We start from the raw sequence: 72,089 nt of genomic DNA, 5'->3' as shown, positions 1-72,089 counted from the left end.
TTTCTAGTATCAATATTTTTAAGCGTTACAAACTTGGGACTAAACTTAGTATACCTTGTATATCTATATATATATAGGAGACTTTCTATAGATCTATATAGATAGTCACTCATCACGATATCTCTGGAACTATAAGACCTAGAGACTTGAAATTTGGCAGGAATATTCCTTTTGCCAAGTAGAGGTCAGCTAAGAACGGATTTTACGAAATTCCACCCACAAGGGGGGTTGCGGGGGTGTTCATGAATAAAAAATTCATATTTTTCAATTATGGCTTTTAATAGTTCAAAACTTGGTCAGAATGTTTTAAATTACATTTAGAAATTTTTTTAACCTTCGGAGGGTAGAAAGGTGTAGCGAGAAAGTGGGAAGGAAATATCGAATATTTACAAATATACCTAAGTGGGGTATCAAATAAAAGAGCATGACGTGTACATTACAAAACTGTTATCCAACGCAAGGAAATGTGGAGGGAGGGGTGCAAGTGGGGATGTTGCCCAGCAAAGCGGGTATATTTTACGCCACGCAAAGCGGGCGGGTAACAGCTAGTTACATATATGCATGGTATAAAAAGTATTTTTTCTACTTGTCTCAGCATTTTAGCGCAAACCAAAACGGGCAAAAATTAGATGGCAATTCAACCAAAATAAGGCGGAATATTTATAATTGATGTAATATTTTTAATGAGAATTTACCATTACATGTAAACAATAGCTAGCTATTAATTGATGCAAGAACTTTAATTTGATGTAATTATTTATGAATAATTGTTTTTACAATTCAATGAATCTAATTTGAGATCTCAATTAATGCAATCAATACCAAAAATAAAATAAAATTAATTTGGATAACAATATGCAGTGCAGCCACGTATTAAATAAAAGGGATTATATACTTTGTTGTAATCACAATGCCTATAATGTAATGATTGATATTGCATTTGTATTTAGTAATATTTTGGGTATTGACTACAATTAAATGACATATTGATTCGCTCCTCCCTTTTCACAGGATTCTGTTGTATATTTTACTGTATTTAGATATAGATTTAGAGAAAAATGATGATATATACTGGCCCAATAAAAGCCAATTACTCTAACCTAAACAATAGATTAAAGTATAGAATGTTTATGGAAAATAAATAAATTTTGTGCTTAATAAAAGAATTGGGAAATGGTATCGCATGTAAGAATGTGATCTCTACTTTCCAAAAAGTCATTTACCTTGATTTTTTTCAAAAGTAAACCATATTATAGCTACTTTTATTATTTTGGAAGTTGTGCCATATTTTTAGTACTAAATATTGCATTGCATTTAGTGTTGTATGAATTACCTACGAACTAATAAGGTCCAAACGGCACAAATAAGGTTGACATAGTTTTCAGAATTCGTTTAAAGAAACCATCTGGAAGTTTGTGCAGAAAAAAAACAATTTCGCTCAAACAAAAGTGCATTTTTAAGAATAACAAATGAATTTTTGAAAACGTTTTCCAGAAGGCCGTGAGTTACTTTATGATAGATGACCGAAGTTTGTAATATTTGGTTATTGGGGGTTTTTCGATGTTTACGTTGAAAATTTAATTTGGTGCACCTGGAGGATAAAAACGTGGTAGTCAGAAGTAGTACTACTTATTTTTCAAATACGTTTAAACATTTTCCTCGGGTTTTTATGATGCTGATGTATACAATATTATTTGACTGTTCCTGTAGGGCAGGCCCATAAAGAGATATAGCTTCCTGAATCGAAGGCGAAAAAATCTATCCTGTTACCGAAAAATTATGAGGATTGTTTGCTAAGATTCTTGATCTATGTATTCTTTTATAAAACACAATGTGTATTTATTATGTAAATAAGGACGAATTTCAAAAACCAATGTCCATATCATTAAAATTAATTACAATATTTTAATCTATACATAATATATTACAGTACCAACCAAACCTATAATAAAATAGCTAGGTACATACTATTAATAAATTTAATGTAAATTACATATAATTAGACATAATTGTTTAAACAAATAATTATTACATTATTAATAAATAATAAATAATTATTTGTTAGTTAATACCAATTAGTTAGTGCATACCAATTATTATTTAGATATATTTATTTATAAGGATTAATTACTCTAAAATTAATAAATCATATTTTAAATTTTATTTCATTTATATTATTCAATATATAATAATTTTATTGGAGGTATATCAATCCCTTGGAGGTAGAGATGTATCATATTCGTGTAATACACCTGGAAATGATGATAGACATTTTTTTTTGTGTTTACAAAAATACTCATGGATGTATGCGTTATAATCCCAAAAATCGACTTAATATAACCATCACCTTAAAAATTCAATTTTTTCACCATAACATGAACTTAATGATCGATGATCGATACCCAGTTACAGATATTTAACATACTCTGCGTGATCCTAATGGAAAGTTGATTTCAACCACTTTTTGAAATTGTGAATTCTTAGTAACCCTTGATAATCGAATGAAAAGTTTCTACTAACACAAAGTACGTATTCGGTCGAGTTTTTATGTTTTTTTAAATAATTATTATGCTGGGAAGTTATTCGTGTGGGCCTCAAACGTCGCACCAGGCCCTATCCATGGCTTGTTAAAATACGAGATTGAACGATCTTTTTTAAGCACATGTCGACAAAAGCTTATATTTGGCGTAATATTCGTCTAATGATGGTATACTAATATTTTATTTTTCAAGACTTTTTCAAGTACATCTCACTCAAAGGGGTGAGTGAAAGAAAATTACGTCTTGGTTTAATTTTCAAAATTTCATTTTACAAGTTTTTGGTGATTTTAAAGTGATGACTACCATATTTGGAGTACGAAAAAATGCTTTATTACGATATAATAAAATTTTTTAATGTAACTGCCTCATTACGATATTAGATGACCTCACAAAACGAGACAATACGAAAAATCATATTAAAGATTTGAAGCCTGGATAGCGAACGTATTACCTGAAAAATATACATGAACTCATTTTCAAAAATAAAAACTAATCATTAAAATAAATAATTTAAAAAATCAAAAACCCCCGACTGTGTTTAACAGAATCTGAAAAGGCACAAACAAGTCCATTAGTTTACATAGCGACTTTCAACAGTCAGGGCACATTATTGGGAAGATTTGGGCCGGCCTAAATATTGATGAACTCCGACTGTCGCTATTTAAACTGCTGGACTTGTTACTTTCTTTTTAGATTTTATACAAAAAAGTCCGGTTTTTGAATTTTTTGAAACAATTTATTTTATTTTTTGTGTCTTGACACTAAAAAAATTTATTATTATAGTATATTTAAACTTTCTAGACCAATTTATTATTCCAAATTAAATTTAAACATATAACTTATATATGTTTTTATCATTCCTTCTGAATTTCCTTTATTTTGATACCAAACTCGACAGGTTTGATTTTTTTTTATTAACGTATAACTAGTCGCCCTAGTAGCTCAGTTGGTAAAGACGTAACCAATTCCGTCCGCGGTATGCTTAGGGTATGCTTAGGGTAACGGCGTGTTCGATTCCCACCGTCGCAACAAAATTTATTAAATTAATAGTTGTGATGGGCTGGTGTAGTGCATGGTATATGCGTGAAGGAGGTGCACTCAGCCTCTGAAATTATCAGCGGAAAGGTGATAAAACACATATATGATATCACAATGGGCTATATAAGCTAAGTGTGTCCTTCGCGGACAGCCAATATAATTTAACCTAACGTGTAACCATTTTGCTCCAAATATCCGGCATTTTGTTTTTTATTTTTCAAGCTACTCTCTTAAATCCCCGATACCTTTATTTTCGAAATCCATTGAGCTGTTTTTAAGATACGAGATAATGAAGAAATTTGCCAACAAAAATTAGATATAAATACTTTTATACATACAAGATAAGCGCGTAAAACATATCCACTCCTTGACAGTCGGGTAAAATTTGACGTGGGTGGTCTTGTTTTATCCTTTAAAGCCCCCTTGATTAAAATCAAATACTAAGAAATACGTTATATTTTTTTTTTTTATATCCTCTTAATAAATATTACATTATAAAAGATTTTCATTATATAAATTTACAACCTATAATTGATTAATTAATGAACTTATTGAAAATTATTCTTTGCGAAAAATCTATTAAATTAAAATTATTAATATGTTGTGAGAGTTCTTAAAATCTCACGAAAATAACTGAAGAGGAATAAACATTACAACCCTACTAACAGTAGTTATAAAACTTTATTATTTATTTGCATCACGATTCATTTCCTCGTCGTGTATAATATTCAGGAGAGTGTATAAAAAGACTGCAGGTGTCGTGTTTTAAATGCACTACCCGAATAAAATCATATAAAAGTGTTGATATTATTGAATCGTGTTCGGAAGGAGAACACGTCAAAAACTATACTACGCTCAAAATTATTCCAAGTCCTTATGAAAACTTTTGGTTAGTTGACTTTTTTATCAAAATTACTCACAAGCATTACTCATTAGCCTGAAAAACTTCTCTTTTTAAAGAAATATCAATAGGAGTTAAATTAATGACACTTAAGTTATCTTTCTCCGAGGTAAATGATAGATCGGTTTTCAAAAGACAACCGCACTTTCATTTTTCCTCGACTAAGGGTGGTTTTAATACAAGAGACGCAAAATTATCTCCAAGTAACGTAAATATTTTTGGTAATGAATTAATTTGAGCTTGAAATGGTGCAATTGTCTTGAGGCAACTGCATCGTATTTAACGCCTCATTGTTAATAGAGTCTAAATATAATGAATTCGATAATGAATTCAGTGTTTTTCAAAGCCTTGCAATGACTTTAATGACAAGTCAAGTTTGAGGATAAAAACAAGTGAAAACAAAAATTGAATTGGTTATTTGTTGAATAGTTGAAATACCCTATATAGAAAGTGTTGAATGTCAGTGCTTGCATTATTTTTTTAATATTAAAAAACCAACACGATTATGGCGGCCATTCTGCCACCATTTATTTGGTTTTCGAATATTTAGAAAGTTTTATCTAGAATTTTTCATATTTCATATTTAGGAACATTTTCCTTATTTAAACTTTTCTTCTATCTCTAACGGTTTACTCTAAGACTCAATTGACCTATGTTGCTCATTAACGAACTTGGTCTCCATTTTTCTACCCTGAGCATATTATAAATTTGATATCGGCTTGATATCCCTTTTCGTAATTATAGTGTTGACAGATACATGACCAGACTGAAACAAAAAATTTTTTAATAGCATCAATATTTTTTAGCTTTACAAACTTGGGTCTAAACTTAATATTAGTTGATATATATTTCATATATACAGGGTATAATGGAGCTTTAAAAGCATTTCGAATGTTAGTGATAATTTTCTTCAATATCTTTAAAATGAGACAACAGAACTAAGGATAACAAAGTTACGTGCCAGACATTTATATTTTTCGTAAAAGACATTAAATTTAAATTGAACAAGGCACTTACAATAACATAATACCAGTAATTTGTTCATGAATACAGACGAAATCTTCTCTATTCAAACACTGATAACAATATTAGGGTTACCTACCTATGCAAGCGCGTTCATATATCTATATATGGAGCTCAGTTCAGTTCGTCCACATCATCGAACAAATTAGCGAGCTTATTGTTATCGTATATACCGAACCTGATTATCATTATTATTATTAAATAGGGTCAAAAGCATCAGCAATAGTAACCAAATCACTCAATACTAATTGCATCAATTAACCATTCATATATAGCAAATAAATACATGAACTAGTAGAACCATTCTCTAGTAGGTTAAACAAAATCAGTTAAGGTAGTTCAGAGCTAGTAAGTAACGCACCGATCAAAGGTTTTTTGATATAACATGAAACATGGCGATGAAAAAATGACTATTATATCGAAATTTAAATTTAAAAACAATGTTTTTAAACTCATAAGTAAATTGGTATCTGCATTGGCCTAACTAGCAAATGCCAAGCTTGATGATGGAATCGATATTGGATCAAAATTGGGCAATCTAGTCTTCTTATCTGTCGTTATTTCAGTTATTGTCGAAGCTTTAATGAAGCTTAATAAAGCAAACCTTTGTTTGATAACCTTTGCCTAAGCCTAGATCAAGGCTAATAAGTTGAGGCTCGGTTTCCCTATCCTTGCTTAAGCCCTAGCCAAGGATAAGGAACCAAGTTATTAATTAATCTATATGCTCCTTTTGGTTTTATGTTTGTACACGGTAAGAAATGCATGACGTTTATCACAATGCTGGAATGGTATAGGGGCAGATACTCAAAAAACAATATACTGCAGGGTATAAAAACCTTGGCGCCATTTACATTAGTACAGTATTGCGTTCACGCCTATACTTACATAGTGATATCTATTTCTTTTATCTTATAGTGAATTGCCCTAAAAATAAAGCTTACAGTCAGGTAATATTCATTGTACTGACTCAAAATCCAGCTTTGACAAACCCGTTTATTAAATATTTTTATAATAATATGTATCAATCTAAAAACTTATAATTTTGAAAAAACAATTTTTTACATCCCACTGGATATCACACTGATATCATTAAAAAACGCGGTCAACGGCTAAAATTATATTTTCTTTTACTTGCAACCTACGTTTACGGAAACGATTAAGTTCAAAATTTTCTTATTTCGAAACAAAGACCAATACACAATAGTCTCAGCCCAGACTTTAACCAATTTCGACCACGTTTATATTCCCTAAATGTGAATAATGATAATGTATGGCCACCGGCTCTAGTCTGTTGGCTCTCTAATCTATCTTTTCTCATTTGTTGCTCTGCTTTTTCGTTATGACCTCCTCGATAGTGTTTTTGTAGAGTTGGTGGTAATGATTAATATTGCAGCTTTCCATCGCATCTCTCGGAGACAAGCACTTATATAGAAGTATATATAGTTGTTTTCTGTAACATTACGTTATTTTCCAAGATATTTGGTTGAAAAAGAAAACAAACCTCCAGAAAAGATTGTAAACGTAATATAGTAAACCTCCAGAAAAGATAGAGACACAGACGTAAAGCAAGAGAAAAAGTAAAAACTAATTATAATAGGGGTAGAATCTTTTCCAAACAGTACTTTGAATTAATAATTAAAGAATATAATACCATCAGTTGAGGCAATTGATTTCCGTGATAATACCATTTAACTATCGAACAATCGAACTTCCTTAATATTACTATTTTCATAATTATCTATTACTAATATTTACAATTCACTGGTGATTATGTTTAAATTATATCATAAATTACATTTTAATTGAAATGAACTGCGGTAGGAATACGAATACGTACCGTACGTTACCTATTATACATTATTGAAAATATCTTTTTAGGTATTTATCATATATTCATACGTATAATTGCATAAAATATTTCAAAATAATTCTTTATTAGAAAACAGTCTATGTCTAAATATATTTTCATGTTTCTAAGAGCTGCGTGGCATTCACATTTAAAAAACTTCCGAAAAAACACATTTGAGAATGTATTCTTCATTATCTTTTATACCTTTAAATAGTTTTTATTATAATTCTGACATATTTTTCAGCTATTTGTTTTAATTTTCATGGATTAACAAAGATGTTTTTCGAAATTCAAGCAGATCACTTGAAGTAATCAAATAAACTCTGGATCGTGGGCTACCGTCACGTCGCCTGGTTTATAAATTAAATAAACTAGACCAGATATTTACGAATATTGGTATTATTTTCAGTACTGATTTCCTCGATAAAACTATAAATATTTTACTGCAATTAACAATTTAAATATACATTTTGCTTCATAATCACAATAAGACAAAAGAGGGGTACCGTAACTGAGTCCCTAGCACCTAGACCAAGAGTCATTTGTGCCCTCTTTGAGAACGACCTACCACCCGAAGACGCCTCGTAGGCGCTATTAAAATAGATGAAGACAAAACTGATGAAGCTAAGGATTCTGTCGAGGCCAGACGTCACACAGAAAGACCACACAGAATGTCCGCCGTGATCTTTCCCAAGATAGATGGATCTAAGGTTTCGGACTCGAAGATTCTGAATCAAACGCCCTGCAGATTTCTGCAGGTGCAAATAACATGCATGGAGTTTTCGTCATCCTCCAAACAAGCTCACAAGTGGGATCACTAGCGATCCCCATATTGTGAAGTTGATAGGTCAATCGATGTGTCTTGTCAAGAGTCCCACCACCCTTCTCAACTGCGCTCTAGTAAGTTTCAGGCAAGCACAGTCGAATGCCTTAGCTGTGGTTATACACAGTTTGGCCTGTCGCATGCCCTGTGCAAAGTCCCAGTAATCAAGATGGGCTTGTCGCAGCCATTCTTTGATTCGGTAAATTACAGAGCATCTTACTACGGATATAACAGGCTCAGATGAAAGAGGCTTTTGAAACGATCTCTCACTTGCCAATGAGTCTGCTGCTTCATTTCCTTTAACGCCCGAGTGACCCGTAGCCCAGATCAGCCTGACTGTGTTGTTCAGTGCCAGGTGATTCAGCTTCTCGAAGCATTCATAGACTATACATTTTGCTTAGTTAGGTATATTAAATTCATTGTAAATAAGAATTAAAATTTTATAAATCCCCTAAACACCTACAATGAAATATACAACTAATGCAGTATATAATATAATAATAAGTGTATATACGAACATATATGTGTAAGCATATCATATAAATATAGAGTTTATTAAAATTTTGTAATAAAAAAAAAATTCAAGTGGCTTATGTCCAAAAGCACTTACACAAATAAAGAAGTAATGCGAACAAATGAGCATTATTTATTTCATCTCGTATCCTATATAACAAATACAATATAATGTATGTAAAAAAGACAAGAAGAAATTTAATAGTAACTGGAATCATTTTTATACCATGTATGAAATATACATAGTATATTAAGTTTCGTCCCAAGTTTGTAACGCTTAAAAATATTGATGCTACGAACAAAATTTTGGTATAGGTGTTCATAGAATCACCTAATTAATCCATTTCCGGTTGTCCGTCCGTCCGTCCGTCTGTGGACACGATAACTCAAAAACGAAAAAAGATATCGATCTGAAATTTTTACAGCGTACTCAGGACGTAAAAATTGAGGTCAAGTTCGTAAATGAGCATCATAGGTCAATTGGGTCTTGGGTCCGTAGGACCCATCTTGTAAACCGTTAGAGATAGAACAAAAGTTTAAAAAATATGGCTTATAAAAAAATAAAAAACTTTTGTTTGAAACATTTTTTTGTAAACATCACTGTTTACCCACGAGGGCGTTAATTAGGTGCAAATTTTATAGTATGTATTAACATAGGAATATCAAAGTGAATATCTTTTGTTATTTACGTGACGTCAAAAAACAAACGATTGCGCATCAACACTTGCGCATTATATGAGAATATCAGTTAAATATGTCATATATGTATGTATGTGAAATGTGACAGAGTAATCAACACTGCCTATACATGGTATTTCAACAATTAACTCAGTCAATTGTTTGTTTTCACTTGCTATTTGCTATTAATAGATTGGCTAGTTATTTTGTACTTTTCCCAATAATTAAATATCTTCAGAGGAATTTTCTCCAGTTTTATCCGATGTCTCTTAATTATACTGAAAGATAAAAATATTTACGAATAAAACCTAGCCGTTGTCTGCCAATCCAGATATAGAAGTCGGTGTAATTGTTTATCCGATATTTTCAAATTTTGGACGATAGCCATTTGATTTAAAGCAATAGTGCACCACACAGTTTGTACAACAGCCCTCATGAAAAGTTTATTGTGATTAAACACAGCACTTTATATCCAAAGAAAATAGATGTAGTCATTAACATATTTCAGTCGATTGGCTTATTAAAAAAAAAACTTTTTTTGAAAACAAAAAAAAGTTTTTAAAAATTATGTACAATTAAATATAAATTAATTCCCCAATACCAACAGGCAGTGTGGTATGTAAGTTGCCGTGTAAATTGAATTTCAAATTTCTATTTGATTATTATGTTTGAGTTTTCCTCAATACACAGATTTTATAAAATATACACTTTTATAGCTGATATCCCAATCATTATCTATTTTCCCGAAATAAATTTAAATCGCTATGTTATTTTGATCCCGTGTGATTGTAACATGATTCATAATCTAGTTTCGAAAACAACAGTGCAAATTAAATGAGATAAATTAATTATGGAACATGATAAAAGATTCAACTCATTTTTAATCGAAAACTAAGAAAATAATAAGGAAAGTAAAAACTAGGGATGGTTTGTAATAATTTCGGTTTAAAGTTGGTGGATATTCAAGTTCATATATAGTGTGATAATTTGAGAGACGTTTTTGAAGAAAGAACATAGATTATGTGGAAAAGGCTATAACTTATCAATACGAAAAAATTTGTTACAAATTTAAACTTATTAACTTTCAAAACTATCCTGTTGTCAACAATAAATTGAAAACAATACAACAATAAGTCCAGATTAAAAGAACATTTTCAATAAAAAAAAATTCAAAAGACTTGTATTATTGAAATTGATATTATCAATAGTTGATTTATGTAGAGAATAAAATCTTCGTTCCAGTACATAAAAGTACGAATATAATAAATTTCTAGTTGTGCCCGTTTCATGATTATTGTAGGGAAAGAGAGTGAGCAGTTAGGTGGCTTTTTCATGATCCGTATTAAATTGATCTTCTTTTGTTTTTCAACAAGCTCTCTGACTAAGCGCTCCTGAAGTGCCCCATCACACATCTGTATGTTATTACCAATTCATGAACCATCCATCACATATTTATCAATCTCCTTCCTCTTCTATACTCTTATTCTCGTATGTTTTATGCCACTCTTGAATATGAAATAAATAGATTGGATACAATAAAATGAAAGCATTATTATGTATTTGTTGTACACTATTTTTCCTTATAGAATTATTTCATTTGTAAACATTTTTAATATTGAATTATATTCAGTTTCTCTAATTTTTAAGTAAAATTGATTTTCTCTTTGTTGAGTGATCCTGTTTCGAAAATTCTATTTTGTTAATTTCAAAACGATACTGGATAAAAAAGCGAAAACAATCATTTTCCGTGCATCTTGTTGCCTGCTGCTTCATAGATTAATTGTTTTTATATTGGTAAATGTTTGTTTCTTCAAAAATAGTGCAAAAGTTAAAATAACATATATGGATGGATTGTGAAAAAGGAGACTTGAGACCCAAAACTAAAGAAGAATCTACTTGGGAGACAAAACGTACACATTTTAAATTAATAAATTTTCGAAATCATCCCATGTTCTTACAAGGTGTATGGCCTTATAAATTAAAGGCTGTGTGTAAATTTCTTTCTTATCTTCTACTTCTCTATAGTTTTTTCTCCTACCACCGTCCATACATTCAATTTTATCGTCAATCTAGATCTCTATCTGTGAACACTAATTAAAAAAGGATTTAGAAACTTTTGTTTGAGCTCGTTAATGATCAAAAAAATCAATCAGGTCTTGAGTTCGTAGAACCCAACTTATAAATTGTTAGAGATAGAAACAAAGTTTAAGTGTCAAAAACATAGAAAATACACCACTGTTTTAAACATATCGTCAATATCTTTGCTTTCCCTTGAAACCACAAATTAGAGAAAAACTTTAATGTTCAAACTATAAAAGATTAGAGAGTTAATTCTAAAAGTATCCGATATTATCTTGTGGGTCAAAGAAGTCAATTTTCGTGTTGTAGTTTTTTTTGTTTAAAAATTCATTGGATATGGATTCCAAAATGTCTTTTGGTCGCTCGCCATTCTATCCAACAAAATTATTTCTGCTTTTCAAATTATTATTTCAAGAATAATGCAACTATTAATATTCAACATTATACGTATATACAAAGTATTCCAACAATTAACCTGGTCAAATGTTTATTTTCACTTGTTATATTATATAACATACCGCTTACATTTTTTAAAACGTGTGTAAAAGTAAGTACGGGTTGCATAATCATTTATTATTAGGACATCTGTGTACATATTTCACTGTGGCATTGTGTAATTATTACATAACAGGCTATTTGACAGGAAAATTGATGTCATAAATATTTATTAATACCCGCATAGATTATGGATTTTAAAATCAATTTTTTGTTATCTGCCAAAAAAAAAATATTATTTATTTAAAAAAATAATAAAAATTTTTAGCTGTTTTTCACATGATCGAAGACGGTTTATTACGGTTATTTACTGGCGGTTTATAATTGGTTATTTACTATTTGCTTATTTACTTGTGTGTGGCATCAAAAATTTTAGAGTCCACTGAGCGTTAAAATACTATTATAATAGTTTTATTATTTACTTTCTTATCACATCACCTAGTAATTTTGTGAAGAAATACATAAAATTATTCTAAATGAACACTTTTTACGGGCACTATAAAGAAGATTTAATAATCTCAGATGGTTTACAAAAACTACAACTTTCATATGTGATTACTAACAGGTTTTAATTTTGTAAGTAACTGCCTATATCCTTTTTTAGGAAAATTCAATAAAAAGATATGTTTTCTTTAACGGGCCCTTAACTTTTAATTGTGTCTCAAGCTTAATATTGAGAAACGATTCTTTTTTTATTCTAATAAGATAATTAAGATATATCGAAATGTTTTCCAACATCAATCCAACTTTTTTATCAGTGTAGACTTAAAATTTCCGAGTGAATTGAGTAAATAACATATTGAAAAAATTGTTTTCCATTTTGCAGGCCCTAAATCGTACTGGACCATTCGCGCATAGCAGTTATACCACTTTCATACTTTAAATTGGTGGAAACTTAAACCAGAGAGAATTTGCATGTTTTCTCACAAAATTAGGTTCTTGCTTCAACCATTTTTTCATTTATATGTCTAATATTTTTTGTCTTTTTGACCAAAGAAGTTTGGCCAAAGAAATGTTAAGTACAGCATACATGTGAGAGTAGACAAAATTGTCGCTGTAACATTCAAAAAAAAAAAATATTTTACTATGTTAGTCACGCGGAAACCTAAAATAGTTCTCCTCAAAAAGTCAAAACTTATATCCTCTTCTTGAGAAGCGAAATAATGTACAGTCATCAACTTACGATCTGAAATATAAGAGTGTCTTATATTCAAATATTATAGTTTAACTTGTGTATGGAGTTCATGGAGCGCTCTCACTGGAATAATATTACCTAATAACATCTACGTAGGAGTGTACCTGCGTAGGTATTAAAATAATACTCAATAAAAATAATAATAACTATTAAATTTTGTTATGAAAGCTTCAATAATATTGACATATATACTTCAATAATAATATTATCATCAATAATAATTTGAATAAGTATAGGGATAGGTGTAGAATTTGACAGGCATTTCAGAACGACTGGAAATTAGAGATATTGTTAAAAATAGGTAATTGTAGTACTATTAGCTACTCTATTTTCGATTTTTTAGCACAAACAATTGGTAAAAACTGCACAAATCCAAAAATTTAATATATGATAATTAGTTGCTATTTATGTATTAATATCATATTTATATTTTTTATTCAATAATCTTCCTACTTGAATGCTTTTCTTAATAAATATTCATTAATTTTAAGTTTTCCACGCAATGAGAATGAACTTTCATCAAGTTTCCATCTATTCTGCCCCATAAATTCTACCCCAAAATTTAGTGCTACTTATCTTGCTTGTTGAGTGTGAGACAATATCATATTTATATTTTTTATACAATAATCTTCCTACTTGAATGCCTTCTTTAATGAATATTCATCAATTTTAAGTTTTCCACGCAATCAGAAGGACCCCCGAAAGATTTACGTAGGGGAAAATATTTTTAGGAACAATTATGACAACAACTTCCATCAAGTTTCCATCCATTCTGAAATGATTATCAAATTCCTCGTCTGCTATTAGACTTATATAATATTACTCTAAATTATTATTATTCTTTTTTTTTGTACAAAAATAATAATAAAAATAAATGTAATAACAATCAGTTTGGTTGATTGACTAAGTACTTTATATTTACAGAGTTTTCTAGTTTTTTCATCATTACCTTGGTTGATTTTACTCTTACACACACATCACATAGGTATACATGCAGATTTATAAAAACGGCTTATGTAACAATTACCTTTGCATTATATAAGTAAGATGTATTAATCCTGGAGCCTAAAACACTTTTTTGGTTAGTCATTCGTCCTACCTTAAAAATTTATTGGTTTAGCAGAGTGCTCATGATGAAATGTCAAGCCTGAGACCGATATTCTGACGGCCGGATTAAGGTTGTGAAATTCTGCGTCGTTCTACAATCAGTCGAGGACTTTGGTTATTGGTGACTTTGAATTTTAACAAAACTTTCAAAGGCATTCAAAAGTCAAGTTTGAAGCTAATTTAATGATTTATTAGGTAAAGGAATACTAGAGAGGTAAAGAAACTAAAAAGTTCTTCCTTGTAGGAAATTAGAAACTGTTATTAGAAACGTAATTTTGCAGGTCGATTGTTTCATGTTTTTGTATTTAGTTTTTCAAATTGAAGACAGCTGAAGAAAACTAAATATTACAGTTATGTTTTATAAAAACAGCACATCACTATTGGAAATATTTTTTTCTTTTCGAAAACCGACTGAATTCTGAAAACGAGTAGAGAAATGTTTGTATCTCTGCTCGTTAAAGAAAAGAAATTAAATTAAAATTTTATTGTTTTGTTTTATAAAAAAATAATAATGGAGGTAGTTATTTAAAATACATTAAAAACAATTTTATGTCTTGTAAATATCTATGTAAACATTTTTATTGTAATCGATTATTAATTTTAATTTGTATTTATGAATTCATTGCGTATATATTATGTTGATTTAAAAATGAATGTAATAGTGGGATCAGTAATATAATTATTAAGTTACAGTAATTTCTCAATTATAAACTTCCAAACAAACATAAATATAGTTCATACAATTTCACAAGGACTTAGCAAGCAGAAAGCAGTTAAGTTAAAACTTCAAACCAAAAGTCTTCTAGAACATATTGTTCAGACTTTTGTGTGTTATTACATTATTTAATAAACAAAGGAATCATAACTTAAGGTCTATGATTTTGTTTTGTTAAATGCATTTAAATAAATTTGTGGGATTTTGACCGATTATTCAAATAAATAAAATTGATTTTAAAAGTAGGCATTTTTATCATTGGCCTCATGAAAAACGAAAAATGAAAAAAAATATATATAATTAAAAGTTAAGACCTCAATAAAGAAATAAAAAATTGAATAAAACCGCCTCGACCAACTTCAAAAATAATGTACGGTCAGTGTCAAAGTAATTTTGAGATTTTTTAAAATTCTTTTCAAATTTTTTTACAATTTTGAAGCTTTACTGAATCACCTATCACAATCCTGATTGTGATTATTTTCATTAAAAAACTCACTGATCATCTACAGAAACTCACATCGCCAATCTTCATGGAAAAGTTATTATAGAAAATGCGTCTCAATTTTCGTTCTACTTAGTCAATTATTGTTAAGCAGCTGTATACATTTATTGGCGCTCCCACCATTTTTTCTCTACTTCCATTTTCGAATAACTGACATGTTAAATTTTCTAAAGCTTACACCAATGCGGAAAACAAAATGATGAGTTTCTTGCCAGACTTATGAATACTTAAAGTAAATTTGTTGCATGTGTTTCGAATCCTTATTTTCCATTTATGAAAAATAAACATCGCCAAGTGTGGAAGTTCTTGTTCATCATCTTGATCGATTCAAAAATGAACGCTCAACATTGATAACAACATGTATCCGTAAGCATTAACTTGCATCTCAATAAAATGTTTGCAAATTTTTGGGCGATGTCAACATTTCGTATCTAGCTAGCTATAGATGTATTCTTAAGACTAATACCACTCAATACCACTGCGCTTTTTACTTGCGTTATAACAACACATTGTGCTAAAAGCAGCGTTTTTAAACACAGGCGTCAACTCAAATTCAAAATGACTTCTATTTAACGTTAAATTCTAACAAACATGCGAGATCGACATCCACTAGAAAAAATGTGCTCTCGATTATGCGCTCGTGTAGTCCCTGCGTAAAGCTTGTGCGATATTTTTAACAAAGATAAACTAATTTCCCTCGTGACCTGAAATTGGTATAGCAATGCTATCTATGTCAAATTGTAGCTTTTAACTTGGGAACAACAATTTTTAAATTTGTAGGAAAAAAGCTGAAAGCTTTATGCATATTTTTTTATTAGAGCGTAAAATTTCTTATCCACCAACATATTTAAAGTTTTCCCTTATTTCGTGTATTCACCTCAAATGTATTCAAAATTTAGTAAATATGGTTTTTGCTTTTAATGTACATATATAAATTTTCCAAAAACTTCAAATTGATACAGGTGGTAGCATTGCTGCTTCTACTTCTGATAATCATCGATATTCTAATTCTGGATATATGTACAAAATTATCCACATTTTAATATTCATTATATACATGTATATAATTTAATGTCGGTATTTTATACAATATTTAAGTATATTAAAAAGTATAATATAAATACTCTACCTATAAAATGTTGTGATCAAAGTTGAGTCACAGCTTTCAAACTTATTAAAAAACTTTTTTATAACTATAATACTGACTTAATGTTATATTTGCCGCCATATTTGTATAATATAATATACCTACAATTCAACAATATTGCCTATTTCATCTTTTTTTTTACATTTGTATATGTAAATTGCTTACACTTGTAAATTGAAAAAGAATTAACTCTCTCACTACACTGCAGGTGGTCGTGTGGGTAATTCAAATTAAATGCTTATATGATTCTCTTAATGGATCTATAAACAGACGCATTTACGAAACAACAGCAACGAACATATATATGCATGAAGCATATTATAATACATATAGGATATGAGAGAGCGTTGTACCTATGGACAGCATTGAGGCAGATTTGCATTTTAACTTTAAAATTTTATAATTTGCTTAAAAAGAATTGAATATCTTGCATCATTCATCATTATTACCTTCTTATTACACTTTTACAACAGCAAAAGAAAAATTGTGTTATCATTGTACTCTATTCTGGGGAAAACGGACACACTGTAATTATTTATTTATAGTCCAAAAAAGAATCATTTGAATAATAGCAAATTTTTAATGGAGAGCCAGCTGTAAAGAAGCATTTCAAACTATAAAAACAATAACTTTATATTGATTTTTTGTATTAATTGCTATCTTGTTTGTTTTACAAAAACTGTGCGTTGGTTATTTTATGTTTAATTTTTTTTTCATTTTTTACATCACGATACTGTTTGCGTTTTTTTCAAAAGTTTTCACAAAATTATTTCAGAATTATATATATTTCACAACTGCATAGATATAGTTTTTATGAAATAAATTTTACTATTGTTATAAAAAAAAAAATACTTTTTACTTTTCTTGAAAAAGAAAGGTTGTGAACATTTCTGCTTCTACACCCGTTGCTGGACTTCTGGCAAGTAAACTTTGTTTTTGCTGTCTCACAAATACCAATACTTTTCACAGCACAAAGTGCATCGTCTACAACTTGAAGAACCAACAATTTACCTTAAGTAGAATGCAGCATATATTTTATATTATATATATCATCAACGGACGATTATTATTAGTTTTATAATGTGTGTTTCATTATTTTAAACATTTGTACAGTAAAACCCAATATTTATTGAATATACTTATTTTTACTTGGACTTTAGTCGAATTAAGACATCGTTTCAACCATTTCTATACCAGCTGGACCAAAACTTCATTCTCCAGTTCCTTGAAAGTTCCTGTCAGAAAAATAATGGAATATGCATCATTGTAACTTTGTGTTAAAATTTGGGTAATAGGGTCGAGCAAATATTCTTCTCATTTATTAGTCATATTTTCAACGAAAATATATCCAAACATTCATAAGTGATGATTTAGAGGGCCATGAAATTAAATTATAAAACACATCCATTCATCCCCGTTAGCTTCCGATACAGTGCATAAGTCTATATTCCGACAAAATATGACTAACAAGGAGGGAGGTAATATAATTTTATATATTTCCGTTATATTTGGGCATACCTAGCAGACCGAATTGAACTAGTATTGGCAAGGAATGAAAACGGGTAAATAAGTGCCGGTTCCTTCCGGGAGTTAATATCAAAGACATGCCTTTTATGACTGCCAACTTCCCAGACTTCTTCCCTCTCTTTTATGTCAAATTAATTCATTTTTTTACGGTTTTTATGATTAGAACTTAAAATAGTATCCTCAAATTGAGCTAGAGCTTCAAAAATTCGGTATGCAGTTTAAGTAAGTGCCAAGGATGTGTCTTTTAAAGATGTTAACTTCCAAGTCCAAATATTATATTTTATCGCGGTCTTTATGGCTTTGAACATCATAGGATCTATCCAAAGTTAGCTGGAGGATGGTGCCAATTACATATTTAAAAGCCATAAGTACCACTTTAATAAAGAGCTGAGGGGGAAATATAGTATTAGTGATGTACCTCTTCAACTCACGAATTTTCGTTTTTAGCCGAATAAATAAGTTAGACTGTAATAACCATAAAATAAATACCTTTGAATTGATATAGGTACTTCATTCATAGATTATAATATATTAATGAATTATTGTAAAACATTAGGTACGTGCCACATGTTGAAACTAGCAATATTTAATATTTATTAATATTTATATTTTATGTTCAATATTCATATCAATAATATAGAATATTGAATTATTAAACTGAACTGGTAATTTCTATTCAAATTGTAGCGAAATTTATAACAACAAAATAAAATAACATCAATTAGTTTAAGCATTCGTTTATTTTCATTTATTATTAGCTAGCACTGCCTTAAGTTAATATATTGTTGTACTCTATACAAAGGCACCGACGGTGGAGCAAACCACAACCATAGACCAGTCCTTAATTAATCCCGAGTGATCATATCAAGCATGGATGTAAGGTCTTCATCCAAAAAAGGAAATCCGATCTAGACTTAAGATTGGATATTTGTTTTGCCTTGATTATGAAACTATTTTCTTTCCCAATATCACCACGCTCATTTTTTTCGGCAAAAAAGAACAGTTATGGATACAAGTATGTACATTTCATTCATTAAAAGCAATTTCATTACAGCCAATCCAATGAAGCCAGGAAACTGGCTAGCAGGCAAGGCAAGGTTCTTTGTTTGGTTATTCCAGCGCGCCACGACTATTATGAGCAGACTGGGTTACGATAGCACTTCTTGTAAGACCTCTCTGTTCATCAATCTTATAACCTCAAACTTTTCTTGCTGGTCCCAAAAATTCTAAGTGATATCTGCAGAAGTTTCTAAAAACGAGTTAACCTTTACTAAAAAGTTTCTCGCAGCAAAACATAAACCATGCCGATCTGCATTTCATTACATTTGGATAAATATTTTAAGAGATATCAGTGAAAAATTTCTGATTTACTGTTGTAACAAAATTATCAATCAAACAAAATATCCTCTTAACTCGTGTGAAACATAGTAGTTAAAATAATTACTTTCACATATTAGTCCATATGATAAAAGCTACTGATATTTTGATTAAACTTGTTGCATTTTCCAAGTTGAACTAGCCAATAAAAAAATGCCTATTATAATCAACAGTTTCGGAGAAATGTGTGAACAAATAAATATACATACATAGATAAAAAATACACGTTCATAAAATTTTTTTTTTAAGAAGCCCTAATATATTGCCATATGTAAATATATTGCAGTTCCAATAATATTATATAATATATAGTTATTGACTTGATAATTTTTCACTCATACTTCAAATCCAAGATCTGTACTACAACATCAAAAACACTAAGAGTAAGATTAAATATCTCTGCTGCTCCGGACACGTTGGAATACTAAGAAATGAGAGAGTAGATCAAGCTGTAAAAGAAGCTTTACGTAACCACAGGAGATGCTCCAAAGAATGTTAAAGGAGTTTTCTCTGAAACCTCTGAATGGAATACTAGCTTCCAGTCTGATAGCACATATGTAAAGCACGCATCAAATTGGAGCTCCTTATCACATACATACATTCTGAGCTACAACAATCGAGACACAAAACCAGCTCAAAATCATTATAAACAAAAATACTGTAAATATTTAATAGAATAAATATGTGAACATGTATATAGTTGACTGCACCTATGACCCCAGTTGTTTAAAGTAAAAAATAAGCCCGCTTGCAAATATTAGCTTGTTTTTATTTAAATAATATTCGAAATGTCAAAATAATTTTCCAATAGCATAGTTTAACTTTTCCAATTACTGGATGATGAAGTGTGTACTAGCATTAAAAATTATTACCCTAGTGCTAATTAATTTGTAATGACCAATTAATCATAACAGGGTAGTTAAATATTTTCATAGTCCAAGAGTCCATAGGTAAATATTATTTTACTTGTATCACCTCAAACAGTCCACCAGGAAGTAACCAGAAGAAAACTTGCATTAATTCTTTACCATAAATTCCACTTAAGTATTTACACCCGTGGAGGCTGTAAGCCAATTGGAATCAAAACAAATTTACATTTTTAAGTCCGTTACTATGGAAAATAACGTTCAATTAGATAAACCATTTTTCATTATGCATATAATTTTATCATTTCTCAGTGCAGTGGCGTTCCTAAGACGAAGTGTTGACGTCACTGTTGACGTCACGCTCGAATTTATAGTTTAGAAAAATCGGAAAATTTTCGGCGAGGCATAGAATTTGAAAAATTTTGAAATCATTATTAAAGTTGTTGAAAATCAATTAAACAATAAAATTTATGTTCTGATCACTTTTCTGTAAAACTAATATTTACTGAAATATTTACGAATATTGAGATCATATTTTTGCCCGTTTTGGGTACCAGAATTTCTTGCAAAGAAAGTATATGTTTATCCTCTAATCTACACATATTTTTTATATTCCAATGTTGGAGAGGATTTCTACTCATGTGGGAAGTTGATGGTGTGAACTATAATAGTCACACTCACACAAACAGCTTGTTTTCAATTAAGTCATACATCTATTTGATTACAATTTGTCTGCTGTATTCAATGTAAATTACTTTGTAACATTATGGATAACCAAATGAATTTGTTCACAAATTTTTTTCACGCCTGCATCAACACACAATGCCCGTTGCCTAGCCAACTAACCATCGATATGCTACCCAGTAATACATAAGTGAGTTCCATTCTATGTGAGTTTGTATAATTAAATAACTGAACGTTTTGCTCCAACACTTCCTGGACTATTACCTTCGTATGACTGTTATTTTTGTAATTGGTAAAATTTGCTATTTCAGAAAATTTGATAAATGCGCATAATTTTTTTATTTTTAATTTTTTCTGAATTAAACCTTTAGGGCATAATCAACAAAAATAATGTATTTTTAATTAATTTTTTTTTTAAATCCAATACAAATCATATAACTTTTCTGAATTGGAAAATGAGTAGATAATTTTCGATTATTTTAAATATATATGTTCAAAATATGCAAATTTAATCTTTAGTGTTAATTTTAAATCCAAAACGCAGAATGTAAGATAATAAGGTGCTCCCAATCCATATACTTATCATACTCAAGTTAGGTTGCTTTTTTCAAGATTGTAAGATTTTCAAGAAATCTAGGTATTTTACACATATGGAAACTAAAGTAGCACATTTAAAATTAATAGAAATGGTTCACATATATGATTGTTCAAAAAGATGTAACCACGTAAATGAGAGAGCTTTTGTCCAAAAAATGTTACCAATGAAGGAACACAAAAAGATTAAGAAGACGTGTATTATTATAAAATTAAGAGTAGGTAATGAATTATTTTAATATAATTAATATATAATACCGTAGAACTTCGATAACTTAAATCACGATAACGTACAAAAACTTCTAAAAATTAATAAATTCTATTTGTTCCCTTTTTCTCAGAGCATAAAACCTCTTTTACTTAAAACACAAAGCCTCTAGAACTAAAACAAATAATTCGAATAATTTCGGCATTGGATCTCAATAACTTCAAGTATTGTTTTGATGAACTCAAAAACTTAAAGCATCGTTATATTTGTATTAATAATTTAGCTTAAACTTGTTTTGTATAATTATAATCAATAAACAAAGAACATAAATATATCTCACTTAGTAAAAACATGAACCATTAAAAACACCATAACTTAAACCCTAAGTAAGTTTAAAACTCGATAGCTCAAATTATTTATCGTGTGTCTTTTTATAACTTATCGAGGTTCTACTATACAAAATGTTTATATGATGTTCTTAAAACACTCGGATTGAATTTTCGGACTCTCTGCAGCTACGTTTAAATTTTTGTCATTCTTTCCGAACTTTATTCCATATTTTTAATAGGAAATAATAAGGAAATGGAGATTTTTGCTTTTGTGCTGAAAAAATTTCATTAAATGTCCATTGATCCTACCTAATAGATATAAAAAATGACCATCATTAAAATCTTTATTTGTTTGTATAAAAGTACGTATGTACATATGTGTCTTCGAACTCTCTGGCGGTCGCAATCTAAGTCCGATTTGAATAAAATTTGTTATCAAGAAAGGTTTTGGTATTTGAAAGGTCCAGTTCGTTAAGGAGAAAAATCGACAGATATGTTTTCGTACTAAGCGAATTCTATATTTAAAGCAAACGTAAAGGTATGTTATTTTCATTTGTGTATTCGCTTTATTTACATGACTATATACTCTAACTAAGTACAATTTTATTTGCCATCTATAAAGTGCATGACTTTAAACTAAAATCAATCTCTTTTATAGAAGTAATGATTTTTTTTATTTAACTTCAGTGATTTTTTACCAATGAATTCATATTTTAAATTCAATCCCATTATATTGTAAATTCAAATTGTGTACTTGTTCCAATTGTTAGGCAATTGTTTAAAAGTTTTTACTTTATTTCAATATGAAACGGCCAACTTCGGAATGAGGTTGTAATTATTTTAATTTCTTTTTTGTACTATTTCCCATGTCATATAAGTGCGAAATTCCAAATTATAAGTTTTCCGAAAAAGAGTCAAAAACCGTTCATTCCACAACTACCCATAAACAAATTTGTAAGTACAAGGTGAAAATTTGACTCTATTGTCTGTACTAATAAAGCGATTCAAGAAATCAATTATAAAACACAGTTAATAATCATAATCATATTAATAAAATACATGCATGCAGTTTGTAGTTCAATAAAATACTCAATGTGAAATAATTTGAAAATAATTTAAAAATTAATTGAATTATTTTGTGCCTAATAAATTTTGTAAAAAAAAAAGACAGTTTAAGCACGTTCTACCTATAAATATCAAACAATATGATTCATTTCGATTGGTATTTCCAAATTAAATGTTATGCTTTAAATTTTTTTCTACCGACTTCCAAAAAAGAAGAAGGATCTCAATTCGACTGTATTTTTGTTTTATATGTTTGTTACCTCAGAACTTTTGACTAGGTGAACCGATTTTCAGGAATATTTTTTTTAATTGGTCCAGTTCTGACAATGGCATCCATGAGAAAACCATATAAGTCTTAAATTTCCCCAATAATAACTCAATATCACGCCAGCCGATTCCGATGATTGTTATTTTAGTGGCAAATTAGTTAGTGTACTTCAGATTCACTAAAATCACAAAATAAAGAAACTTTTAGCAAAAAGAAAACCAACTTCAAAAAGTAAACTATTCGAAAATAAGTTGTTTCTTTGGCTGACACCGACTCCAAAAATAACAATAATTGGAACTACCTTATATTATCGTTATTTCTTTACTTTTTAGTACATATTAATTTGTTTTGGACTAGTTTTTTTTTTTGCAGTCGGTTTTCTTTTTGCTAAAAGCTTTTTTATTGTATTCTTAGTTTATTATACCGTGATAAAAAACTTTTGAAATCTCTTAATTAAAAAATATTTTTGAGTTAAAACTAGTCAAAAACTACCATAAACCCTATTTCTCTGCTTTTGTATAACATTGTTCCCAATTAGTTGCCCGATAGGAGTGATAACTTCTTGTATACCACCTTACTTTATGTTTGCCATTCTATAGCGCCTTGTTGATGATTATTAAGGATGATTGTTACAATTTTTTCTGATTGACGTGTAATTTTTACCAAGTAAATCAGTTTGTCAATCGGAGACATATGTTTTGAAAGTAATGATTATAATTTTGGCTTCTAAAGCTCAATTCTTTTAAAATTGTCCACATATAAATAAACATACATTTGAAATTGAACGAGACTTTCAAATGATCAAATTTTTGTTCGAAACAAGTTTTTTTACCTGACATTTTTTTTAATCTTTTTGCAAAGGTCAAGTTAAAAAAGACACCTTGGATACAAAATTCTATAGGTCTTCGCGTATCTAGTAATAAATAAAAATTTCGAAGTTCATTTTAAAGTTGCCTTTTGTAATATTCGTTTTAAGGCACTGGAATATAATACATCCTTGTAAAATCATTTGTAGCTAGTAGTAATTTTTTACACACACAAACATATGTAACATCAAATCAAAAAATGTTAGTAATTTAAATTTTAATTAATGAAAAAAATTATTGTTGGGTGTTTTAATTAATTTTTTTTTATGGATTCGTGTAATAAATTGAAAACTCACAAAATTATGTTAATTTTTTAATTATTTTATGTAACTGATCATATTCAACAAATGTTTATAATTCACGCGCTTAAAGATATTTTCTCTTTCAAAAATATTTACGACGAGATTGTAAGAAGTATATTTTCAAAAATTCAGACATTATTAAACACTTTAAAGTATTTCCAGGATGGTATTTGCCGTTTCTATGCTAAAACTATAGAAAAATCCACTTTTCGAAAGAATTTAACCAATTTTTTCACAGACTTAAAATAGAACTTGCTATTAAAACCGAAGTTTCAGAAATTTTCGTTCAAAACAAGCGATAATTAATGCCCAAGTTCCCATTTTTGACAATATACTTCAAAATTAATATCTCCAAAAACGACGTGGTGCTATTTTTTTTAATTCTAAAAGCATTTCTTTTAACTTTTCTACAATTTTTTTTCAATTCTGCCGAGAGAATTTTTCATATAGTAAAAAATAGCTGGGGAGACAATGAGTTTTACATGCTTTGATTCTTGTTACCGCGAACTTTATAGCCAATTATCACGCGATCTAAATGATCAAAAATTCTGCAACGGGAACTCACAACAGCTATTATTATTCTGGCTGAGTCTGCAGAGCAATCAATTATTTCGGAGCTTCCAAGAGAATTCGATAGTAATCAGTCACCGGAATATGTATACATCATACCATAATCGATTAAAATCTCGTGTATTATTCAATTTGGGTGAATGACGGCAAATGATTTCATTATTTATTAAACATGAAATTAATATTATCCAAAATAGCTAATTGATATAATTTTATTTTATTGAATAAAATATTAATCAATTTTTATACCCTTTATATATGTAATATATACCAAGTTATATTGAGTTTAGTCTCAAGTTTGTAACGCCTAAAAATATATATGGAACGAACAAATTTTAGGTATAGGTGTTCAAAAAATCACCTAATTAGCCCATTTTCCGTTGTCCTTCCGTCTGTCCGTCTATCTGTGGACACAATAACTCTATACCGAATGAGCTAAAATTTTTATAGCGTGCTCAAGGCGTCAAGAGTGAGGCTAAGTTCCTAAATGAGCAACATAGGTCAATTTGATCTTGGGTCCGTAAGATCCATCTTGTAAACGGTTAGAGATTAAAAAAAAGTTTAAATATAAAAAATGTTTCTTATAAAAAATAAAATAACTTTTGTCTGAAACATTTTTTTTCAAAAACGTCTTTGTTTATCCGATAGGGCGAAAATTAGGACGAAATCCGACGAAAAGATAAGAAAGAGAAGCTACCTAAGTGGCATTCTCTTTCTACCCTTAAAATTCTCCCAAACTTCGCTTAAACGCACACTTACCTTTTTTTGTCAGTGAAATTATTTTCATTTCATAGAAATATTTCAATACTTAAAAAAAGACACAAATTGTTTTTTCATTCCTACGATCCAAAATTCTATTTGTAAGGATCAAATCATAATCCCAATGAGCTAGAGACTTGAAATTTAGACCATAGCTCAAAAGTGGATGACAATACATGAAAAAAAAAAAGAAGAAAAACGAAAAAGATGAAGAAAACGCATTTAAAGGTTCAGATGGAATTTTATAAAGGATTTTAATTTGACTTTGTGATTTGGATCACGACAATGCATTCAAATAACCTTAGAACGCCGGAGTTAAAAATTTTTTGATTAGGCCATTTTTTCGGACTAAATAGTATAAAATAATAAATAGCTGTTAAAATACGTATAAATTGAAAAACGAAAAACATGGGGCGCATGCAATACATACCTATTAAGAGTGTTCCAATCTTACAAATATTTTAGTACTTTTTTATTATTTTATACTATATAGTCAGTCCGTTATAATACATGGCACATTATAATTTATTTTTATTTTTTGAATTCGAACCATAGACACTGACTGCTTGAATAAATAAGTAGTCAACATAACTGCTAATAATACCCACATTTACCAGTACCTAGGTACTAATTATAAACCAAAAATTAATACGAAATAAATTATAATCACATTAAGATTAAATGGCTCATAACAAAAAATTAAATGAATAAAGCAATTAATAAAATAATAAATAACGAGACATAATTATTGATATATTTATTAATATTTTTTTAATTGAATATTTATTAATATTAATATAATAACTTAATACAATTTTGATTATTTAACAAAAACTCGACTACAGTAAATTAAATAAAACTACATGTAATGTTTTTATTTTATTTATATATATATAAATTTTATACACATTTAATAATTTATTTAATAATTAATTATTATTAATTAGACTAACAATTAATGGATTTTATTTATAATTTTTATATTGTCTGATTTTTATCTATATATTTATAAATAAATTTATATAATATTTATAATATTTACATTTTGTTTTTATTTGATTCGAAGTTGTAAGTCTTGGTTTTTACGTTTTGGCTTCGGTTTACTCTTTATGGCTTTTAACAAGTAAAGTATGTTCTGAAGTGTTGTAAATAGTTTAAATACAGAGTGTCTGTTTGTTTAGTATTTAAACAGAAAATAGTTTACTGTTGGTAAAAGGATTACAAGAGGAATTTCAATTTTACATGCCAATGATAAGGTTTTTGGGGTTAATTTTGTTTGGTTATTCATTCATCTCTGAATTTCTTCGAGAGTTACTTTGAATTGAAAAAGTAAAAAGTAATTTTCTTTAATGTGATTTAAATAATGGAAAAGACAAAAAGCAATGGTCTATAAAAATAATTAAACTTATATTACATTATTATATTTCTTTCCAGATAAATGTTTAATAATTAGTAGGATACTCTATATTTTCACTGAGTGAGTCTCACCTTGTAACATATTTCTCTTGCTTACTCTCATTGGAGAATACGTAAACTACCTGTAGTGCTTACCTTAAGAGTGCTTACGTCTTAGTAGAGTAAATTGAGTAACCGTTGCCTACCGATAAACTGTAGCATATGTAAGACGCTAAGTATATTATTAAAAATAGCATTTAAACGCCTTAGTAAGAAAAATTTACATATTTTTGTATATTCTCATTTTAAAAATCTGTTCCCGGTTTTTCTCTCTTTTTTTATTATCGCAAGGATATTTAACACACACAAAATCGCTTGTTGAAAGTTGATCGTTTACGAGTTATAGTTAATAATAATATTATAATTCTGAAAAGTGAACTTTATGATAAAAAAACAAAGACTTTTCTTACGTAAAACCGCAAAAAAAAATTTATTTGTGTCAAAAAAACAAAATTTTATTACAGCTTTTATTTCCTAATTTTTGATTTAATGTTATTTGGTTTGAGAAAATAACGTGGACTTGAACCAAATATAAATTAACACAGTTTTGAAATTAATGCAATATGAAATCTAAGAATCTAATAAACATTTGTAATAGAAAAAATATCAAAAGTTTGAATTCAATAAAGACAATAATTGAAAAAATTATTTCAGCAAAACATTAAAATCACGTTTAAGAAGAAACCGAAAAGAGTGTAAATTAATCGTAGTTTCTTTCGTATATCAAATAAACGCTATTTCATTTTGGGGAGTTGATAGCAAAATCAATACAAACTTTTCCACATTATTAAAGTATTTTGAATAAAAATAAAATTAATTTAATTTTTCATAACATTTTATTGATTTCTTTAATAAAATGTTTTCTGTTTATTGCTTTATGCATATTGAAACATAATCGACATGTTTCGATTCGAATTAAATAGAAGCATACTACAATAAACTCAAAAATGATCATTTTTATACTTTACATAATTATCATTTTATCGACAAATTTTTGAGTTAATAATTACAATTTTTATTTATATATTTATTTAGGTTTATGACTTAGCTTGAACAGGTTGTACAACCGGTTTAGGTTTCGGCACAATAATTCGTTGATGTTCCATTAGTAAATGCTCTTGTGCTCTTAATCGTAATGCATCAATACTATTTCTTCTCGTCTCTTCACTTGGTGATAAAGGTGCGGGACTAGAGTTATGCGATCGGGGACTTTTTGATTGTTCCTGATCTTGATCGGGTAATGGTGATATTGTGTTTGGTGGTGGCAGTATATTTGGTGGTGGCATATTCATTGGTAATCCCACAGGAACTGGTAAACCGGCCCCACCCGATAACATGTATTGTGAAAATAGGGCATGTAAGGAGGGTACTGATAATTGTGGCGGTGTTTTCGATGAACCAGCTGGTCCCCATGGTAAACCTAATGCAGCTGGACCGAACATACCCGGTGGAAAGCCTAGGCCTGGCCAAAATGGATCACTTCCCATATGGGGCATACCTAATTGTGCATGTAACGCAAAGTCTGGAACACCTGTAATTAAAAATACAAAAATTAATTACCTTTTAAGGAACATCAATATACAAATTGTCTTATTTCAGGTATTTTCGGGGATGATCGTTTTATATTGGAATTCTTAATCGATTGGGAGCTTTTGAAGAAAGAAGGTCAAAAATAAAATCATGAACTCTTTTTGTGATATCTTTCTATATACTGCATACTTGTAATTATATTGGGTTATCCAGCTAAGAGATACTCTTAATGTTTGTTATTTTTTGTTTCCAAGGAATCAAAATTGTACTGTTTTTTAAGATTCTAAATATTAAAAAAAAAAAATGCAAAAAGCGAAACACTGGCGTTTTGAATCGGAGGATAATATTTGTGTCACTAAGACTGAAAACTTGATTGTAAATCCCAATAGTGTTTCAGTTTTTAATCAAAAATATTTGGCAGGTAACAGAGCTCACTATAGTAAAAACGAAGAATTTATTTAAAATCATATACTTTTAAGTTTTGTTTTCGAGGCACAGAATGTTGCCTAGATGTTTCAAGAAGTCAGGGGTTTTTCTAATTTTCATAATAATATTTGACATTATATTAACATTCGCTTAGTTCATGCATGGTTTTTAAACAAGTAACTGATTATTCACTTGTTTAAAAGCAAGATTTTTTTCAAATTAGTTTGAAAATATGCATTAATTTTAACAAATCGCTGCTGCCTACAGGTTATTGCGTCAAGGTTCAAAAACCTTATGCGTTCTAAAAGCTTGCAGAAAGTACAAGTATATTAACATTTAATCAAAAATAGATACACAAGGTGTAAATAGTATAGATAAGTGACAAATTTGACTATATTAAATATTATTTTAACAAAAAAAAAAAGTTTTGTTTACCATACATACCTCCTTGTTCAGGGTGCATAAATCCAGCTGTATCACGGCCTAAAGCTTTTTCTCTTTTCCTCCATTTGGCTCTTCTATTTTGAAACCAAACCTGAAAATAAAAAAAAGCACAATTAGACAAAATTGTATTTATCCCCTCATAAAAGTTTAACGCCCTACGTAGTGTTCACAAAGAATAAGTTAATATTGTCGTAATGTATTGTCTTGAACTGTTTTCCTTGTATTTTAACATTCACTTAGGCCTAAAAATCTAACAAATGAGCAGTTTTTCTTCGGAAATATTCTCAATCAAAATTACCTTTACCTTTCCAAAAAAAAAATTCAAAATCGGTTCATTCGTTTAGGAACTACGATTCCGCAAACAAGTCGATCAGACTTGATTTTATAAGGAGGATTTCTTAAAATTTTTATTATATTATTATTTTATCGATTGAGTATATTATTTTGATATTATGTAATAAACAGTTTGCACTGTATTTAATTAATTTAAAAATAAAATGGAACATGTAATATCAATTTTCATATAATAATAAATTAATTACACAAAAAGCAAGAAACAAAAAACAAAAAAAAGAAATATTCATAAAATATAATTATTACAGTCATTTATTATATTTAATCGACAATAGAAATAATAATTGGTATCATAATTATTTCCCCTGTTAATATTTAAAACATTTCCGCTGCAATCAGAATTTTGGTATACATCAGCACACTATACGGTTGTGTGGTGTGTATGCGACAATGATGGGTGCAATGGTGTAGTGTTGTATGAATGTGTTATCAGTATATTCTAATCTATTAATTAGTACGACACAACAATACAAAACAACATTAACGTGTCACAATGTCCAATATAATATTCAATTCAACGAATGTATATCGTAGGGTAAAGTGTTCTACCATGACGACAATGTACCTTCGATTATCTTGAAATATACTTTCTTACCGGAAGGCAAGCAACAGAGAGGATGATTTTCCACGTACTTTTATTTTAATGTAACATTGAAATAACTTATTTTAAGGTAGTACGACCGCCAAAGTAAGTTTAGACTTGTGGTTGAAATTATTTGTACCTTATTTTAAACTTTGATAATATGTTATAATTTCATAGGTATAGACAAAAAATAACAATAAAATTTTTCGATATCTGTTTTGGTTTTCGAAAGCCGTTTTCTGTTTCCTAGACTAAACTATAAAGATCACGTGTTGAAGACTGGGTCACCATTATAGTCTTAAATTCGATCACAAAATAAATAAAATTTAAATATAGTATTCATCGATAGTTTATTATTTGAAATAGATGCAATAAGGGGAGACTATTTCTAATGTTTATTAATTTACAAAATGACTTTACAAAACGTATAAAATGATAACTGTCACCCTGGGTACAATACTCTCCCTTACATTTAAACCAACGCAACCCTCCGTCCTCATGTTGTACTGTCTACGCTTAGGGCAAAATATTATAATATTTCTGTATTCATATATTCCACACGCAAACTAGTTATAATCATTAGACTGTTATAATATTTACAATTGTCAGAATTAAACAAACGTTATATTAAATATCTTTCTCATGACTATTAATTATTGTAATAATAACACCCGAAAAAAAATGTATATACATTCAATAATAAATACAGGGTTCTGTATGTACACGGGATGAATATGAATTTTAGCAACTCCCTAATATACAGCTAAATATCGGAAGCTATAGATTTTGCAATCAAAAAAACTAGTGAGCAGTAGACCTATTCGTTGTGTGCGTAGTCATGGTAGGGATAATAAAATCGATGCCAGCGCTTTAAGTGAAAAATTTTGGAGATAAAGTGGGCTGTTATGACTAATTTGCAATTATTTACATGTTAATGATATAGAAACTGTCAAATTAAAATGATTGAAAAACACTAATTAATTAAACTTAATGCATTAAAAATTGTGAAAATAAGAAATCAAATTGTACAAATATTATTTTTCAAATGTTAATTATCGTAATTATTTATTTAAATTTGTGAAACAAGAATATTAAATTTTAAATGTAAGTTTTCAATGCAATCCACACAATTATATATGCATCCATTAATTCTATAATTAAAGTAGTGTATCGTTGTCATGGAAACGAAATTCACGCTCGGAGCGAATAGATACTTTTTATTAAAAGGCTGAATTTATATCTTTTTACTTTTTTGAAAACATGCAATATAAAATGCATGGGAAGTTCACATATCCTGTCTTTTGGGTATCCGTGTATCCATTCTTGACATTAACACAATCTACATATCGATTTTTAACCGTCTACTTCAATTTGGGGAGGCTGCACTAAAGTTTGATGCTACAAAAAAATCAACATGTGGTTTTTCTCTACATCCACCTTCTTTTATAACATCGATCCGCCTAAGTAATAAAACCTACATATCAAATTTTCTCTATGACTATATTGCATTAGATATATCATACACATCTAATGTGCACATTTTAAGGTAGGTATTACCTCCATTTTTCCCCATTTTTCCTGTCGCAAGGTTTTTGAAAATTACTTTAATGGAAGTTGTTGAGGTTCGAAATTTTGCTCTATACTCTTCCTAGTTCATTGAAAAGCCAACTCACTTTCACAACTAATAAAGGATAAAGACACATTTAATGAGATAGATTCCAAGAAAAACCAACTATTTTTCATTTCATGAGGAATTTTTCAGTTAAATTGATTTTAAACAATGGCTGTTCCGTTGATATTGTTGCTTGCTATAGGCAGTAAGTATGAAAATAAAACTAAAAAACCAAAACTATTTTAGTTTAAAATTAGAAGATCTTAGATATGAAATTATTGTATTCAAATATAACAAAAATCGATTAAATTTTCACATCTTTAACTTTTAAAAAACATAACTTTATAAATTTTTTATTAGTTTTTCATTAATATGTACGACTGTTCGATTAAAAAGTGATTAATTAATTCAATACTTTTTTCAATATGGTTTAGGAGCTGACATCGTTCCTTGTGTAAAGATTCTAACCGTCTGATGGTTAGTAGATTGATAGTTGGTGATAAGACAAGTTTTTGTTTCCTCTGCCCTTGGAAGGAGAACCCAGCGTTTTTAAGATATAATTAAAAAAATTTTCCCAACCTCCTTTGAGCGTTAACGAGTACCAAATAAACTTGTGATCAGACCAAAAATTTGATTTTCACCTCTCAGTAGCATTTTTTCATCTATGGCTATAAGGTTCATTTAATATTCCATAACACCAACTAGGAGTCAAACCAAAATATTTAATTTAACCCCTTCCAGCTGCCGAAAACTGAATATATAGAAGACGCTGGATTTTCTATCTATGTGTAGAAATAACAAAAATATTATCTTATGACCAACAATCAACTTTCTGACCATCAAACGGTTAGAATTTGTATACAAGGACGCATGTCAACTCCTTATAGTATACTACATGTATGAGCTGACTGTACATGTTAATCGGACATCCGTTCATGCTAAATTTATCTGTGGATATGTGTGTATGCGTACTAATATAAAATCGTATCACGAATATCCATCTATATATATCTAAAGTGGGCACTAACTGGAATTGCTCTTCAACCATGCTCTAGCTAACTCTACAGTCTACACTGTCTTTATAAAGTTAGTTACTCAATACACTCCAATATCGCTGTATTATTACTGATGTTGTTAGAATAACCTATCAAATTACTAATTATGTCGTAATATAATTAGAGATTTTAAAATTATCGACCATGAGTAATCATTAATTATTATTATTAATTAATTTATAAAGCTGATTAAAAAATTTTATATTTATTATTTAATTGATTTCTTGTTTAAAAGAGATTATTCATAATATTTTAGAGTAAGATAATATGATATTGTGATAATTCATTCATTTTTATTCCGTTATGAATAACGTAGTCGTGAAAGTAACTTATATCGAGCTTTTTGGTCCATTCGAAGTGTATATAGTTTTTAAGATTAAGTAATCAAACGTTTATCGTTTCTTTTAGAAGTACAAAGTTGATCGACCAAGCAAAATCAACTAAAACGATATTACAAAATTCCCTAAAACCAAATCAGTCCAAAAGAATTTACAACAACAGCAAAAATTAAGATTGGCAACAGGACAATTAACAACATGCTTTTATTAGCTTGGTATGTATCTATTTGACGGAATCCTTGAACTTGATTTTCACCCACTTCAAACGTCGAATCGAATTGAAACTTCACATACATATTAAGGAACAAAGACAATAATTTAATAAGTTTGCGCGATTATCCTGATCAGAATCTTCAAGATTAACGATTTACTAAACAATCTTTGATGGTATAAGCGCAGACAACATTGCTTATTATTTATTATTTAATAAAAGTATAAAAAAATTAAAAAATACGCATTTTTAGCAAGCTGAACTAAAAAGTTTGAAAAACAATAGAGTGATTAAGAAAAAAATTATTTTATCGTACAAAAGCGTGGGGTTCTTTTAAAGACATTTTATAATGGCTTTAATTTTACCAATATCTGTCAATAAAATACCTACAATGATTGAAGTCTAGCACCACACGCTTGTTTACAATAAAATTATTTTATCTTAATCATTCAAGTTTTTTTTAACTTATAAAAATTATTTCCGACTTTGTTTTTTTTTTTGAACTTCTTTGAAATCATTTTCTACTTTTTGGTACAGTAAGTTACTAAAAGCGTGTGCTTTTAAACTATTATTTATTTTAGAAAACTTATCACCGTTTATTACATGTGATTCAATCTATTTAACTCATAATTTTATAAAAGACATTCATAGAAGATACGAATTCATGAATATCCCTACTTTTAATAAAAAGACCTTGCATTTATAATATACCTACGTAGGTATATTTGCATAAAATCAGAGTGACAAATTAATTACAGTCTATTATATGATTCATTATTATCGATACCTATTTTTCATAATTTCATTACACGCAATAAAATTGAAATTTAGATTAATATGTACTTTAATAATATTCTATAAAAATAATTACTTTACTAATAGTCTGCTATTCTATCTATTCTGCTATTGTTCTGCTTTACTAAGTTGTTTTTATAATTCCGAACAACGAATTCTATAGTATCTTTTCGCATAAAGAAGATTTTTGCACGGTGAATTTAAATAAAAAATCTATTTAACGCTTCATTCTTGAGATATAATTACTCAAAGTTATTTAAATTTGCTGTATAACAGAAACAATCATATTTAGAGAATAAGTAGTGTAAAAGAGATGTCTATTATATACATAATCACAGACGTATATTGTTATTATTTATCATACAGAATACATACAGTACAGGACAGTACAGTTAATATATTTGTTGTAGTGGAAAACATCTTTACAATATTGTACTGTAAAACAATAGTTTTAAGCCCCACTTCAAATACTTTCAGCAAACTTTGAATAAATAGATGGATATTAAATATCCCATTGTAATTTTTATTAAAACTGTTCAATTGTACGAATGAACTTCATAACGTTCATAGTCGATTTCTTTAAATGAGTGAAAATAAATATATATATATATATATATATATATATATATATATATATATATATATATATATATATATATATATATATATATATATATATATATATACATATATATATATATATATATATATATATATATATATATATATATATATATAAAATAGGTTATAATAAATTAAAAAATGAAAAGAGATATAATTTTAAAATCAAAATACTTTGTTAAACATATAATATACACATATTTAGTTAATTCACTTCACTAATCATCATATTATATGTATAATGAAACATATAATATTATGTAACCGTGATGCATTCACTGCATATAATTATAATCCTTCTCAAACTACATATTATTATATAGAATGTTTTACATTGAATAGCTACCTAGTACTAGCTGGCCAATAGTCGTTTTTCACTGCCACTACTACACTGGCAGTAGTTATTCACTAGTAGTGGTTATTCACTACCCCATACAGATTAATTAGCGTAAATTGTTACCAATTAAGATGCAATTCAGAAAGAGAGAATTTGGTTGCAATGGTGATGGAGGAGTAGCTTTTCTGTACACACACACACTCATACACCCATATGTACTGGGTGAACTTTTTAAAACGGTATTTAATGATTGATAGACAAAGTTTAAATCAAATTAATAGAATTACTAAGTTTTAATAAATTATATTAAAGATTCGGACATAGATGATATTATTTATTTTTGGAACTATATTTCTTATCACACGATATTTGTTTGCTGATTGATAGTTAAAACCATAAAACTACAACAGACACCAAAAATCGACATCTTGGTGACCTAGGAAACTAAAACTTTTTCAATCGATTCAAGTTCCCATGAATTTTGTTAAAATTGCAAAAAAATTTTAACAACTGTCAATTTGCATTTTTTGTCAAAAATTTATGTTTTATCATTTAAAAAAATTGAGTTGTGAAATTTATCAGAAGTTAAAGAAAACAGAGATTTTTTATATTATGTAATAATTAATATCCTGATCAAACCAAACGTAATGTACTCACATATTGAGTTGACTATTAAAACAGAAATATGTCTTTTTTAAACTAATACTACGATTATAGCTATAAAATAAATTTTTTAAAGAATCAAATAAGTATTTGACAAAAAAGTAAGCGCTACATTTAACATATAATGTACCAAGGTACGAAAAATAATTCTTAATGGGTATTTCACGACACCTCTGGATCTTTTTTTTTATCGCTCAACTTTAACTTCTAAATGAGATCACTGTCTATATGGTCGTTACCACTAATCCGTTGTGATTTGGATATAAATAGACCATCCTGTAAACTAACTCTCTCCGCTGAGTGTGTGTGCTTGATTAAGCAGTGCTAGTAACTGCTACTTTATTATATTCTATCAAATATAATAGAACACAATTACCATGTATTTCATTATAATATGCATGTATATGATGTATATAATATGTTTAATGGATGTACATGATTTGTTCAATTCGTAACATACTTAAATTTGATCAAATACATTATTAGACATATAAATAACACTTGAAACTATTAGACATTATACAAGAGAAGACATATCAAAAATCATTATACTGAATATGGGTGATTCCATTAGAGCTGAACCAAATTTATGCGCATGTAACGGTGCTCATCTCTTAAATAAAAACATTTTAAGCGGAATACTTCTTCGAAGAGCTTCGATTTACTCTGTAACATTTATTTTTGTCTAAAAATATATAAATGGTACAAAATTACAATCACAACAGAGTTAAAATGTTAACACGGGAGCAATCCGTCTAGGGTTAGGGATTTCTACCCCCCAACCCTTCGTGACTGTAATTATGAATTTTTTTGAAGTTTGTTAATGAGAGAAGGCGATAGATAAACAAGAGGGGGTGTGGGTGTGCGCAAAGCAAAAAAATTTGAATTTTTCAAAATAAAAATATTTTTGTATTTTTTTATCAGTTTTAAGCAAAAAAGTAGTAAGAAAAATGTGTTCTTTTTTCAATCTCAGCGAGTAAGCATTCGTTCTTCGCCCGAATTCATCTTCTCAATAGTAATGTAATATTCGTGGCATCTGTATTTTTTATTCAAATCTCATAAAAGAATAAATTAAACATTTGCGCCGGTATATTGATTATGAACGATTTTAAATTTATAATAGGACTTATAGCGTATAGAAATCTCAAATTGGGTAGAACTACTTATATTATCTATAAAAATATTTTCTATAAGAAATTAACGTTCTTACGATCGAAATATGACGTAGCAAAATAACCTTATTTTTCGAGTAAATTTTTCCGGAAGATCCAAGAGTATTTTTTCATGAGTTTAGCAGTTATTTGAAATAAACAAATTATTTTAATTTCTGGAAACAAGACTCATGTCTAGCCTAAAATCAGCACCTCTATCAAAATTATCTTACGATACATATTTAAATATTCCTAATCGGTTTGGATCATACCTTCAAATAAAATCTGGTAGGGAGTCAGGAATCGAGCTCATTACCTATGGAATTTCAGGCCTACTTTTGAACCAGCAGATGGTGCCGTGGTAAAATCTTACAAAACTTTTCAATAATATAAATTTCCGTGCGCCACGCTAGTTTTAAAACACACTGTACACACACAGATTATTTTATTATAAAATGCATGGTTATAAATGGAGTGGCATCTATTTATAAGAGTATTTTACAATAAGAACTAATTATCTTAATTGCCATAAACTTTAAGTATATTAATTTGTAACAAATAAAATCCAGCAGTTTATATTCAATCCGATTAAAACAGGTTGATTTGAAGAATCTAGATCTTATCTGAGCTCCATTTTAACGAAAACCCAAAGTATGAGGCAGATTTATTTTGTAGAAATACCTTGGAATTAAACTTTTAGAATTATTTTTACTATTATTTTAATTTAAAAGTTTCTAAATTTTTGAAATTTTACATAAATCACTAAAAAATTTTATGAATTTACAAAATTGCTTTACAATGGGTTTAAAAATGAATTCAATTATTTTAATTATTACAAAATTTGTACTTAATCAAAAGGTAATTATGGTAAAATACCAATATTTTAACAAATCAAGACAACCGTTCAAATTGGTTTTATGTCCAATAAAAAATTTGTTAATAGAACATATTTATTTAATTATCAGCGGAATATTTTATTGCTTGATTTAAGTTAACTAATTATAAATACTTAAGGAGTTCCTGAAGAAAGTAAAGATCAAGTTACTGTTACTGTTAGCTATTTTGTACAGGCAATCAAGTCGAAATTAGAAGTTTTTCGATTCGATGTAACGTAACTAATATGTTTAATTAATCTTTTTAATAATGACTGTGTTCCAATTTCAAAAATAGCTACGAAATTTTTACTTTATTTCCATTTTTGTTATTAATAACGTTTGTTTTCTAGTATTTAGAAAAATTTCAATGGGATCAGCAAAATTTTTTAGAATTTTCAACTTGCTTTGACTCTTTTTATTAAGTAGGCTTTAATTATTTTCAAAATTTCATAAGTTTACAATGTCCTTATATTAAGTTATGGCATTGAATTTTCAACAATATGAGTTTTATTGACACAATAGTTAATTCAATTTCTTATTGATAACATTGGTAATTAAAATCATTCAATGTAAATTTGTTGTGATTTATTGCATTAGTTGTTACTACGTACATTTATAGCATATGTTTGGCAATACATGTTTTATGACACCTTAAAAATAAACGAGGCCCTGACATAAATTGGAAATCTTGAACATAAAAAAATTTCACAATAATGTGGACATTTTTCAGCTATAGGAGTATAGTTTGTCAGTTGCAATTCCAGCAATTCGTCTACTATTTTTGTACATTATACAAAAGAAACAAAAATATATACTACCACTAGCGGCCCCGACGGACGTTGTCCCGTAAAAACGTAACTCCAATTCATGAATACCTATACTACGTTTAGCCTGTCCGCTAAACCCATCCCGCTAAACCCCAATTTAACTCCTATTTATTGGAGTGGCCTGACCTTTGATAGTAGAGCTCGCTGCGCTCGCATATGGCTCTAATAAATGCCTATTGACAATACCTGAATACTATTAAAAATACATAGTACACATAGTATACATAATGTGATATGATTTATATGCGCTCCCACCATTTAATGAAATTTCATTTTTTTGGTACGGAGCCCTCAAAAACAGTTGTACTGGACCAAATTGTAAATCTAAACCATTCTCGAATCTCCACGAACACACACAAAAAATTTCATCAAAATCGGTCCAGCCGTCTAGGAGGAGTTCAATTACATACACACGCTCACAAGAAATATATATATTAAGATTAGCTTTAGCAACTTAATAAACAACGCTAGAAATTAAACCATAGCTTTCCTGAGTTAAAGACTAAAAATTTGACGGCTTGACTAAGAAAATTATAATTTACGAAGTTTGATAACGGATTTTGAGAGAATGCACATTCCAACACTATGAAAATACAAGTTGCTCTAAAAAGGAAACTGGCACTTTAAATGCTTAGACAAAACAATTCCGATAAAATAAATTTTTCGCAAGATACGTGATTTTCGAATGAAAGGTAATTTTCAAAGTTTAAAAAAAATTGAGAAAATATTAAAATTGGTGACACACAATTAAGATTTATTTCGTCTCCTTCCATTTAAAGAAATTTTTTGCGCTTTAATATTAACGCTAACTCCTTTATGTTATGGATGCAATATGTTTTTAACAATGATCAAAAACATTGTATGCATTATTTATGATCGATTCATAGTTTAAACAAAAGCTTAAATGAGGTAACTCCTTTGTTTAGCTTAATCAATTTTCATAATTTTGAGGGTTTTATTTTGAAGTTTTTCATTGATTTTGGGGGTGATGAAAATAGTGATTTTTTTGACAATCCTTGAATAAAATCAAAAGTCAATTTTTCTTAAATTATAATTTACATTTACGCAAGTGTTCTATTTTATAAACTTTTGTTTAGTCATGAACAAAAATCAAATTCGAAAATTGGAACCGAACTAACGTGGAAGTATTGAATAATATTTTCAACCATTCCCTCGAACAATATAAAATAATAAAATGATTTACAGTATAGCCTACACTCCTGAATCTCTTTGATAAATCAAAAAAAAAGACGAAGTAATTGTAGTAGTCTCTACTACAGTATAGTAAGTTTCATTATTCTAATTGATGTTATTAAAAGCTTTTTTTTTTATTTAATATTACTAGAAATGATTATTAAAATAAAGAAATAATTATATTTCTTTATTGTATAAAATGGTTTGAATAAAAAAAATTATTTTAATTATTCATAAATTGCTGTCGGTACAAAAATTATTGAAGATGCGATATTGTAATGTATATACTCAAATGAAATAAATTTGAATTAAGATAGAAAAATTATATAACTGACGAGAAAGTGGGATCGCAAGGAAGAGCTGAGACTGCATAAATATTGGGTTTTTATTAGAATCTGAGAAATAGTGATGAAAACAAGATATGATTTATGAAAAACCTACGCCTCTTAATCAAATAAGCATTGGTCAACAAAGCAAACACTTATACAAATTGTTTTGTTCTGTATAAAAACAAATGTTTAATCAATATATATAATAAAACCCAACACATTTTTCTGTATAAAAATGTTTTGCCAAAATACAGCGTAATATATTCCTTTCAAAAAAAATTATAAAGAGTTAGATAAGATTAGATTTGAGTTAGAAGTAGACCTTACAGCTTCAATAAACTTTAGGATATTCCTGAGCGACATTTCATTAATTTCATTTGAGTGGAATGTATCATGGTGTTATTCTATATTCCTCATCGCACGATATTTGTTTGCTGGTTGGGAGTTAAAACCAAAAAAACTGCAACAGACACCAAAAACCGACACCTAGGAAAACTAAAACTTTTTCAAGCGATTCAGGTTGCCATGAATTTTGAGAAAATACATTTTATAACTGTCAATTTATATTTTTTGTCAAAATTTTATGTTTTATCAATTTTAAAAAATTGAGTTATCAGAAGTTAAAGAAAACAGAGATAATTTAAAGTAAGAACAATGCAATTTTTATGTTATATCATAATAAATATCCTAATCAAGCCAACTTAATTTACGCATATATTGGTTTGACTCCTAAATCTTTTTATATGTCTTTTTTAAACTAATACTATAATTGTTTCATACAGTAAAAACTAAAAGTAGCTATAAAAATAAATTCTTTAAAGAATCAAACAAGCATATGACTTCTAAAATAAATACCTGAAATTTTCAGATAAAAATCTTGTAATCTTGTATTATTATTATTATTATTATTATGGTACTTTAAACTGCATCGATCAACGTACGATATTATTTCAATTCTGAAAACTGATGCAATTTTTGTTAATTTGAAGTGTACACGATTTATTCAAATTGACTAGGTAGACAATCTGAAGATGATGATTAAACATATAATAAAAAATCCTTAATATAAAATAAATATATAATCCTTGGTCTATCTCCATTTTCTCTTTTAACTTTAATTTTCCTGGTAATTACTGCTATATCAAAGTACTATAGTATATTTCCTCTACCACCAGGATCAAATTCCGAAAATTAACGAAAATTCCAACATTTTGCAAAGTCTCCAAAGAATACATGTGATTCTGCGTAATTGTTAAAAGCAGCAAATTTTGGAATTGTAGCTGTTAGTATTGTGTCAAAATTTTTTGATAGCGCATGAAAAATTACAATCATAATTTATAATCATAATCAGTTGATTTAATCATTGTGGCACTCAGAATAATAGATCGCATAATTGTTGTGATTGAACTTTACTCAAAATTTTTTATTTTGAAACTTCAATGGCTGTATAAGAAACGGTCAAACTTAGGTGCATCAAATTATATTTGCCTAGATAAAAGAGACTTAATATCGGCTATTGGCTTTTAAATTTCTTATATTTATACTTCCATACTTATTGGATATAGTGCAGAAAAATTTATTTTCTACAAATTCTTTTAAGATAAATATTCCTTGTTTTTATAACTAACAAATTAATGTTCGATATAGAAAATTTCATATATTCAACACTTGGACTAATAGTAACTTCCTTGACAGTAAGAGAAAGAAAGGTAAAAAATTAATTAAGTTTTATTTTGTTTGACACAAAGACTTAAAATCATGTACCTAAAATAATATATTTCATCAATTATACTCATTATTTAAAATAAAACATTCGAATAAAATGTAAAAATAAAAATTAATAGCTGTGTGCGTTTGTTCTTTGAAATCATTAAGTGAAAAAATGATTATAAAAGAAAATTAATTTTTTTGTGAATAAGAATTAAAAAGTTTTTTATAAGTAAATGAAATAATAATGTAAGACAATTAAAGTTAATTAAAAAACACATTTCTAAATGAATATAAAAATGTTCAAACACGAGCTTTAATTGGATAATTTGTGTTACAATTATAATATTTACTGGTACTAGTAGCTACTCAACGTATATATCAAGAGATACGTATGTATGTATGTATGTATGTAAGTCAGTAAATTTTTTCTCAAGTATTAATTGTTTTACCTATTCATTCAACAAAATTAATCTTGTTAAGTACAGTGAGTCACTCGGATTTGAAAACACTTGTCTGCAATTAAAAAACTGAACAGGGTTTGTTAACTTGTTCCCATAGATTTTGACCCACTTTGAAACTGTGCAACATATAAAAAAACTACAAACACGTCAGGTTTTCAAGCAAAACTCCTTTGAAAAGTTGAATTCTGGGACATAATCAGTTGATGAAGATAGGCGCATTAAGAGGAAGAAGTAAATGGTTCAAAGTCATAAACTTATTTCAAACGAAAAAAATTCTTAAGGTCTTTTTGTGAGTCAGTAACTTTTCGAATCGAATTTGAATATTTTTAAACAAAAAGATTTGTTTAATTAAACGTTTTAAAATTCACACTAAACAAGGTTTATTTATTTTATCAGTGTGCGATAGTAACTTATTAAACAAATCAGGTTTAAAATAGCATATTAAAGAGACCAACGCAATATCTATTAAAGATCCATTAACAGTTTTAGGCCTCTTTAAGCGAAAATTTTTTGTTTGTCAGCATAAACTTTTTTAAAAATTTTTTGAGTCAAATGACCTAACAGGAATCATGTTGAAAAATATGCTCCTATATGTAAAAGTAAGTTTAAGCACCATGTCGTCAGTTTTGCGCGGTACATATGAGTAGCGGTGAGAATTGAATGTTACAACCCTTGGTGTCTCACCCCTGCACCAGCAAATATGTGCGGAGTTGCTGGATACAAACTCTGCATAAGTATTCAATGCGAATTTTATAAATGCTGTACAGAAATAAATCACGTACGGGCTCAGAAATTGACGGGAGATCAACAAATTTCCTTAACTTCCGGCACCTCTAAGGAATAATCAACATGAATCTGAATATTAAAAAAATGAACCAAAAATGATGTTTGTTAAATATTCGATAAAACAAAACTTAAATCTACAATAATGTTGTATAGTCAGTACCAACCTGAACTCTTGCTTCACTGAGATCCAATCGCATTGCTAATTCTTCTCTTGTAAATACGTCAGGATATTGAGTTTTTTCAAATGCTCGTTCTAATTGATGTAATTGATATGTAGTAAATGTTGTACGTGATCGTCGTATTTTTCTAGGTCTATTTGCATCGTCTGGTCCTCCATCACCCATATCACCCATCATTGGCATATCATCACCATCAACATTATCACCTTCACCATCAGACGTCGATGTTGATTCTGCTTTTGATATTTCATGTTCTATAAAATACAACACTATATAAATTTTATATACGGTGCGTCAATATTCAATTAATTACTGATTAATTTGGCTGGCAACGATGTGAAAAAGTATAAGTTTGGAAATTTTTACTTCACAACCTTTTTTCTAAATACGAGGTTTGCAGAAATGGTTTGTATTGCTAATATTAATGTGCATTGGTTTGAGACATCCACTGGTCCATACGCGGGATAGGGGGTTTCGTAGGAAGTAAGTGTTTTCTGAAGGTTACGGTTAGGTCGCTAATTACGAATATGTGCGTCGATTTTAGGTAAAGAGACAGAATACTTCAACTTTCCGCGTGACGCTCCTGAGGAGCTGAAGTATGGCCTCGCTAAAATTTATAGTTTCCCAGTTACAACGATTTGAACAATTTAATTGTTAATAACATTTGTTTGTACTCCTTCACGTAAAATCGACGTCCATATTCGTAAATAGCGTCCTAAAAACCTTCAGAAACCACTAAGGCTTCTCATCCCGATTTTGCTTCCTACGAAGCCTCCTATCCCGCGAAAGGACTAAACGTGGACTTTTTTTGTTAGATGTTATATTTATTTTATTTTTTTTGTATTTTAATAATATTGTATTTTGTAATTAATGCTATTTTAATCAATTAGATAATTGTGATCGATTATATTTTTTACAACTTCTCTTCTTCGCTCTTCATAAAAATACCAAATTATAAAATAATCAAATAACTGATTTATTATAGAATGGTTTCAAATTGAAAAATAATAAACAATTCCATCTCCACGCCTTACTTCATACGCGATGGCTTTACGATCATTTTTGGAAAGAGATATATTTTGGAATAAAATCAATATAAAAATTAAACTCCAATACAAAACAGATCCCACAAATTTTTAAATCTTTTATACAAGATAATATTTATAAATAATGTAAAAAAAAAATATTTAACAAAAATACAGTTTAAAAAAAAAATAATAATTTAAATCGTAAACGTTTAAAAAGCAAAAAAAAATAGAAGAAAAAAATTAATCACAAAAATAAAAAATAAATTCACTTGAACAACAAATTTAAACGAATTTAAAATAGTAACAAAAACAAATTCAATTTTATAATCCATGTTCATTTAAAATATCATTTCTTGAACGTCCAATGTCCGGTTAAATATACTTCAAAAATAACCTAAAAGACCCTGCAAAAAACTATTTTTAGTCGGCCTGATATGGACATTAAAAAATAGCTTTTTGATTCATAAAAAAAACTTAGCCTAAAAAAAAGTTATTCCTTTTTTTATTATTTACTATAATTTTGTGCAAGGCTTTTTATATAGTAGAAAAATTACATTTTTCAAAAGTAGAACTTTATCCATAAATATACAAGTTGACTTAATAGATTTCCGTTAGACATAAAACTGTAAATTTTTTGTTTCAGTAAGTTCCTCAAGAAAAAATCGGTTAAAAAATTATTGGTTTCTGGATTACGTGGCACAAACTAGTGTATTATTTGCACAGTTAAACTGATTTCCCGCCAGTTACTTGTCTTACTCGATAGTTCAAAACATCCAATAATAATAACTTTACAATGAACATGTTTCAGAGAATAATCTCAGAAAATGTTTCGCGCATTCAGTCGTAAAAGTAAAGCAATTCGGTTTCAACCATATTGATTTATTTTATTTACAGCGAATTTTGAAGAAAATATTAAAGAAATACATTAGTTAAATAGTGATAAAATAATATCGTGGCTTCAGAAAAGATTTTCAGAAATAAAAAAAGCCTTTATTTCAATTTTTTCATTTAACTGATAAATGTTTTATTTACTCTCGTTAAACAAGATGGTGAATATACTTTTGCGGCACCATATTTGTTTCTATTTTATTTTTGAAAAGAGTATTTAATGAAAGATTTGTTTACAACGGGTTTTCATCGAGTAAATAAATAAAAATGTATGAAATAAAAATTAAAACTCTACAAAAATAAATCAAAAAAATTGTATTTTCTATGGGCTTTTTTAAATGCATTTTATATCATTTTTGTTATATTAATAAATTCGTTGCAATTAAAAATAATAACAACTACGATGTATATACTTTTTTTTTGCATCATTTAAAATAAAGGATTAACTTTTTGATCTCCTGCATGCAAGCGAAAATTTAGAGGTCTGTAAACCTGTCAATTGTAAAATTGTCGATGGTTACTTATTAGTTGCTAATTAGTTGCTAACAAAACTGATCGAGAAAAATCGGCAACAGATCTAGCCTTACGTTAACCTGGCTTGAAAAAACTCAATAAAGGTGTGACACATTGCGTTAATGCAAGTGAATTTGTATGATTTTGTACAATATATAACATTGTCAAAATTCAGCTTTCTTTACTACAACTATTTAACATTTTTATCATTCGTGGATTCCTAAACACGTTGGCAAAATTCTGCAAACTGCCTTATCAAATGTTTATTAGACATAACTGAGAACTTGCTTTATAAGATTCGACTTTGAATAGCACTGAATAGAACTTAAAAATGCATCTGTTCGTTCCCGGCGATATCCTACATGATTCAAAACTTATAAACGCTTCGTACTTAATATTCCTTAGCTTTTGACGAGGGCCCAAAAAAAAAAAAAACAACGAACAAACAAACAAATGTTAAATACATTACAAATCTAACGTTAATAGTGGCACATTAGTTCCAAGTTTTGAAAAAAGTTAAAATTTCTTTTGTGATATAAATTTAAAAAGTGTTTCAAATATCAAATATTCTAGTTATATGCGGAGGTCGTATGAATGTCTACATTCTTTTCCAATTTAACAATATTAAAATGATTTTGTTCATAATATGTTTGAGTACTAACATCATACATGCATCAAATAAAATTCTTCTTTTTTCCAATTTTGAGGTAGGTACACCCACTTCAATCTATAAAAGTCTGTGTTTAATGCCAGATAACTTTAACAAAAATATTGGTGCATTCACGTACGTACGTTTATTAAATCGGATTATATATTCAATAAATTTTACAGAGTTTTGCTTTTTTTATACACGTATTTTAATAGTTTGATTTACGAACGTAATTAGCGGTAGAATTGTTCCCAGTTTCATAGCAATAAAAACCAGTGAAAACAAACAATTGACTGAGTTAATTGTTGAAATACGATTCATAGACAGTGTTGATTACTTTCACATTACACATACATACATATCACACATACATAACTGATATTCCCATATAATACATACTATACAATTTACGCCTATTTAACGCCCTCACGGGTAAACAGTGATGTTTACGAAAAAATGTTTCAAACAAAAGTTTTTTTCGTTTTTGAGTTATCGTGTTGACAGACAGACGGACAGACAACCGAAAATGGACTAATTACGTGATTTTATAAACACCTTTACCAAAATTTTGTTCATAGCATCAATATTTTTAAGCGTTACAAACTTGGGACTAAACTTAGTACACCTTGCATATTACATAAAAAAATTAAATTGAGTTTTTTCTTTTTTTTGTTTAAACTAACCTAAATGTCATAAATGTCGTAAGTATTTGAATGGATAAATATATAAATATAATAATAATAAATTCATTTCTATAAAAAAGTAGTGATTGTAAACAATATTTTTATTTTGGAAGTATTTTGTGTTTTACAAAACGTACTTTAAAGATTTTTGTTTAAACTAACCTAAATGTCATAAGTCTGAGATTTGAATGAATAAATATATAAATATACTAATAAAAAATTCATTTCTTTAAAAAAGTAGTGATTGTAAACAATATTTTTATTTTGGAAGTATTTTGTGTTTTACAAAACGTACTTTAAAGATAAGCGTAATGTTCCATGCGCAAAATAAAATGTAAGAAGTTTATTTATTTATTTATATATTTATTTATTTATTATTATGACATTTTAAATGTAAAAATAAAATTTACTTTAGTTGTTGGATAGGTTCATTTAAACTTCGCCATAAAATAACTTACTTTTATAACAAATCATCCTAATCAATACATATTTCGTTCCTAAAGAAAAACAAAAATAAATACTATACTAAAGAACTTAGACAAATAAAATAAAAAAATTATTTTAATAAATTTTATGTGAACGACTCATGACGCCTATGCCTGGACACGTGCACGCCTAAGGCTAAGTTCAAACTATACGTCTAACGTGCGTTTAACGTGATTTTCAATTTGAGTTTTATCAATACATGGTGTTAAATAAAACAGTTCACACGGATGTCAACTTCAACATTAGGAAGTCTATTTAAGGATGTACGAGCGCCAGGGTAATTTTTAATTTAATTTAACTAGTTTTTTTATAACTTTCACCGAATGGTATTGATGAAAACATATCATCCATCTACCGTTTTCCCTTAAGGCCAATGTTAAATATGCCTACTTTTGAAGGAATTTATTTATTTAAATAAATTAATGGGTGACAAAAATTAAAAAAATATATATTTTTTCAATTTTGATGGTGAACTATGTGTTAACTTGACAGTATAAGATGAAAAGTAAGATTAAAATTTTTCGATATCTGGAGGAATTTTCAAAATATCGAAAATTAAAAATTTTGTTTAATTAATTGGCTTTCGATATTTCGAAAGCCAATATTCAATATTATTATTATTATCGAATATTCAATATTTATGTGAACGAACCAGACATCATAATTGAAAAAATACTGCTCTTCGTAATCTATACCTTACCATTATCCTAGAATATTCCAGGGTGCCTTAGCACTTATATAGAAAAGAAAACTCTTCCTAAATCTTCGACAGCGTCTTCAAGCCATGCTAGGTTGCCTTGACGAACTCGCAAGGGATCAATGCTGAAGATATACAAAATCATATCGGTTCCACTCCAAGGTATTGGAATATCAACCAATTTCTGATCTAATAAACCTTCAGCGTATAAACTATATTTGTACCTCTATCCTGTAGATAGAGGTAAAAAATAAAAATGGATTTCCCTTTCTTTAAACATCAATTAAATAAAATCGGATTACATGCAATGTGCTCAAAACTTGATCTGCTTGATAGTAAACGTATTTATTACATACAGGTAAAAATATTCAATTGATATCTTTCATGTAATACCTATATCTACAAACGTACAGCATCATCATTTTAATTTGAAGTTCGTGGAAATAAAAACTATAAAGTTAAGAGTGACGGGATGATTTTAAGCGAATTTTCTAAAATATAATTCAGCTCTTGATACTGTATCGATTAATAAATTTCAAAAATCAAATTTAAAAATATCAATCGATTACTTTAAGTATTTGATATATTGGAAGTAAAAATTAAATTATTGAATACGTGCGTTGTAGGATATGTGAGTGTTTTTCATCAAACTTTCCTATCCATTTGAATATTTCATGGTAATAATGTAATGTTAGATGGGATGCGGTACAATCAATCCTACTTTTTACTTCATTTAAACTAATTCGCTAAGAGTATGCTGCTGCAAGGCTAAAATTGTTGGCAAAAATTTGTTAAACCATACTAACGTTACCAAAGGTAAAATATTGTTATAATCATTTCTTAACAATAATGCATAGATGTAAGTTTTACATTTAATAAAAAAGTTAAATGTAAGGTTAACTTGGTTATTAAATTTCTTGTTTAACAAATTATAGATTTTGTATATCAAATCGTATAATTCGAATTAAAATATTATTAAGTCCAACAACATAATATAAACAACACCGCATTAATTTTTATAGGCATAAGATTAACCTTTGAATAGACGAATGAAGTGAAATTTGATTTCCCAGTCTGTATGTATGTGTGTGTGTGTGTTTGTGTATGTATATCAAATTATATAATAAGAATTAAGGTACTTATAACTATCAACAAGCATACAGTATAAACCTGTACAGGATGTACTATAAGTCCTTAGGCCCAAATAAATAGAAAATATGCAGGGTCAGTTGGGTATAGAAAAAATTCAAACAAATGTTTAATAAATTCATTAGAATACCAAGGAAATCATAAATGAAAATAATGTATTTATTGTTCATAAATAAGGGCTGACTGATCAGCCTTGTTCTATTGTTTAACTGGCTGACTTTCACAACTGTCATCTATATGCAATATACAAGCTGTATAACAATTTTCCGCTTTAAAAAATTCATTTAAATACCACGGAAATCATAAATGAATCTGATGTATTTATTGTTCATAAATAAGGGCTGACTGACCAGCCCTGTTCCAACACCTAACTGACTGACAATCATAACTGTTATTTATATGCAATATACAATCTGTATAACAATTTTCTGCTTTAGCAAATTCATTTAAATATCACGTTCTTTTCTCGTTAAAGATAGGCCCAGGAGTTCTGAACCATACTGTATATTATAAATAGGTTATACAGACAACATTTATAATAAACCTTTTTACAATCAATAACAAACATATTATGTATTAAATGTTTTGTCTGCAATAACAACGTATGTGTTCAACAAATTACCTAGTATTGTATTAATAAAATCGACCAGGTGAATTATTATGTATATGATAAAGGTAGTACGTACGCATTTATAATGATATGAATGGATAGTGCTTTGATGATGCAAACATATGTATAAGCTATAGACATAAACATACAAAGTGTTCGTTATATCTTGCAGTTGTAAGAGCCAGGCCAAAAAAAATTCGTTGAATTTACTAAAGCTGATAATTTGAGGATTGGTTATAATAGTTTTGTACACATATATATACTGAACAATAGAACAGAGGTCAGATATATGCTATCGAAACGATGAAGTTTTACGTGGTACTAAAATGAATTTACTAAAGCTGAAAATCCACTTTACTGGATAAATCACAAAAGTTCAAGTAAAATTTGCCTCAATTATTTTATCAAATTTTATTTTTTCTACAAAAATATTCGAACGTGAATTTATTCTCAAATAATAGAAATTGTCAACATTTCATAATTTCATTTGAATGTGGTTTTATAACTATTTGTGTTAGTATTGTAACTTAGGTCAAAGATCCTTGAGAAAGAAAATTCGTTGTAATATATGTATAAGAAAATTGAAAACGGTTGAGCCATCACGAGAAAGCCACTTTTTTACATTTTTTTCTTTAAATAGATATCTTTTCAAAAATCTATTTTTACGTAAATTCTTAGGACTCGTTTTACTTTGCCAAATGTCAAACCGAACTTTAATTTTCTTACGCCTACTACATATTAAGTAGCTTTCCTTCTATGAAAAACAGTGTATGAAAAACATTGTGTGAAAAATCTTTGCAAATGGAATCTCAAAAAGTGATACATCCTTTTCAGTATTTTATGAGGAATATTTTTGTTTATAATATGTTGCAAACTCGTAGCCACTTTTTTGAAAAGTACATACAAACAATCACGTAATGAGGTATTTCAAGATTGAACTACTTGGGAGAAAATTGATACGAAAACTCCATGGATAATAAATCGAAAAACCTTTGTTTCAAATCCTTAATTTTATTACTTGTCTTTCTCAAAAATTATGCGAATAATTTTTGTTGGCTTCACAATAGAAATTATTTTATACTTTAGATTGAGAAACCAAATTTTTTAATACTTCGGAAACGCGGGAAAATTCAATTATCTTGTTTTCATAGCAAATCGGGACCTTTTTTCATTTGCTTTTGTCAAAAGTTGAAAAACAGATATTTCCAAATTTTCGCCACGTGAAACAATCGTTGAAATCGGCCTAAACAACAACGAGGAAAAATTTTGCATAGGCCTTTCACCATCCTATAATCTACAGCTAAAATTATTGAAATATTCTCTGAATTCTCTGTACAATTGAATCGCTGTTGCTATTAAAATACTCTTCATATTATTTATTTTTGTTGTCTGTTTTTTATTTGTATTCATAAGAGATTAAGTATGTAATATAATAAATAAAATCGTTTATTATTAAACCTTTAAGGCCCTCACTCACATCATATATACATCATGATATTACCTGAGCTTTAGAGAGAATACGATGATGATGTTACAACAGAATAAATAAGTAATATCTAGTGTAACTGGATTATTACTAGTGAATGTAGTATAATATGTTAATTTGATTCATAGTGAATGTAATAAATATGTACTACAATTAATATCCAACTAATATAGCTTACCAAGTTTTTATTTTTTATTTGTTAGAAATCAACGTATTGAAAAGTTTTAATTCTGTTTAATAAATCAAATTAAAAGGTAGTTGTAATCGGGGGTAATTATTTATCAATAAGTACTTAGTGATTATATTATATTATATCAATAAAATTATGCAAATAAATTATATTTAATATTATGTGAAAGCAGATCAAATTGATTTTTTTATATTTATATGTAAATAAAAGTAGATATTTTAAAAGCTTTACCGAAAATTTGAATGCTTGTGTACTTATTAATGAGTCCTTAAAATGTCTTCGTTAGGAGAAATTAATTTTTTGGAAAGTCTTTTTTACATGCTTTACATGCTCGTATATCGGAGAAATAGTAATAAATGCAGGTTTTAAGTCAAAAAGTGTATTTAAATACGTTACCACTTATATGGAAAACTGTTCATTCATCGTGATACCGAAATTAAAAGAACTTTATCTGTCTAATTATTTTGTAACCAATCACATCATGCAAGCAATATATGTTACAACTAAACATTGTAAATATTCATCTTATTAGAAGTACAATTTAAAATTATCGATTATTTCTCAAATTTATTCTTTTAATTTATAATATTATAACATTCCTGTATATATATATATATATATGTAATATATATCAAGATATGTTTAGTACCAAGTTTGTAACGCAATATTGATGCTACGAAATGCTCGAAATTTTAGTATAGGTGTTCATAAAATCACCTAATTTGTCCATTTCCGATTGGCCGTCAGTTCATCTGTCCTTTAGAGGTCACGAATACTAAAGAAGATATCAAGCTGAAGTTTTATAAGGTGCTCAAGCCGCAAAATGTGAGGCAAACTTCGTAAATGAGCAACATATGTTAATTAGGTTTTGGGTTCGTAAGATCCATCTTGTAAACCGTTAGAGATAGAACAAAAGATTAAATATAAAAAATATTTATTATTTAAAAAAAAAAACACAACTTTTGTTTCAAACATTTTTTCGTACACATCACTGGGTACCCGTAAGGGTGCAAATTAGGACAAAACTTTGGTAAATTTTCTCCAAAACTATAACAGTTAGAGAGTTGAAAATTTGTAGGTAGCTTCAAGTAGAGGTCTTGTAAAATATTTTTGAAAAACAAAACAAAATTCAAGTAAAAAGCAGCCGAATCTCTGTCAATTGTTTGTTTTCACGTGTTTTATTTAGTTTTAACTGACTTCGTAAGAAATGTTCTCTTTCCTTCAAAAATTATGTAGTTGACTTTTAACCACTTCCAAGTTTCCCTTTTTTGTCATTTGGATTTTGTCATATAATTTGTCTACAAATTTTTTTAAAATTGGAATATGGTGAAAACGCCGTAAGAATGTAATATTGCGTTGGAAAGTGAAATCAATTTTATGTGGTGATTATTAATAAAAAAGACCATCTGCTTTCAAACAAAAGAATTCATTTCCAAGTTTTTATTAAATAAAATAGAAGTTTACTTGAAATATATTTTTTGGTATTTTTAACACTTCATTTCATCGAATAAAATTTTTGTTTTTAATACCTGTTAAGTATATTGAAAAGTTTCGTTAAAAAATATTATCAAAATTTAAAAATTTTAAATGCTGCTTGTTTTAATATAAAGATTATCTAAATGCGTAATTTAGGCCAAATATATATCTACTAATAATTTTAAGAAAAACAAGAAATATCCATTATCTTAATCTTTATCCACATAGATTTTATTAATCTAATCTAATTCATACATTGTTCTGATATATTGCAGAATACTCTTAAAAATCATATTGAGCTGATTTAAAAAACCTTTTTTTGTCAAAAATCTGTAAGTACACGTATTACCTATTTACTTATTTATATATACGTATTTAGAAGAGCTGCTTTGGATCAAAATATTTTAAATTACAAAAATTATTAAGCTTACACGACTTGATTTTATTAATTTTGGAATAGTTATAAGCTGATTTTATTTTATATTTAGTTATTCAAATAATATGGAATTATGAACTTATAGAAAATATATTTTGTTGAAAATCGAACTCTCTTTTTCGCTTTGAAGTTAGTTTATGATAGCAAATATCTATTATTTCTATATTGAGTTGTGATTGATTAACAGAAAAATACTGGATATGGTTTAAAAAAGACCAAAAACCTATTTATACGAGCAAAAAAAATCTATTAATTCAAAATTTAGTGGTGACTCATGAACACAATAAGGCTAAGTGTGGCTTAAAAAGAAAAAGAAAAAATCTTTAATTTTACAAACAGGAAATTCCTAAAACAGAAAGATTTTTTGTATGCAAATTTCTGAAAGTATTATAGACAGTATATAGCTAAGGGTTGGCCAGTGTTTTCATCTGTGTATCACATTTTAACGTTAATAGCGAAATATGTATAATGATATCGAGGCCAGAAAATAAAAAGCAAATATAAGCAATTTCGATGATTAAATATTTTTTTAAACCCCATGCTAATAAAGAGGGGTGTTATAAGTTTAACGTGTCTGTATACCTACCTGTAGCAACATAACTACCGATTTTGATTTTTGGTTTTTGTTTGGATGTTTATTTGATAGAGAGTGTTCTTAGCTATGTTTTAAGTTCAATTTTATGGTATCGTACCCGATAACTAGTCAGAAAAGAGATAATGATCGTTAAACAGCTGAGTAGGTTTTTCTAGAAACACTCTCGATCAAATAAACTTTCAAGCAAACAAACAAAAATCAAATGTTCTTCCGTTTCGGAGCGACTATGCCACAAACGAATCAATCAGACCTGTAGAAGTTTTTTATATTACATAGGTCTTCATTTTCCATGTCATACTCTTTATAAACGCATACTCTTTATGAATTCAACTGACCAAATTTTATTTTGTCACTGCAGGTAAAGACTTCTCACTGCCAGAAAAAATAGTGAAGATGGTTTTTTGAAAAATTTTAGAAACAAGCAAAATATGAACGTCTATAACTCCTTACTAAACAAAGAGGAAAAAATCCTTTTGTAGTAGCGATTAAATATAAAACTCTGTTTTGCAAGAAAGAGGCGGACAACAATCTTTGAATACTTATAGCTTCTTCGTTTTTTAATTAATATTAATTTAACTTTCAAATTTTGTAATGGCATCAAAACTACTTTTACGTTTTAATGGGTATTGTGGTATATTCGATGTTAGTCATCTACCTAATTATGAAATGTAGATACTTACTATGAAATATTTCATAGCGTTAATACTTTTGCTTAAGGTTCAATTGACAAAGCAAAATATTTCTATTATTTTCTACCCTTTTATTAAAATCATAACCTCAAAAAAATCATAAAATAATGACAGATTGCTAAGTAATTTAATTTAATTCGTATTAACATCAAACAGCACAGCATCAATATTTTATGCTCTTAAGAATTGATTCGATAAAATAAAATCTTGAACAGATTTTCAATATTTTTTCGTGAAATTAGTGACGCATATTAATACACAGATCCTAATTGTGGTTTAATCTCTTAAACAAATGAACATATACGAATTTAACAGCCTTCAAAACAAAGCCAACAAAAAATCGACACCCTTTACTGTTTTAATAATCTATTATATTAAAAAACATATATAATAGAGGTTGTTATAGATTCCTACCCCGCTTAGTTCATCACCCTTTGCTGGTTCATATACAATTTTTAATATTTCATGCAATCTTGAGCTTAAATAATAGATTTTATTTACGGTATTAGACAAAGATAACATATAATATGGTACTCTTGAAATTCTTTTTATTATACAGACGAATTAAACTTTATAATAAATCGGTAATACCTACTTGAGAAACTGAAATTTTTTTTTTGTTACATTTTCTTTGTGTCTGAATAATGTTGATGGCAAAATAATATCAGCAGGAGTCAAATATTCAAAAATTATTATATTGGTTTTCATAACGATTCAATTTTTTTATTATAAATATACCTCTTTTATTCACGGTGTAAAATTTTTATATCGTTTTTACCTCTATGTACAAATAGCCACGAGGTTTTAGTTTCCAGAAGTACTGATACTAAAAATGTTGCGATTAGATTTCTATGAACATTATATACCCACTAAAATACAGTGAATATTCAAATTCATAAGTCCATTCAAGCCATTTTGACTCTCGTTTGTTTTTTCCGAAGATAAGGTCATAACCAATTCTTTGCTTTTTCTTTTTTCTATTTCTTTTTCACAGATGTGATTTGAAAATTAATTAACATAATTTTATATCATAGAAGCCTAATGATTTTGCAACGAAAAATTTAAAATTCATAAACAATATTTTCCTTTTTTTAAGCTAAACTGGCCATACAGTTTTTGTTTTGCCAACCGTTACTGATATATAAGTAACTCTGATCTCCCTCTGCATGTAGAGGTCGTGTGGCGTCCACATAATATTTTTATATAGTTTTTTATGCTCAAGTATGTGTATAGTTTAGATTCATATGCATGCATTAAGTTTGGTTTCTGTTTAATCAAACGTAACCCAATGTTTATATCCTAAACTGGTTACAAATAAGTTTAGCTATTAGCATTGTTATTTTCTTGTTAAATAAGTCAGGAACTGTTTGGATCTGTATGCAGTGGAGCATAGACGCATAGAGTTTTTGAGAGATTTTGATGTATTTTTTGTTGTTGGTTTGGCTAAATACACGAATTTTCCGTCGGCAGTACATAAATATTTGAAATATAAAAATAAAATAATCGTTTAATTTTTAAAATGATTTCTTTACTGATAAACTTCACAAATACCGTTATTGAAATTTCACTGAAATAGTAATGAGAAACGGTTTTCTTCAGTGTGCTATTCCCTAAATTTGAGACTGTTCCTTGTGTTCTTACCATACATGCCAATATGGTAGGCACTAGCTTGTACTATCTACTTTTGGAAAATCAGATTCTTAGAAATATTAATTTAACAAATTATTATAGAGAGATTAGACAAAGTAAAATATTTGAATAATTATTTCCTTGCGCTTCCACCATAAAGTTGATTTTTGTAAGTAAGTCCAATAAGTGTGTGATTTGAGTAACAAAAAACACATTTAGAAAAATAAAATACATTTTAAAACAATCCAGGACTGTATAAGAAGTATGGTTGAATATCTCCGTAAGGTAAAGTATTACCTAAATAATTGTTTTTATAACCATTTATTTAAATTATTTTCAATCCTCTTGATTACTATTGCCAATAAAAATGTTTGCAAATTTATAAACAATTAGTATTAATTATGAAAAATGCGATGATGAAAACAAATTAGTATTAATTATGGAAATTTATCTTTCAGATCGATGGGGGCAAGGTCCAAGATGATATAGAGTTGTATTAGCAAGATGAAACAAATCTTAGAGTCATGGCGATTTGAAGTTCAATAATTTAATAAAGAGTAAGTAGTAACTTTTTTTTATCGCACCCTTACATATTATGATAGCCCAGGTTATTAAAGCAGGACTTGGGACAGCAAACGGGAGATAATGACGATTTTGTAATTCATTTATAATCAGAAAAGCATCCTTTACTAGATACAGGCAGGCTGTTAACATTTATAAAGTAAAAGAAAAATAGTAATTTTAACCGGATGAGCTAAAAATTATTCTTGATTTAAAGTATGTGCTGATAAACTGCGAAAACCAACGATAGAGATATGAGTGTGCCCCTTTTCAAGAAAAAACTTGTAATCCAATGAATTTGATGCAAATTTAATAATGTTCTGCAAGACTCCATTTTTGGACTATTCTGTGTTATAAATATCTATTCAATTTTTCTTAGGTCGTATTGGCAACGTTCACAATAATATAATTTTTTTCTACAATTGCAACATCCTGTGTCTGGAAAAGGGTGATTTATTGGCTATCGGTTTCTACCATTTGATGAAATCCTGCTATTATAACTATGACTATCCTGTATAGTACATAAAAATGTAGCTTGTGATATTACAAGCACGATATTACAGAATTGTTTTACCAAAAGTAAGCAATTATACGGGCTTGTTGATGCTAAAGGTTGTCTCAATTATACAAATCGCTACCTCCTTAAATTATTTTATTTTGCTAAAAAAAAACCCCTAATATTTTAATTTCAAAATGTTTAACTCTGTTTATAGACTTGATGAAGTATGTATAAACAAATAGTTTTAAAATTAGCATGTTAAAAATATTAGTTAAAAATGTTATTAAAAAAAAAAGAAAAACAAACAAGATATAAAAGAAAAGCTTTTGTGGTGTGATATGTACAAAAGATTAATTAGATGTAAATAAAAATACATCCGCCCTTTAGGCGTAGGGAACGTCGCCTCTATATCTAACACATTTTTAAATTAATATTCATAGAATATTTAAAAACATTATTAACATACGTAATTGAATTTTATATTATTATTACTCTTTTTTAACCGACTTCAACCAAAAAAGGAGGAGGTTATCAATTCAACTGTATTTTTTTTAATGTGTGTTACCTCAGAACTTTCGACTGGGTGAACCGATTTTGATGAATCTTTACCTATTTCAAAGGTGGTGCTTCCCGTGTGGTCCCATTTTCTGACAACGGCACCCATGAGAAAATCATAAAAGTCTTAAATTTGCATTCAGTATGCACGACAAGAGGACGAATAACTCAATGTCACGCTAACCGATTTCGATTATTCTTTTTTTAGTGACAAATTAGTTAGTGCACTCCAGATTCACTAAAAATCACAAAATAAAAAAACTTTTCACAAAAAGAAAACCGACTTCAAAAGAAAGACTTTGTCAAAACAAATTAATATGCACGGAAAAGTAAAAAAATGACGATAATATAATTTTCTTAAAATTATTGTTATTTTTGGTGTCGGTGTCAGCCAAGCTAATGTAGCAAACTTTTCTATCAGAGTTGTTTCCTTGGCTGACACCGACTCCAAAAATAACAATAATTTTAACAACATTGTATTATCGTTATTTTTTTATTTTTCAGTGCAAATTAATTTGTTTTGGCAAAGTTTTTTTTTTTTTTGAAGTCGGTTTTATTTTTGTTAAAAGTTCTTTATTGTTTCGTTATGACGTATTCTTAAAATATGTAGAATAACTATATTAAAATTTTTAATTATTTTATTCATTTTAATTGTATTACTATTGGGAAATCTTTGGAAAATCACAGCTTTTCAATGAAATAAAGCAGAGTAGGGTAATTATAGCTTGGGGAAAGTCTTTCCTATCTTTCCTATACAAGCGTGATAATACAACTATGATGATAATTTGAGATTTTATGGGAACAATTTCCTTATCCTAAATACGATTATGTAATTTTTGAAGGCATTATATAGATACGTTTAAAACACGATTAAAAGTGCTCAGATAAGAAGTAGCCACATTTTTAATCTAAATAATTTCAAATTTGGAACCAATCTCTATGAATATTCTGTATATTAATTTTATAAATTTTATTTGAAAAAGTTTGAGAGAGGTGGAGACGCATTCTTCAATGTATACGGGATGTTCCAAAACCACCCCATTTGTAGACTGAAGAAATATAAATAAAATAATTTTTTGATATCACGTACCATTAACGGGATAGTGCTTCGTTAATTTCTAGGTATATTTTCTCTTATTTGCTTAAGTTTCTTATGTCAAATCTTACTGAGATAGTAAGATTTAAACAAATTAAATTACAGCCAAGTTTTACTAGGAATATTAAATCAGAACATTTCAGTTAATCCAGTTTTAAGTTTCGCCTCTTTATTGAGACTTCTTCAGTAACTACAAATTATCATTATCAAAATTGCAATATAGCTTCTACTACATAAATGCTTATAAAAAGTAACTAAGTAAGATTTAAAGACAAAATACGAAAAATTTTTAGTGGAGAAAATTTCAAAAATAAAAACTATAACTAACAAAGTCGTATCTCGTTGATTGTACATCGAATCTAGAACTTCTAGCCTTGTCATAAAGTTGTATAAATATTTTATTTTACACAGGTTTTTAATGCAATAGTTTCAGGACACACTGTATAGTGGCGTCAGTAATTACCTCATAATCCCAATAAGGTAAGATTTAATTAATACACGTAAATAAAGTACAAAACGCATTGGAACTCTAGAATATAGAATAGTAATAAGTACTAGTATTTAAAGAAAATCCCTTTTGAAAAATTTGTAATATGCGCTTAAGAATACTCATGTGGATATACGATTAAACTAAAGAAATATTGATGGAGTCCAATAAAAGAAAAAGAAAAGTACTAGGGAAGTGGAAAGATGTTTCACATCTTGCGACGGTTTGGTTCATTGTACTCCAATAAACAATTTTAAAATGTCTGAGTAATCAATTTCAAGTTTTTCAATAAGAAAAATAATATTTTGTAAATATATAATTATTTCGAAATCTTTGGAAAAGTGAATTATAAATTGCCCTGTAAATACAGTTTTACATTTTTTTTTATTACCAATTATCTTACGGCATTTACGACTCTAAACGATTATTTTAATATTATGATAATTTAAAGATTAACTTATTCAATTACTTATTATAATTGATTAATTACTCTAGGTAAGTTCTTGACTGAAGTACATACAAATTTAATTTTGAATTTAGTTTTTGGGACGATAATTACTAATATTACGGTTACAGTTTTAAAATTGTAGACAACATTGTGTTTTTAAAAAGAAGCTTACATCCCTGTCTAAAAAAATACCAACAGTTAATAAATTATCGTTGCCGTAAAAACCGTATATTTAATAAATCATTATTTGATTTATTAAACCCCCGTGAATCACCCTAAAACAAATTGTTGGAGTATTTTACAAAAATTACGATGTATTGGAAAAATATCCACATTCATCGCAAATTATCGTGTAATTTGCATGGGAAATTATTAGAATTATGCTATTCGGTATAATGTGGTTTTCTTTCTACTTGGCAACTTATTTTAACAGCTTATCAGCGAAAATATTCATTAACAGATTTTTTCTAGGAAACTTTTTCTAGGTTTTCTTTTTCAAAAACTTTTTCGTTTCATAGCCGTTCAATTTGCTTCAATTGTTACAGATTTTATTTTTCACTACTAATAATCGTTTGGTTTGAATGTGTTATCCATATGACAACATAATACTAAGGTTCCATCTATCTGATCTTACTTGAAATTCAAAAATACGTGATGGTGGAAGCGTTGGGAAAAGCATATAATTTATACCAATAAATTAAATCATATTTTGGGTATTAATTTACTATTGTAATGAAATATCGCATACCTCTATACCTAAAGTTGAAAAAGTATGCTTTGTGTATGGCTTTAAATTTGATATTTATTAAAAACAAAAAATAAATTGGTAACTTTCCCAAGTTCTAAAGTATTTTAAAATTTACATTTAAAAAAATTGTTATTTATTTAAAAAAAATTCCTGGATCTTACCTTCATGTGATTTACGCTCATTATGCGCTTGAACTGTCCCAAGAATTTGGTCAATCGAATAAACAGCGCGTGGTCGACTCACTGTTTCGTCTGATATTGGAATACCTTGCGACGATTGTTGAACCACACGACGTGCTAATGCATTCGCTGTAATATGTTGCGATTGCATTTTGAAATATAATTTTTATTTTTATATTTTAAACTCACAAAATTAAAAGAAAACTTCAAAAGTCCACAATAACAAAATAATTAAGTCTGTTTAGTTAATAAAACATATAAACACACATTTAGTATATTAGATTAACACAACCATACGCTCTCACATCAGTGACAGCACTAAAATATTTCACCCTAATAATAAAAGTTTCATCCCTTGGTTTACCCCCTCTCTGGTTGATAACTAATTATTACCTATCATCCCACCCCTAACTTACTTAAATAATGAACCCCTGAAGTATTACATTCATATAATATACTATACATATAGATAGGTATACACCAACGAGTTTATAATCGTGATTGCATACCACCCCCCTCCATCTCTAGCATTTCTCACTTTAATGTATGTATGTGTGTATACATGTCACGTGCACAATAAACGTTCATTTCAGCCAATCAGAGATGTTGAACGCCTCAGGCATGCTCTATACATGCCCTATCTTTGTCATATGAATGAATTTATGATTTTGTATTGCGTGCGCAAATTCAACAAAGATAAAGAATGTATGGTATGGTGTTGTATGTTTTTAATAATACAAAAAAGTTCACTTGTTGTGTCATTCATATTGGACATCAGGACATCACACACATTAACTGTCCTTTATTATCATCTATAGGTATATTATTAAGAAAATGTATACATAGAGATTTTCATTATAATACTTGCAGTATATTAACGAATTAATAATTTAGTATTATTATCGTCATATCACATGTCAGCAAATTCTTTATTTTAAACTGTGTACTTGCATGTCTCACACAGTAATTTCTCCAACAGATTTTGACGTTGAATACGTTTTTGACCTCATAATTGTTTCTGTTTTAAATTATTTCTTAAAAAGCTTGACAACCCGTTGATTTTTTCCTTTAGGATTATGTAAATTCAAAAGTTTATATGTATAAGCAATGTACGATTGAGCGACTGAAAGCACAACATTACTCGTGTCAACATTAATAATTGGACGGGACATCGAAAATTAGAATAAGTTATTTTAAACAAAAAGCGAACACACTCAAAAATGGAAAAAATAGCACTTTTAAAAAAAAATCGAATATTGTATTTTTAGTTTTCCCAGAATTTTTATTTCGAAAGCTAAGTGTCTAGAGTAAAATCACAAGAGTACTTTTTTACTTAAAACTGATCAAAAAGTACAAAAATATTTTTTTTATTTTGAAAAAATTTAAAATTTGGTACTTTGAGCAACTCTAAACCCCTAGTTTATCTACCGATTTTTTATCATATCATTTTTTATGTCTTGTTTTTTTCAAAATTCCATTATCAGTACAAAAGCAATAGCTCCATTTCCTTCGGCAATTCGTTAATAATAATAAATTTCAATAATGATTTTTTTTTTGTATGATAACAAAGATAATCCGATGAATTTGTTACGAATTTCGGCACAAGTACTTGACCTTTAAGGATATTCAAAACTGTTTGTACTACTATGACCTATTTTTGACTATCTAGTGAATAGTTTTTACGAATTTCCTAAAAATAGAAGAAACCTTTTTTGATGTGTCTAAACTACTGTTTCAACTACACTTAATTTATTTACTCAAAATGCTCAATAACATCTGAAAGAATTATCCTTTCTAGTCAAAACTTGTTTAAGAATTCTTTCAGTATTTCTTTTTTCTCCAAGAAATCGAATATGGTACTCTATATTTTGTTATGAGAAATTCATTTGCATCTATTTTTTAGATAAAATTTCTATTGACTGGAAAATCAAAATTAATCCTACGACTCAGCTCGTCCTACTATTTTAATCCTACTATTTTGTTATAACCGATACGAGAGAGAGAAGATGAAAAATGAAAAGTGCTAGGAAGAGCATGGAAAAGATGAAGAAAATATCTCAAAGCTAAAAATGTTGGCAATTCTGGGATTAATAGAGCATGGTAAACTGATAATTCTGGGATTAGAATCATACAATTCAAAACAAACCCCTGTATTATCGCTGCAAACCCCTGCAATTAATCCAATTTCCAATTTTTGAAAATAAGTTTTGAAAGAAACTGTTTAAGGAAATAGATATAGTTTTTGTAGTAAAAAATTATTTATCAGGCCTACGTGTTTTAATTCAATTTAAGAAAAATCTGATGCTGTGATAAAAATATTTGCATTACTTCCTTTTCAATATAACTGTTAATCGACCGTAAGTGTAAGCTCCGATCTATTTATCGTCTTGAATTTATTGGAGCGGTTAACTTCGTGTAGGAGACTTATGAGAGTAATAAAACAAACCACTTCAATTAAAATGTTACATAAGACAATTGAAAGACATTTCAATACAATCAATGGTTTGTTATTGACAACTTATTTAACACGTTTAATACCTGCATAGTGGAGTATCGTTAGGGATAGTGTATGACCAGAGTACAAATGGTTTTCTAGAAGTAAAAACGATAAAAAACTGATATTATTGTTAACTGAAACTATCCTATTATACCGAAATCTGCGTTCCAAATGATGTGCGTGGCTTCACTGCACGATGCGCCTAAGATTTTCTTCTATTCAAACTTCTTCCGTCTAAGCTCCTGGGGTTCCAATCTATAATTTTTGCTTTGAAATTATGAATAGAGAACTTAATAAATTCTTTTTTTGCCTCAAATTCATATACTAATGAATGAATAATTACTTTAAAGTATATTTAAGTAATTTTTTTTTAAATTAATAATTCCATTTTTTTATTAATTATTAATAAAACAGATATATTTTTGAATAAAACAACAAAACGGTAGTGACGTATTTGCAACCGTCGAGGTTATGAGCCAATCGGTTTCTATGGAAATATGCGTTATAATCTAGACAGTTATGAGACAAACCATTTATCATTATTCATATAGGATCGGAGGTAGATTAACACTAGTAACGTCATACGTGAGATCGCCAAAGAGATTACATTTAAAATGTTTTGTTAAAAGGAGATAGGTAACGTTTTGAATGCAATCTTTGATTACTTTTAACTTCTTCGTTTTTTAATCCATGGTATCAAGTCTAGCATTACATTTTTATGGGTAATATGGCCAATTCCGTATCAGGTTTATCCCATTTTACAGGCGAAGAAATTTGCTTTTATGTTTGCTGCCGGCCTGAAAACCGCATATATGAGTTTTGTTTACATAAACTTATCACTTTATCAATACATTCTTTCTATTTTGCAAATATGCTTCATATTTTTACAATCTTTGGCCTTATCAGGAAACTTTGAGAAAACACTTCCATTCAAAAGTTAATTTTTATACACAAAGGTAAGGGTAGATGTTGTATTTTTTAAACATTTGAGTACCAACATTTTTCGTTATATTCCTTCGAACGAAATGATAATGAACAAAATGTTTGGGATAAAAATCCAATGATACTCCACTAATATACATATTATCCTAATTAATATTTTATTTTATTATTTCTAATGATAATGACGCATAAAAATTGTAACAATAATTGGAGAAACATCAGGTAGATTTTCACATTGAGGGTCTCGTAGGTTTCATTGGTTGGCGCATAATTGGTTTCGGTTTTGAAGCAAAGCAAGGCACGAAATTACATAAAATGTAGCAGTAATAGTTTTATATACATAAAAAATCCCTATTGTTGAACAAAAATTTGTATTATCAAAAATAAAAGATCATATATGTATTACAAAAATCTTTAATTCCAGTAACGATCGAAGAAAAGTCATCAGGAATCATCATGTGGCAAATGTTTCCAAAGTAATTTGTAACAAAAAAAATTTCTTTTACCAATTTAAAAAACGTAAAATTATATTTTGATAGTCTTAAATCAAAATTTTTGTATTTTTTACAAAACTCGAAGAACAGGCGATCAAAGATTTGTAGGTGTTTTTGTATGTTTAGGCCGGTTAACGTAAAGTGTTTAAAAATATTGTGCGATTCTCGTTTACAAACACACTCATGAAGAATCTTTATGTGGCTAGCTTTCGGCTCTATTCATCAAGCACTCTATGTCGCAAAAGTTTTACCTTATTTGGAAAAAGTGAGAGAAGAGAGGTAAACCCAAGATTTTTCTACTACATTTTTTTTAAAAATATGATTCCCTTTAAAATATCATACTTGTAAACGTTCGAATAAGTTTGAATTTTGCACTTTTGTTAAATTTGTGGCATAAATAAATACCGCAAGTTCTTATTAAAAGTAGGAAGCCGCCATTATTGTAGTGGTTGACCGTTTGTCAGCCATATTGTGTATTTCTCATTTTATGTACAAATAAATGAAAAGCATTGTGGTAAAGTTTTTTTCTCCCGTTCCGTATTTATGGTATTACAAGGACCCTAATGATATTTTTGCAGTAAACTTCAAGATTCTATGATTAACTACTGAAGTTGTTTTACAAATTTTTGGATACGGAACTCTAATATTAATAAGAATTAATGATGCATCAATCATTATATAAGCTGTTTATTTTAAATAATCATTTTAGCATAATAGTATTTATTTTCAAATATTTATTTACTTTAGACAAGATTACATAATTTTCAAATTCTCAATTTTTGCACGTAGATATTTCGATTACAATGCAGTTTTCACAAGCATGAATTGGCTTTACCCGGGCAAATAAATTATTCTTCGAGTGAAAAGTTACTCGGCTTTAACTTGATGACGTTGACTAGTGATCTATCATTCGAAGTGATACAGAAAAAAGTTACAGGTTGTGAAGTACAGTATTTAAGGAATAAAAAGGGATAAAAAATGTTTAGTAACTTTTTTTCGATATTACAATTTTTCTAAAAAACTAGTTGAAATTTTTTAACATAGACACTTTTTTAGATTTTTATATGACATTGATTATTAGTTAGAAGAAGGAGCACAATTTTTGAATCTTTGGAGCTTGGTATCTGGTGCAATGTTTATTTTAGCAGAAAAATTATTCAAAAATGTTTATTCTATTTTGAAAGAAGTATCCAATTTCAGCTTCTTCAAGAAGTATTTTAACTTTTGTTCTATCTTACGGACCCAAGACCCAATTGACCTGTGTTTTTCCTTTACGAATTTAACCTCAATTTTTATGTCTTTAGCACGCTATTAAAATTATAGATTCGTATTTCTTTTCGTTTTTCAGTTATACTGTTCACAGATTGACATAAAAACAGGCGGACAATCTTGGGACTACTTCTAAAAAATATGTAGCTCAGATGTACTTATTTGATAGCAGTATCATTCCTTGATTTATCGGACAATCAACAATTTCAGTTACAAAATTATGTGTCATTAAAAAAAAAGATTTTTTACGAGATATCCACAATAGAATTCGAAATTTTTTCGAGTATTATTACAAGTATTATAATTCCCACAAATAGATATACTGTTTCAAGCTCAATCTTAAAAGGCATCTTTTTTAATCCCTTTCGTCTTTATTCACCATCCCTCTCTTACAAGCGTCTTAAATACAGGTAACAAAAAGAAAATAATTTAAATAAGAGGTTCAATTAAAAAAATTTAATCAATTGTTCAAGTTTTTAGAAAGGAAATGTAATCAGAAATTTGATTTATAATTATTTATTCACCGAATCTGTTTACATACTTGTACATACTATTTTCAAAAATTATTTGTACGTAAATTGACGCCTTTGTTTCCACATTTAAAAATTTTTTTAAACTAAATACTTTGGTTTTCAAATAATCGATTGAAAGATTATCTAGATAGAAAGGTACAATGGTTATTTGTCTGCCTTATATTGGAAAAAAGTTAACTGTACCATACAAAAGTTTACTGCAGAAGAAAAAACGAGAGGTGTCGTAGGACACCCGGTAGGAACTACGTTCCTTTCGTACAAATAACTGTATTAGTAATTAATTATAAATATTAGTTTTGTGGTACACTACCTTACAGGTTAAGTGTAATTAGTCACTTTTTGCATTTTTGTGCTTTGATAATTTTAGGTTTAACTTGTTTTTTTTTTCCTTACACGATACTTTTTACATATCTGTGCATTAATTTAATATTATAGCTACTAACTCTATAATTGAATGAATTAAGGATGTTCCAGCATGGTATTTGCAGTTTCTATGTTAAAGCAATGGTACAATTTTTTTTTCGACAGAATTTAACGAAAAATTAAATTTAAGAATTTAATAATGCTTACTATTAATTCCCAAAGTTTCAGAAATTTTGACCGTTTAAAATGGGAAATAATTATGCCAACGTCCCAATTTCGATCAATTTACGTCAAAATTAATATCTCGAAAGTGAAAATTAATTTCTAAATTTTTTTCTTAGAATTGTATTGTATAAACATTTTTTTCTACTTTTTCTTCAATATATAATAATATCATAAAAAATAGTTGGAGAGACCGGACATTTTACATGCTTTAAATGGGACATGACCCTCAAAATCGCGAACTTTGTCTTTAAATATCTCGCGATCTAAACGGTCAAAAATTATGAAATTTTAGGAATTCATAAATAAAGCTATTATAAACACGAGAAAAAAAATTCGGCCAAATCTGTCGAAAAGTGATTTCATGCTGGTACTACCTTAATTGAAATATTTGTTAAAAAAGGGAAACTTCTTATTTAGTAGTTAACCCAATGTGCGTACATCTCCCACAATTTGTTTGATCAGTATATTTAATATAACATAACATAATATACTTACTCTAAATTATCTCTATTATGTTTAACTTCTGATAACTCACATTTCATATTCATGACAAGCTGAATTCTCAAAATTAATGGCAAGCTGAATCGATAAAATAGTTTTTAGTTTCCTCAATAACCTACCTGTCGAATTTTGGAGTCATTTTTATTTGATTCACTTTTGTTTTACCTTCCAACCAGCAATCATAACGTGCAATAAGGAACAGTTACAAAAAATCATAGAAAATCACGAAAATTGAAAAAATGTTCTTTATTTATATTCTTTATTATCAAACTTACAAATAATCGTAGCAATCCTCAAAAATAATCGTAGAAATATCGCTTCATTAATGCCTCACGGTCTAATTCTCGATCTGATTAAGCTCAGATTTAAATAAATTTTGAACCAAGAAAACAAACGAGAACTGAATTTCTCCTTACCCTCCATATGCAGGCTCGTATTGCTTATTCATGACTAAATCCAATGTTTGTATAAGATAAACTAAGTTTACATGGTTTCAATGAAAAATATTTTAACGTATAATTATCTGTGTCACTAACTGTTAGCATGCAAATAGAGATTTTTTTATTTATTATTCTAATTTATACATTTATTTTAAAATAATTCATTTTATTTTCTTTTTTAAATAAAAATATACAAATTGAATTGTTCATTTTATAATCATACTCACTTCACGTTACATTATTACTTATGATTAATATAGGTAGGAGTGAGAAGTACAATTTTTAATTAACGTTTGTAATTGTTTTTTTAAATTAAATTTATCAAACACTTTTTGTAATTTTATTTTTAATTGGCAGTATTTACGTTTCTATTGGATTTTATTGCATAAAATTGACAAAAGAGTAAGAATAAAGATTTAGCAGAATATTTCACATACAGTGTAGCTTGAAATGACGCAATGTGTACCGTTTTTACCTTAGTTCAAAATAACTACAGTTGAATGCTATTAACTGACTCATCTGACTCATAACGATCAGACGGGTAATCGGGGAATCACGGGGAATCATATCAGCCGAATGTGGGTATTTTAGTAATAGAAAACAAGCAAAATTTCTTTTTTTTGCTTTGATAAAAGCTCATTTATGTAATAAGTAGGAAAGAAAACGTCAAATTCAAATGTCTGTCTAATTAGTAATTAAAAATACTTATATCATGCATATTTATTGGCCGATTTTAATTTTAATTTCACTTTTTGCCGTCTTTTTTTACGATCTAGTATAAAATCTAGATTAAGTTTGAGTTCTCAATACATTTTCCCGGAAAACCAAACAGTGAATTCCCTTTTTTGGTTTTTTAACTTTCTCTGAGACGTAACAGAAGGACTGCTTTAACGTAAAATAAAGTCAAACTACCAAAATTTTAAAATATTCATACAAATATTCAGAAAAAAAAGTGTGTCAATTCATTTTTTACAGAGAATGGAAAAATACACTATTTAGTTTTTTTATACGATTTTTGTGGTCAAACAGCGGAAAATTTTTTTTAATGAAATTGTATACATTTTTTTTGCGGGTTTTATTTACAATAGCAAATTGAAGACAAATATAAAAATCAAAATTTCGATTTCCATAAATTCGAGACACGACTCATGGTTCAAACCTGAGCTTTCGTTATAACCAAACTTAATCAATTCTCAAAAAGGTAGACAAAAACCGAACAACTTTTTTTAATCCCTTATTTACTTACAAAACAAAATTTTCATAGAAACTCTCATCCTTTCGATAATTTATCTCAATACCTGTTTGTTCATAAGTAAAATAATAACTATAATTTTTACAAACAATTGAACATTTGATTATTTTTGATAAAACTCTTAGAGTTTCTGTTTTTATTAAAGAATTTTCCAATAATATTTATCTATTTTTAAGTAAATTATTATTAGTAAATATATATTTTCTATATTAATAAAAACATATAGCTGCTATATCTATTGGGAAGGATGATTTTTCATAATGAACTTAATGTTATCTCATATATGAACAAATACAATGAAAATAAGATAAAGGAACGCCCACAGGGGGTATTTATTCCCTTAGATCTCCCCAATCCAGCTAGTTTATTAGATTGTAATTGTGTGAGCATAGTTGGCCACCAGAGAAAGGTTAGCACAGTCAATAATTTTATTGGCTTATGTTATCAATAAATATAACTGAAAGTTTAATTTTACAAAAAGTAATCGTAAATGTAATAGAAAAATATACAAATTTTATGTAAATTATCTTAATTTTAATCTACAGGGTGTCATTTAAAGTTCTTTATAACTCTCTACCACATATATCTTAGCTCAAAATAAGTCAACACAACTAAAATTTGCTTCGTTTTGTTGCATCCATAGCTTTAGAATAGAAAATGCGATTTTGATAACATTATGTGTGGTGACACTGTTCGAGTCCTATTTTCATCTACAAAATATCAGAATCAGATCTAAATAATTTTTCAAAGGTTAATTTTTGTCTCAATTTAGCTGTTATCAAAGATTAAAATTGCAAATTTTGAGTAAACCATGAGAAAAATCGGTGTTTATGAAGAGCAGCTTTTTTGTAGCAAACATTAAACTTCATCTAAATTCCTTATTTAAAATCCTTTACCTTCATGGATGTTAAAATTAGGGGGGTTTTGGCTACCAAAACCCTATATTTTACGCCCATGAGTTGTTTTGTATGAAAAACAGTGTGAAAACACCCAATTTTATCAAAATCGCGCTACCCGTTCTAAAGTTATGGAAGAAAAACGGCATAATTGCAAATTGAAGCAACTTTTACTGGGGCATGTTTTGCTATATCGACTAGCTAAGCTATAACCATTTATAATTGATTTAATAATAAAAAAATTAGATAAAAAGTGTAGAAAAATTTTTTTATTTAAGCTTTCGTCTTTTAAGCAGTATGGGCATTATAATCAAATTAATAAAAAATGGTTATTTAGACGTGGATTATTTGTGACAACAGTCATGTTAATGTACATAATACTCAGACGTAGTGTGCACATATGCATTCAATGAAAGCACACAGCTGCATACTTATAAGTTGTTTTTTGCTTATCTTTCCAACAAGAGAATAAACAAATGATTTACCAATATTTTGATATTTTTGATATTTTATTGTAGATAGAGTTTAAGTTTCAGTTGACCCTGGATTGGGATTTGTAATCAACGATATGCCATTTAAGTTTCAGAAAAAGTAAACATCAGAATTCTTTGCCTCAAAGTATTCTTTCAATTTAAGCTTTTCAGGGAAATATCATTTGAAAGGAGATAGTTTTGCTTACATTTTATTAACTTATGTGTTTTAAGAAAAAACTCTTTTGAAAAAATTTTCCTGTATAAGATTTGAAAAATTTTGTAACATAATTGATCAAAATCTATCCTCGTTCAACGGATATCCAAGCTAAATTCTTTCTCTACTAAACAAAAAAGTATACCACCTCGAAAAAAATGATCTTTCATGTCTTTCGTATTTTTGCTGCTGGAATGCGCCTAAGGAACATAAGTGTGCGCTTAAACAACACAAGTCCTGTATAAAAAATTGCGGAA

At 28.3% G+C, this 72,089-nt stretch overlaps 1 protein-coding gene across 1 annotated transcript; it reads right to left on the bottom strand.

Annotated features, from left to right (window-relative positions):
• Positions 1–28,512: 28,512 nt before the first annotated feature.
• On the bottom strand, positions 28,513–61,884 carry LOC123298743 (paired mesoderm homeobox protein 2). Its single transcript, XM_044880837.1, has 4 exons — positions 61,716–61,884; positions 43,942–44,210; positions 29,876–29,966; positions 28,513–29,006 (listed from the first exon to the last, which is right to left on the bottom strand). Exons 1-4 carry the CDS (start codon positions 61,882–61,884, stop codon positions 28,513–28,515), a joined length of 1,023 nt encoding a protein of 340 aa, XP_044736772.1.
• Positions 61,885–72,089: the final 10,205 nt, after the last annotated feature.

This window comes from Chrysoperla carnea, chromosome 4 (assembly GCF_905475395.1).
Source record: "Chrysoperla carnea chromosome 4, inChrCarn1.1, whole genome shotgun sequence".
NCBI classification, from domain to species: Eukaryota; Metazoa; Arthropoda; class Insecta; order Neuroptera; family Chrysopidae; genus Chrysoperla; species Chrysoperla carnea.
This window is presented reverse-complemented; position numbering and strand designations above follow the sequence as displayed.

Coding starts and splice junctions, on each gene's coding strand:
- LOC123298743 (XM_044880837.1), bottom strand. CDS start 61,884: ATGCAATCGCAACATATTACAGCGAATGCATTAGCACGTCGTGTGGTT. Junction 44,211..61,715: donor TGAGCGTAAATCACATGAAG/GTAAGATCCAGG, acceptor TGTATTTTATAG/AACATGAAATATCAAAAGCA. Junction 29,967..43,941: donor TCAGTGAAGCAAGAGTTCAG/GTTGGTACTGAC, acceptor TTTTATTTTCAG/GTTTGGTTTCAAAATAGAAG.